Below are 54,339 nucleotides of genomic sequence, written 5' to 3' on the forward strand. Positions count from 1 at the left end.
TGCTTGCTTTATCTTGAAGGATGAATAATTAACACTTTGTTAAAATAGTATAAACAAATGCAAAAAAGGGCTTGCTTTTTCTAGGAAGAGCCTGATTTCACTGTTGTAGTCTAACAACACTGAACTTTCAAAATCATTTTTCTAGTTTCCTATGCCACATAAGGAGGAAACATGGAATACTAAAGAGCAAAACGTCTTTTCATTCCAGAATTGTGACAGAAAACGAATAACAAGATAATCAACTCAACCATATCAATAATCACATTAAATGTAAATTGTCTAAACACCTTAACTTAAAAAGATTGTCAGATTGCATTTTTAAAAAGTCAGACCCAAATGTCCATCAATGATAGACTGGATTAAGAAAATGTGGCACATATACACCATGGAATACTATGCAGCCATAAAAAAGGATGAGTTCATGTCCTTTGTAGGGACATGGATAAAGCTGGAAACCATCATTCTGAGTACACTATTGCAAGGACAAAAAGCTAAACACCACATGTTCTCACTCATAGGTGGGAATTGAACAATGAGAGCACTTGGACACAGGGTGGGGAGCATAAGACACTGGGGCCTGTCGTGGGGTGGGGGGAGCAGGAAGAGATAGCATTAGGAGATATACCTAATGTAAGTGATGAGTTAATGGGTGCAGCACACCAGCATGGCACATGTATACATATGTAACATACCTGCACATTGTGCACATGTACCCTAGAACTTAAAGTATAATAAAAAAAAAGATAATAAAAAATAAATAAATAAAAAGTCAGACCCAAATGTGTGCTACCTACGGGTAATATGTTAAATGAAAAGCACTAAAAGGTTAAGCGTAAAAGGATGGGAAAATATACACCATCCTAACACTAGTCAACAAAGTTGGAGTGGCTTTATTAAAAACAAAGTAGACTCCAGGACAAAGACTATTACCGGGGATAAAGAAGGGTACATCATAATAATGATAAAGCAGACAGTTCATCGAGTAGAAAAAACATACATAAATTTTGCTCCTAAAAGCAAAGCTTCTAAGTACGGGAAGAAAAATCCGTTAGATTAAAAAGGAGACAGATATCAAATTGTAGTCAGATATTTCAATATATCTATCTTGGTAATTGAGAAAACAAACACAGAAAAGCAACAGGGTGTAGCAGATTTGAGCTACATATCAACTTACTTGATCTCATTTATATTTGTGGAACACTCTCCTCAATGACAGTAAAATTCATTTATGTGGACAGGGGATACTTAACCAGTATGGGCCATAAAACAAGTCTCAATAAACATAAGAGGATTCAAGTCATACAAAGCATGTTGACAAAAATTGAATTAAATTAGAAATCAATAACAGCTGAGTATATATTGTCCAAAGTAGTACAAATTTGAAAAGGTATGAATACTAAAGTAATTGAAACTATGTAATGTTTGAAAAATTCCTGTATTAATTATAATATTCTGTTATATCCTAAAGGGTAAAACAATAACATACATATGTTAAAGCAAAATACCAATTTTGTAGTAAGCAAAAAAAATTTTTAAGCTATTTTTTTTTTTTTTTGAGACGGAGTCTCGCCCTGTCGCCGGGGCTGGAGCGCAGTGGCCGGATCTCAGCTCACTGCAGGCTCCGCCTCCCGGGTTTACGCCATTCTCCTGCCTCAGCCTCCTGTGTAGCTGGGACTACAGGCGCCCGCCACCTCGCCCGGCTAGTTTTTTGTATTTTTTTAGTAGAGACGGGGTTTCACCGTGTTCGCCAGGATGGTCTCGATCTCCTGACCTCGTGATCCGCCCGTCTCGGCCTCCCAAAGTGCTGGGGTTACAGGCTTGAGCCACCGCGCCCGGCCTAAGCTATTTATGTTAACTAAACATTAGAATAAAGAGGAGAATAATTATATTTAAGTATATTCTGATACTTTAATCAATTTCCTAATCAATATCACCATTCTTTTTAAGTATTTTCTTTCAATGTGGTCTATTATTTTTAAGTTTTGATAAAATTTTATGCAATCTTCAATGTTGGACTTTATGTTTAATAAACTCAAAATTATAGCTACCTTCAAATGACTCTTCTCTGAACACCATACTTTTTAAGTTGAGATATATACTCTGCATATACTAAGGTAACCAGAAGTCTCAGAATATATCCAATGAAATGGAAGAAATCCTCACAAGTATTGTGAATATTGAATATGGAAAAATTAGATTGCAGTTAATATTCTAGCAGTTACTGTATCTTGCCTTCAAGGTACATCTCTTTTTTTGCCACCTTGTCTAAGAAGGGTACATTTCTTTGAGAATTATCTTTACAAGGCAAACATAAAGGTTCTATTTATGATTCCTTTGAATGTTAAGCCAAATTTAGATGCTGCAATAACATAAGGCTTCTCAACTGCACTCCATTCTGACACAAATTGCAAATTGATCCAGTTAAAAATTGGAGCATCACCAAAAGACTATTCCCATAGCTGAAGAAATTCCTAAGTAAAATTGAAGAATTTCAATATTAAATCCTGTATGCCATCTGATATCTCATGGCTTAATTCATTCAGTTTCTCGCTTAATTTGTAGGACTAAATCCCATTGTCTTCATGTTGGCAAGTTCCGATAACTTAAATTCAGCTGAATTTCTATGTTGAATAGGAGTGGTAAGAGAAGGCATCTTTGTCTTGTGCCAAATCAATGGAATCTTAAACAACCAAAGGATTAAAGAACAAATACAAAAATTTAGAAAATATTTTCGATGAATACAAATAAAAACACGTTACCAAAGTTTGCTATGCTTACTACTAAGAGAAAAATTTATAGCTCTACATGCCTATATGAAAGAAGAAAGATGTCAAATCAATAACCCAACTGTACAACTTCAGGAATTAGAACACAAAAAATAAGAAAACTAGTACCTTGAGCGGGGGGAAAACATAGCTCTTAGTAACAGCATGGGAAGTTTCCTAGTTACACGAAGCAATTCAGACACATCAAGAAAAACCAAGAGTACAGAATCAATTTATACTGGAAGAAAATATAGCTTTTCTTGACCTGCAAGATAAACATTTCAGCAATGGGCCATAACAGTAGAATTAAAACCGGGAGGGTGGAAATTTACAGGAATTGAAAAAAAAAGGTGGAACGAGAAAGTTATCACCTCAGGCAAGCAAAAATAATATACCATTTCAAGAGGAGAAAGAACAGAAGGCTTACATCACAAGCAATGAGATACTGTGAAGAATGATCTTCTGATAAATAAATCTGAGAAGTTTCAAAGAGAAAAAAATTTACCTTGAGAATAAAATCGCATTCTGAATGAAAAAGATAGCATTTCGAACCTGAAACTAGGGAGGTTGATTATATCTCAGGAAGAAATAGAAGTAATATAGAAAGATGGTTGTTAAACAGATTCCAGAATTAAAAACCAGAACCTCTTGTAATTCTATATAGAGCAAATCAATACTTTAAGAAAACTTTATTCTAACATAGACGACTAAAGTTTTTTAGTTTTGCATTAGTGCTTTTTTTTGCTTTTTTTTTTCTTTTTCTTTCTTTTTTTTTTTTTTTTTTTTGACAGAGTCTTGCTCTGTCATCCAAGCTGGACTGCAGTAGTGCCATCTCAGTTCACTGCAATCTCCACCCCATGGGTTCAAGCAATTTTCCTGCCTCAGCCTCCTGAGTAGCTGGGACTACAGGCACCCACTACCATGCCCAGCTAATGTTTGTAGTTTTACTAGAGGCAGGTTTCGCAATGTTGGCCAGGCTGGTCTCGAACTCCTGACCTCAAGTGATCCTCCCAAAGTATTGGGATTATAGGCATGAGCCACCATGCCCAGCCAGCATTTTTAATATCTGTATTAGTTCATTTCCACACTGTTATAAAGAACTACCTGAGACTGGGTAATTTATTTATTTTTTTTAACGTTCAATTGACTTACAGTTCTGCATAGCCGGGGAGGTGTCAGGAAACTTACAATCATGGCAGAAGGTGAAGCGGAAGCAAGGCACGTCTTACATGGCTGCAGGAGAGAGACAGAGAGAGAGAGAGAGAGAGAGAGAGAGAGAGAGAAAGAGAGATTGAGACAGAGAGAGAGAAAGTGCCACAATTTTAAACCATCAGATCATGTGAGAACTCACTATCATGAGAACAGCATGGGGGAAACCCACCCCCATGAACCAGGTCCCTCCTTCAACACGTGGGGATAACAATTCAAGATGAGATTTGGGTGGGGACACAGAGCCAAACTGTATCAATATCAAAGTTCAACCTTTAGAAAGACTAAATTACAGCCAACTTGATCACGCACAAAATTCTTTTTTTTTTTTTCTATTGAGACAGTCTCACTCTGTTGCCCAGGCTGGAGTTCAGTGGCATGCTCTTGGTTCACTGAAACCTCTGCCTCCTGGGTTCCAGCGATTCTCCTGAATCAGGCCCCCGAGTAACTGGAATTACAGACATTCACCACCACAACCAGCTAATTTTTGTATTTTTTTAGTAGAGACAGGGTTTCGTCATGTTGGCCAGGCTGATCTCGAACTCTTGACCTCAGGTGATCTCCCCGCCTCGGCCTCCCAAAGTGCTGGGATTATAGGCATGAGCCACCATGCCAAGCCAAATACATTTTCTTTTCATGAACTTTATCACAATTTATTTAGCTATTGACAACATGCTTGGACTTCTTGCTTTGTCCTATACTTCCTTTTTCTTAAATAACCCGTCATTTCACTTTAGGACAAAAATTTACCACGAAAGATTCTTTCTTACACAAAATTATTCTTTTATTTTTTAACCTCCCTTACCAAAAATACATCTTCATATTATTAACTTTTCTCACATTTCTCTTTCCTACTTACTGGTTCCTTTCTATCTTGTTTGATCTGAGAGCCTAAGCTTTACAAACATTTATCTATTCCTTTTTCTTTTAGATTATTAATTTTCAAATAACTGTTTTATCATCATACACAATTGTTAGTCAGACAACTCTAAATTAATTAATTAATTTATTTATTTATTTATTTATTTTTGAGACAGAGTCTCACTCTGTCACTCAGGCTTGAGTGCAGTAATGCAATCTCCACTCACTGCAAACTCTGCCTCCTGAGTTCAAGTGAAGCTTGTGCCTCAGCCTCCCAAGTACCTGGGATTACAGGCATGTGCCACCACACTGGCTAATTTTTGTATTTTTGGTAGAGACAGTGTTTTGTCATGTTGGCCAGGCTGGTCTCAAACTCCTGGCCTCAAGCAATCTGCCCACCTCAGCCTCCCAAAGTGCTAAGATTACAGGCATGAGCCATTGCGCCCAGCCTAAATTTGTATTTCTAAAAGGTGTCTAGGTTGTTGGTTACCATGGAGTTGTAATTTTAAAGCTATTAATTCGAAAGCCCTTTAAAACTTCTTTTTAAAATCTTGATTGGAATGCCATAAGCAGTGAGTTTTATCTCAACACCAGCAGAAAAGTCAGCAGATTCCAAGTAGGCAGAGAAAAAATTAGAGAGACAAAGGACTTAGAAGACTCTACATGTTAACTCTATAGTTGCAGGTTTTGTTTTTTGAATGATGACCCTCTGAGCTCTGAATTTTCCTTGTTGTAATTTGCCCATCAGTGTAGTGCATAAGAGCAGGCCATAATATGTGCCAACTGGGGTCCCAGAAAATCTGGCATGCCTTATTAATGTTTGAGAATGCCATTTTGTTTCTTTTTTTTTTTTTTTTTTTTTTTTTTGAGACAGAGTCTCGCTCTGTCGCCCAGGCTGGAGTGCAGTGGCGCTATCTCGGCTCACTGCAAGCTCTGCCTCCCGGGTTTACGCCATTCTCCTGCCTCAGCCTCCCGAGTAGCTGGGACTACAGGCGCCCGCCACCTCGCCCGGCTAATTTTTTTGTATTTTTAGTAGAGACGGGGTTTCATTGTGTTAGCCAGGATGGTCTCGATCTCCTGACCTCGTGATCCGCCCGTCTCGGCCTCCCAAAGTGCTGGGATTACAGGCTTGAGCCACCGCGCCCGGCCGCCATTTTGTTTCTTATTCATCTCCTGGGAGCAGAGAAAATCTTCTAAGTCCTGTAAGGGAATTCAGAAGTTTTTAAAAATTATTATTATTTTTTATTTTGTTATGTTTTTTGAGATGTAGTCTTGCTCTGTTGCCCAGGCTGGAGTGCAATGGCGCAATGTCAGTTCACTGCAACCTCCACCTCCTGGGTTCAACTGATTCTCCAGTCTCAGCCTCCCAAGTAGTTGGGATTACAGGCTTGTGCCACCATGACCATCTAATCTTTGTGTTTTTAGTAGAGACAGGGTTTCACCATGTTGCCCAGGCTAGTCCGAACTCCTGACCTCAGGTGATCCACCCACCTCGGCTTCCTAGTGCTGGAATTACAGGCCTGAGACACCGCGCCCAGACGAATTCAGGAGTTTAGACTGGTGTTTTAGATGGTGGTGTCTGCCCTGATAGCTGTAAAGTAGCCCTCATGCATCCATCATTTAGAATGTTTACTTTGGCTCCTGTAAGATGTTCAGAAACAAGCAAGGAAAAAGAGTCAAACCAAATCAAAAGAAACCAAGATAAGAATGTTCCGAATATTTTAACCCCGGTGTGCAGATCAAACAAAATATTAAACCAAAGAAGGTGCACAGACCAGAGAAGATGTGCCTCACGGACAGGATGTAAATACTTTAGAAACCCAGAGTACTCAATGCAGAAAGCTACTTGTCTCTATACCCGGAAGGACTTACCAGAAAAGACAACAAGTCTTATTTCAGAAGGAATGTATGGTCTTTCACAAAAATGGCCTTCTCCAAACAAGATCCCAAATAAAGTCAAAACGCCTCTAACAAAAGGAGGGAGGATCACTTGTAATTTGCCCATCACCAGGGCAGAAATGGTGAGCCAGGGAAGTGACTCAGTAAGTACGGCCCACTGGTTCCAAGTATCACCATTTCCTTCTTCTTGTTTTTGCTGTTTGTTGCTGTTGTTGTTTCTTTTTATTGAGACCGAGTCTCGCTCCGTGGTGCAGGCTGGAGTGCAGCGACGTGATCTCGCCTCACTGCAATCTCTGCCTCCCAGGTTCAAGTGATTCTCCTGCCTCGACCTTTCGAGTAGCTAGGACCACAGGCACACGTCACCACACCCGGCTAATTTTTATATTTTTAGTAGGGACAGGGTTTCACCATGTTGGCCAGGCTGGTCTGGAACTCCCAACCTCAGGTGATCTGCCCACCTGGGCCTCCCAAAGTGCAAGGCATTACACCATACCCGGACACCATTTCCTTTTGCTAGTGAACTTTTTCAGGTCCTGTTTCAAACACCATGTATGTCAACCTATGTAACAAACAGAAAGAGGCTGTCTAAAAGAAAAGATGTTTGTTTGGCAATAGAGCATTGCGATGGGAATCTGCATACCATAGTAAAATATGTGCAAATTCAGGGAGATAAAGGAAAACAAGGGATTTTAAATGAAAAAATGAGGAAGATTACATAATTGCTTTGAAATAATTATTCTTGCTACAAAGATCATAACAAGTCAGAGACTGGACAGGGAATTGCTGAGCAGATGTCCTTGCAGAAGTATTATTTGTATAAGGTTATGATGGACTTTGTGTAAGGTTGTGGTTTTTGCAGTCTTTTGTGACAGTTTTTGTGATCAGGCATACAAGCATGAAAACCTTCTCTTCATATTCTCCCCACGCTTGATTTGTCAGAGTTTTATTTTTTTGTTTTTCTTCTTTTGGGACAGGATCTCACTCTGCCACCCAAGTTGGAGTACAGTGGTGTGATCATGGCTCACTGCAGCCTCAAACTCCTGGGTTCAAGCAATCCCCCTGCCTCAGCCTCCCAAGTAGCTGAAACCACAGGCACCTACCACCACACCCAGCTAATTTTTTTATGTTTTACAGAGATGGGGGTCTCACTATGTTGCCCAGGCTGATGTTGAACTCCTGGTCTCAAGCAATCCTCCCACCTCAGCCTCCCAAAGTGCTGGAATTACGAGTGTGAGCCACTATTCCTGACCCACCCACGATATGTCAGTTTTCTTAACATTAGTGACTCCGTTCTGATTCTGACAACTTTCACAGTTATCTTACTAATATATGTTGTTGACAGCCTTCTCAAAGCAAATCTTCCATCTGAGCTTTACCCATACATACATGTATGTGATATATGACTAGTCACATGTATGATGCAGGTGCCTTAAAGACGGAGCAAACTACATGTGCTAAATAGATTGTGTATTACCTTTACACCCAAACCACAGCCTCTTCAGTTTGTCAATATCAATAAACACCACCATGACCAATCCAGTTGCTCACGTGAGAGACTTGTGAGTCATTGTCCATACTAACCTTTCTCAAACAACCCTTTATGATGGCAAGGTGGCTGATGCCTGTAATCCCAACACTTTGGGAGGCTGAGGCAGGAGGATTGCTTGAGGCCAAGAGTTGGAGACCAGCCTGGGCAACGTAGCTACACCCCATCTCTACAAAAAACATAAAAATTAGCCAGGTGTAGTGGTGCGCCGCTGTAATCCCAGCTACACAGGAGGCCTAGTGGGAGGATTGCTTGAGCCCAGGAGTTCAAGGCTGCAGTGAGCCATTTTCACACAATTACATTCCAGCCTGTGTGACAGTATGAGACTCTATCTCTAAAAAAAAATTTTTTTAAGTACAAAAGAAAAAAAGACCTTTATGAAATACTTGCTAAGCTTAGTGCATACTTCTTTTCCAAGGAATTATTGTGCAAGTTCAATGCTCTCCTTCATGCTGATTTTCATCATCTGGATCAGAGCCATCATCCCCTGTCACCTAGTTTACTTCAGAAATCTTCAAAAGATCAAAACATCAACAGTTGTTTTGAAGATGTTTGAAATAAACTAGGTGAGAGGATGATGGTTCTGATACAGATGCTTTTCCCCATGTTTACACTTACTCAATTCAATAAACTATGCTCATAATTGTTAGGTAAACGAGATAATTTTTTAAACGTCTCCTGTCTCTTTGATAAAGTCCTTAAATTACCCAAAATTACTGTTGGGATTTATGGCACAAATTCCTAACCTAATTGATAAAATGTGGCAGATGGTCACGGCATCCTAACTCAATTACTCCTGTTTTAGCTCCTGCTCAATTAGCTCCTGCTCAATTCTCCTGTTGATGGAACACAAGGCATAGCACACAGAATTTCCTTTCATTCTTTGCATGTTCTTTGTTCCTTTCTGCAAATGGTGTTCAAACAATGTTTTCCATTTGTCTAAAGTGCCTGCTATGACTGGTTAATACCTCTAAAATATTTAGGGGGCAGCCTAACCTGCAGATACAAAGATGTCAAAAACAAAATTATAACACATTTAGTTTAAAGACCTTAATTTGTTGTTTTTTTTTTTTTTTTGTGATTCTAGAATCAGGCAGTACTTTATTTTACAAAATAGAATGAGTAGAGGAGCTGAGCAGAGCAGGGTGGTTTTACAGACACAAAAGGGCTGAGGAAAGCAGACACAGAGAACAAAAAGTGGCTTGGCCATTTCAAAGTTACTTTCCCTGTGAAGGTAAAGCAGAGGGGGTTTCAATATCATGCCAGCTAAAACTGGTCAGCCTGGGCATGGTGGCTCATGCCTGTAATCCCAGCACTTCGGGAGGCTGAGGTGGGCAGATCACCTGAGGCCAGGAGTTTGAGACCAGCCTGGCCAACATGGTGAAATCCCATCTCTACCAAAAATACAAAAATCAGTCGGGTGTGGTGGTGCCTGTCTGTAATCCCAGCTACTCAGGAGGCTGAGGCATGAGAATCGCTTGAACTTGGGATACAGAGGTTGCAGTGAGCCAAGCTGACATAATTGCCCTCCAGCCTGGGCAACAGAGTGAGACTGTGACTCAAAAATAAAATAAAATAAAATAAAATAAAATAAATACTGGCCTGCTTGGAGATTCCGCTATCCTCTCTCTCTCTCTCCCTCTCTCTCTCTCTCTCTCTTTCTCTCACATTATTGGAAGGTCAGATAAATAACCTAGTTTCAGCTTGGTGGCATAGAACTTCAGCAGGAGTAACTCCATTTTTGTCTGGTCTGTTGAGCCTTATGCAGGGGCTCAGCCCAAACCAATGGCTAAACCGTTGTCTAAACGGTAAAGTTTAACAAAGGGGAGCTTTCCATGGTCCTGAAACAAACTACCCCGAGCTCCTCATTGAGCCTTGGGCAGCATGGTGAGACTCCATCTCTACAAAAATATTTTAAAAGAAAATAGCCAGGTATGGTGGCATGCACTTATGGTCTCAGCTACTCAGGAGGCTGAGGTGAGAGGCCGAGGGGGGAGGATTGCTTGAGTGCAGAAGTTGAGGCTGCAGTGAGACATGTTTATGCCATTGCATTCTAGGCCAGGCCTCAAAGCGAGACCCTGTATGAAAAAAAGAAAACCCACAGCTAAAATCATACTCAATAATGACAACCGAATGTTTTTCCCTGGATGATTAAAACGTTCTAAATTTGGATAGTGATGATGGTTCCATAACCCTATGAATATACTAAAAACCACTAAATTGTACACCTTTATAAAAGTGTGCATTTTACGTTACATTACTTATATCTCAATAAAACTGTTATTTAAAATGAACATGATATGGTCTCCACCAACAGGAAGCACAGAAACAATTTTGAAATGTTATGGAATTGAAAAAGATGATTTCTCAGCAACAAAGTCAAAGTCCTTATGTACACAATAAAGTGATTAATACTTCCCAGGTGCTTTGGTAAGAATCATATATTGAGAGCTGTGAGAGAAGTCTTCTCTTTTGTTTCTTTTCTTGTTTTTTTTTTCTTTTCTGATTGTTGCTTTGACTTTTTTCTAGAGAATCTGTTTAAATGGGAAAATGCCAAGGTAAATATTCTCTATTGACATGATTCAACATTTATGTATAAATACTCATAAATGCTTATCAAATTAATTCATATTTAAAAGAATGGGCATTTACTTGGGTCATATTGGTGTTTCTACTGGTGAGAATTTTGACAAAACGGAGATGCACCTTCAAAGGGGGAAATGAAGAATTATTTATTTATTTATTTCTAATTTTTATTTATTTTTTTATTATTTATTTATTTATTTATTTATTTATTTATTTATTTATTTGAGATGGGGTCTTGCTGTGTCACCCAGGTTGAAGTGCAGTGGCGCAATCTCGGCTCACTGCAATCTCCGCCCCCCAGGTTCAAGCGATTCTCCCACCCCAGCCTCCCGAGTATCTGGGACTGCAGGCACCTGCCACCACACCCAGCTAATCTTTGTACTTTTAGTAGAGATGAGGTTTCACCATGTTGGCCAGGCTGGTCTCAAACTCCTGACCTCAAGTGATCCACCCGCCTCAGCCTCCCAAAGTGCTGAGATTACAGGCATGAGCCACCATGCCCAGCAAGAATAATTTAATGAAGAGAGCATTTACAGAAATGTATGGACAGGGTTAAGGGAAACCAACAAGGGATAGCCAACTATTTGAAGCTAGTAGCACTGATAGCCATTGCCCCTCCTCCTAGACCAGAAGGAGTTGAGGAGAAAACGGTTACCAAAGCCCAGGGTACAGCAAGACCCAAGACAGCCTCGCAGAGAGGGGCTGGAGGAATGAACACTCTCACATTTTTGCATCTACCTTTTCATCCTCTGCTGGAGCCTCCCATTCACTGACCTCATCCGAAGCCAACACGTGAGTCCACTGATGTAATCTACACAGGCCAGCCTCCTGGGCACACCATAGAGTGGAGAAAAGTAAAGGGTGGACCTAGGAGGGAAAATGAAAAACAGCTGGCAGAGATCAATCTGTTTGCTCCTCACTTGATCTTTAGAATGAGGGATTCCAGCCAACCCAGGTTTTTGACCAAAGAGCTAAAGACACGGAGGGAAAGGATGGAGAACGCGCTCTTTGTTGGCACAGCTGCAGTAATTGCACTTGATCTTTGTCCAGATGAAAAAAAAAATCTACTGTCAATTCAGCCATATTTCCATCAGAGGTCTTCATAAAAGGCCACAGAAATACGTTAAAGAAATAATTAGTAGTGGGATGTGGTGGCACACACCTGTAATCCCCAGCTATGTAAAAGGCAGGAGGATCACTTGAGCCCAGGAGTTCAAGACCAGCCTGAGCAACATAGCAAGACCTGGTCTCAAAATAAATAAATAAATAAATAAATAATTTTTTAAAATAAGCAATTAGCAAATATAAAACATAGCTGCTATAGCTGCTATAGTCACCACTTCTATAACTAGTCCTGAGGCCAGGGTGCTGAATACATAATTAATTGATTGATTAGAAATGCAAGAGGCTATTCTGTCATTAATTATAATTGCATGCATGCAGGTGCCCTGGATGTTTCTTGTGAAAGACTTTATCATCTTAATTATAGATCTTCCAAAAGAGACAACCTTAAATAAAATGTATAGATATGTCTCTCTTTTGTGTAGGGGGTGGGGGGTTGCTTAGCACATGGACTCCTTTTTGTGTTTAGAGAATTCACTATTTTATTTTATTTTATTTCATTTTATTTTTGAGACAGAGTCTCACTCTGTCACCCAGGCTGGATTGCAAGGGTGTGATCTCAGCTCACTGAAACCTCCACCTCCCGGCTTTAAGCAAGTCTGCTGCCTCAGCCTCCTGAGTAGCTAGGACTATAGGCACGTACCACCACAACTGGCTAATTTTGTATTTTTAGTAGAGACGAGGTTTCACCATGTTGGCCAGGCTGGTCTCGAACTCCTGACCTCGGGTGATCCACCTGCCTCGGCCTCCCAAAGTGCTGGAATTACAGGCTTGAGCCACCACACCTGGCTCCTCATCAGACCTTTTCATTGTCATGTTTTGAACATTGTTCTGGGGAGTTTAGACTCCCAACGGTTTGTTAAGGAACTCTTTTTTTTAAAAAATAAACTCTGTATTTTTTAATCAGCCTGATTCAGCTTCCGTTGTGTGTCTGTTACAAGGAAGTAAGTGAATTTACAACATCTTGTCCAATTAAATGGGATTTAAAGCAGGCACTTAGAAGCTGCCTAAAGAGGGGTGATTACCTTAGAATTAACAGGCTGTTCTATGTCAGGGACCATGTTAGGAAAGATTATGAAGATTAAGAAAAGAAGACCCAGAGCTCTGCTCAGATTAATTAAATTCCCAAGCTGTAAAGTAATTACCCCAAGACCCATGGTCAGAAGAAATGGATTATGATCCCTGATATAGGGGGAAAAACACCTATAAAACCCAGAATAAGGAAGAGATAAGCGACCAGAAAGATACCATCCGGATCATGAAGCCATTTGGAATTAAGAAAATGTTTACTGCAGTACTGGGTCTCATTCCTACAGAAAAAGAAAGAAATGACAGAAAAACCCATATTGGTTTTTGTTTGGTTTGGTTTGGTTTTTTTGTTTGTTTGTTTTTGTTTTATCAGAGAGGTTTGGAGGATGTAGCATTTTAACCTGGTCTTTAACAGTCCAATGTTTCTCTACCATGACGGGCAAGATTTGTGTGGCTGGGACATTAATCAGAAAAGTAAAGAGAAGTGATCTCACCACGAACTCTCACATACAAGTGGCAGATGTGGTTGGTTCTGGATCTTGAATATGGCACCATTATAATGTAGAAAAGGCAAAGCACCATAGGACTGTAACTTGCAAACATCTTCATGTAAAGGTTTCTCCCCCAGGGCCAAAAGTTGGAACTTTAAAATTATCTATGGACCCAATCCCCTTTCTGAAGGTGAGTTGATGTGCCCCTGTGCAGTAGTATTTGTCTATTACATTTTCCATCAGACAGTACTTTAGACACTAAGCTTTCTTTTTTGAGTAACTGAGTAAGTTTATAGTCTTAGCACTCTATCACAAGGGGTAAGCATAGCTATGAAATATCACTGAGGAATTTATTGATCCTTTATTGAGATATGGTGACATGATTGCAGGACAGAAAAGAACGGATTCTTGCTTCTATTGTATTCTGGACATTGGAAGGGGAAGTTGAAACCCACTTCCCCATGTGTTAGCTACATTTGGAGAGTGTTGAAAATAGTAATAGCACAGCCTTTTAGAGCTGTTATGAAGAATATCACTTAGGGCACAAAGAACAGGAAAAAAAAAAAAAGAAAAGAGGCCAGGAGTGGTGGCTCACGCTTGTAATCCCAACACCTTGGGAGGCCGAGGCAGGCGGATCACCTGAGGTCGGGAGTTCAAGACCTGCCTGACCAACATGGAGAAACCCCGTCTCTACTAAAAATACAAAATTAGCCAGGTGTGGGTGACACATGCCTGTAATCCCAGCTACTTAGGAGGCAGGAGAATCGTTTGAACCCAGAAGGTGGAGGTTGCAGTGAGCCAAGATTGCGCCATTGCACTCCAGCCTGTGCAACAAGAGCAAAACTCCGTCTCAAAAAAATAATTAATACATAAAAATAAATAAATAAATAAGAAGAAAAAGAAAGTAAATTTCCCCCATTCTCATCCTTTTATGTGTTAATTAATTATGTAAAACAATAAGTGAAAGTTTTCTGACCCTGACCCCTAGAGGTCACCACTTGTATTAGTTAGTCCAGCAGCCATAACAAAATACTGGACTAGGTGGCTTAAAAAAAACAGATCTTTGTTTTCTCACAGTTCTGGAGGCTAGAAGTCCAAGATCAAGATATCGGCAGGTTTGGTTTCTTCTGCGGCCTCTCCTTGACTTGCATATGGTCACCTTCTCACTGTGTCCTCACTTGGCCTTTTCTCTGAACTTACACACTCCGGGTGGCTTTTCCTCTTTCGTATGAAGGCATCACTAATATTGAACTAGGGCCCCACCCTTATGACCTCACTTGACCTTAATTACCTCTTTTTTTTTTTTTTTTTGAGACAGAGTCTTGCTCTGTTGCCCAGGCTGGAGTATCGCCTGAGTAGCTGAGATTACAGGCGTGTGCCACCATGCCTGGCTACTTTTTTTGTATTTTTCGTAGAAACGGGGTTCACCATGTTGACCAGGCTGGTCTTGAACTCCTGACCTCAAGTGATCCACCTGCCATGGTCTCCCAGAGTGCTGGGATTACAGGCACGAGCTCCCATGCTCGACCCTTAATTACATCTTTAAAGACCCAATCTCCAAATACATTACATTGTGGGTTAGGCTTCAATATAGAAATTTGGGGGGAACACTTAATTATAGCACTCCATCCTATGGGTCTCCCAAATTCATATACTTCTCACATGCAAAATACATTCACCCTCATCCCAACACCTTCAAAAGTCTCAACCCATTCCAGCATCAATTCTAAGTCCAAAGTTTCATCTAAATCTCATCCAAGTCAGGTATGGGTGAGACTCAAGGTATGACTCACCTGTGGCAAAATTCCTCTGAAACCTGTGAACCCAGGAAACCAGACAAGTCACGTGCTTCCAAAATACAATAGTAGAACAGGCATAGGATAGACATTCCAATTCCAAAAGGGAGAAATTGGAAAGAAGAAGCAATAGGTCCCAACTACATCCAAAATCTAGCAAGGTAAATCCCACTGGATCTTAAAGCTCAAGAATAATCCTTTTGGCAGACACAGTGACTCACACCTGTAATCCCAAACTTTGGGAGGCCAAGGTGGGTGGATCACTTGAAGTCAGGAGTTCGAGACCACCCTGGTCAACATGGTGAAACCCCGCCTCCACCAAAAATACAAAAAAACAAAATTAGCCAGGAGTAATGCCTGTAATCCCATCTACTCGGGAGGCTGAAGCAGGAGAATCACTTGAAACTGGGAGGCAGAGATTGCAGTGAGCTGAGATCGTGCCAATGCACTCCAGCCTGGGCTACAGAGTGAGACTCTATTTCAAAAAAATAAAATAAAAAAAGAATAATCCTTTGTCTTGATGCTTTGAACTCTGAGCCCACTGGGGCAGCAGCCTCACCCCCACAGTCTTGAATGGAGGCCCCATTCCCATGACCCTGTGGGTCCACTTCCAAGGCTCTGCGTGGAGGCAGCGTAGCCCACTGAAACCAAGGAAGATATAGCCCCACCCCTTGAAATCCAGAAGGAGACAACCAACCCTTATTTTGTCCCACCTCTGGCCCTTTAGTTGAAGCTGGCAGCATGTCTTCTGGTAAAATCTCATCTCTATTTCTGGTTTCTGCCAAGATGGCTGATTAAAGCCATGGGTTGTACCCACGTTCTTTTCATCACATGATTTTCCAGGCAGACCTCTGGTACTCTCACAGAACACGCTTTTTCATTTTTTACAATATGCATAGGCTAAGAATATTCCAAATCTTCAAGTTCTGATTTATTTTTCTAAAAAATCCCTTCCATTGATCCCTCTCATCTTGCATTTTACTATAAGCAGCAAGGAGAAATCAGGGTAGGCATTCAAAACTTGGCTCAGAAATCTCCTCAGCTTGGCCGAGCATGAGGACTCACCCCTGTGATCCCAGCACCTTGGGAGGCCGAGACAGGTGGATCATTTGAAGGTAGGAGTTCAAGACCATCCTGGCCAACATAGCGAAACCCTGGCTCTACCAAAAAATACAAAAATTAGCCAGGCATGGTGGTGCATGCCTGTAGTCCCACCTACTTGGGAGGCTGAGGTACAAGAATCACTTGAACCCAGGAGGTGGAGGTTGCAGTGAGCTGAGATCCCTCCACTGCACTCCAGCCTGGATGACAGAGTGAGACTCCATATCAAAAAAAAAAAAAAAAAAAAAAAAGGAAAGAAGGAAATCACCTGAGGTAAATATTTGAGTCCATCACTTGCAATTTCTACTTTTCACAAAACACTGGAACACAATTCAGTCAAGTTCTTTGCCACTTTGTATATTACAAAGATGGCCTTTCCTCCAGTTTCCAATAACATGTTCCTCATTTCCATCTGAGACCTCACCAGAATCAGCTTTAATATGCATATTCCTACCAAGAATCTCTCCAAGGAAGTCTAGCGTTTTTCTAGTATACACCTCAAAACTCTCCCACTCTCCACCTATAACCCAGTTCCAAAGCCACTTCCACATTTTTAAGTATGTGTTCCACAAAACTCCACTTCCAGCACCAAAATCTGTTAGTCTGTTGGGGCTGCCATTTAAAAATACCATAGATGGAGTGAGGTGACTTAAACACCAGAATTTTTTTTTTTTTTCTCACAACTCTGGAGGCTGGAAGTCCAAAACCAAGGTGCTGGGAGGTTGGGTTTCCCCGGAGGCCCTCTCCTTGGCTTGCAAATGATTGGCTTCTTGATGTGTCTTCCTGTGGCCTTTCCTTTGTGCATGCACATCCCTGGTATCTCTCTTTCTTCTTATAAGGCTGTTAATCCTATTGCATTAGAGCCCCAACCCTGTGACATCATTTAACTTTAATTACCACTTTAAAGGGTCTAACTCGATATATGGTCATATTGGGTACAGAGTTTCAGGGCACAGTTTCCTGTTGGGGTGACAAAAAAGCTATAGAATAAGATAGTGGCAATAGTTGCACAACATTGTGAATGTACTTAATGCCAGTGAAGTATACACTTTAGAGTTGTTAAATTGGTAAAGTACACGCTCCACACTTTTAAAACAACCAGATCTCATGATAAATCACTCACTATCACAAGAGAGGAGATGATCCAAACCATTCGTGAGAACTCCATCCCCATGATCCAATCACCTCCCACCAGGCCCCATCTCCAACACTGGGAATTACAACTCGACCTGAGATTGAGATTAAGGGTTCGACAAGGGAATTGGAGAGAAAACACTTTAACTAGCAACACCACTTCTTACAATTTGGGGCTTGTTTACATGTCTGTTTTTTCTTTTTCTTTTTTTTCTTTTTTTTTTTTCTGAGATGGAGTCTTGCTCTGTCACTGGAGCTGGAGTGCAATGGCACAGTCTCGGCTCACTGTAACCTCCACCTCCCGGGTTCAAGCAGTTCTCCTGCCTCAGCCTCCCAAGTAACTGGGATCACAGGTGTGTGCCACTACACCCGGCTAATTTTTGTATTTTTGGTAGAGATGAGGTTTTCACCATGTTGGTCAGGCTGGTGTCAAACTCATGACCTCTGGTGATCCATCCACCTCGGCCTCCCAAAGTGCTGCGATCACAGGCGTGAGCCACTATGCCCGGCCTACATATCTTTTTCTACCCACCTGTATTAGTACGTTCTTGCATTGCTGTAAAGAAACACCTGAGACTGGGTAACTTATAAAGAAAAGAGTTTTAATTGGCTCACAGTTCCACAGGCTGTACAGGAAGCATGAAGGCATCTGCTTGGCTTCTGGGGAGGCTTCAGGAAACTTACAATCATGGCAGAAGATGAACAGGGACCCAGACATATTACGTGATGGAGCAGAAGCAAGAGACAGAGAGTGGTGAGATGCTAGACAGTTTTAAAACAACAAGATTTCATGATAAGTCACTCACTCACTATCATGAGAGAGGGGATGGTGCTAAACCATTCATGAGAACTCCTCCCCCATGACCCAGTCACCTCCCATCAGGCCCCACCTCCAACATGGTGGATTACGATGCAACATGAGATTTGGGTGTGGACACAGATCCAAACCACATGACCACCTATAGTCAATCTCTGTAAGTATTACATCTAGACAGCTATACACATATATGTTAACAAAAATCGGTCATGACACATACATTGATTTACAGACTAGTTTGACTTTATCTGGAACAGATATGCCTAATGTAGAGTCAGACAGTAGCTTAGTAATTGCCAGGGGCTGGGAGAGGTTGGATGGGGACTGACTGCTTAATGGATACAGTTTCCTGTTGGGGATGAAAAAGTTAGAGAATAAGATAGTGGTGATGGTTGCACAACAGTGTGAATGTATTTAATGCCAGTGAAGTGTACACTTTAGAGCTGTTAAATCCATAAAGTTTTATGTAATTATTAAGTTCTCACAATTCTCCACAAAAAGAAGGGGGAAATCCACAATGTCATACCATTTCATACCCAGCAGACTGTCGAAAATGTAAGCCTCTCAATATCAGGTTTTAATCCATAGAATAAAATAAACATTTACACTTCTCGGCCAGGTGCAGTGGCTCACACCTGTAATCCTAGCACTTTGGGAGGCCAAAGTGGGTGGATCACTTGAGGTCAGGAGTTCGAGACCTACCTGGCCAACATGGTGAAACCCTGTCTCTACTAAAAAAAAAAAAAAAAAAAAAAATTAGCCAGGTGTGGTGGCATGCACCTGTAATCCCAGCTACTCAGGAGGCTGAGGCATGAGAATCGCTTGAACCCAGGAGGCAGAGGTTGCAGTGAGCAGAGACCACACCACTGTACTCCAGCCTGGGTGACAGAGCAAGACTCCATCTAAAAAATAATAAATAAATGAATAAATAAATCACACTTCTGCATGGATAGAAATAAATAAATAAATACATGGGGAGAAGGAATGGTTCTCTTTCAGTATATTTACAATTTATAAATGTAAAAGGAGAAAGGAACATGAAAAATTACCATTAGGCAAATGCCACAGCAATAACTGTTGCAGACAAGATCCACCGATGGATGCTAAAATTTGTGGGCAAAAGTTTGAGAAGGAAAAAGACTTGTATAGTCTCAAAGGATCTCCTTCAAGATAGTTTTTAATTACCAAGGGAAAGATAGTAACTTTACAGTAGAGATGTGCAGCATACAGCAACTTAAGTGATCAAGGTTAGCATCACCAGCAATAAGATACACTGACATCAGGTGCCTCCTGATATCATGCACTGAGAAAGACACAACATCATTTCTGTGGTGTTCTTGGCAAAAATGCATAACTTTATTCCAATCATGAGAAAACATCAGACAAGCCCAAATTGAGGAACATCCTGTAAACTAACTGATCAGTACCATTCAAAAGTGTCAAAGTCAGCTGGGCATGGTGGCTCACATCTATAATCCCAAAGCTTTGAGAGGTTGAGCAGGAGGATTGCTTGAGGCCAATAACTCAAGATCAGCATGGGCAACATAGTGAGACTCCATCCTGACAAAAAAAAATTAGCCGGGCATCATGGTATGTGACTGTAGTCCTATCTACTCGAGAGGCTGAGGCAGGAGGATCCCTCGAGCCCAGGAGTTGAAGGTTGCAATGAGCTATGATCACACCACTGTACTGCAGCCTGGGCGACAGAAAGAGACCCTGCCTCAACAACTAAATGCAATATGGGAGCCTGGAACAGAAAAAAAAAAAAAAAAAAAAGGGGGGGGACATCAGTAGAAAAAGTGTTAACATTCCAATAAGACTGGTAGTTTAGTTTATACTATGGTATCAATGTTAACTTCCTAGTTTTGATCATTATGCTATGCTAATAATAATAGGGGGAGCAGGATGGGAGATATGCGGGACCTGTCTGTACTATCTGCACATTTCTGCAAGTCTAAAATTATCTAGCATTACAGCTTCCACCTCACTCTCTGAGTCAACTTGCTCACCGTCTGGCCCTCCTCACAGTCCCCGTGACGTGGCTTAGCTTCCCCCAGAGCAAGTGGACCCAGAGGAGTGTGTGAGCCCCTTAGAAGGGCATTCTCCTGTTCCTTTAAACCCTTCTGATGACTGGACCCCAGGCCAGTGTCTTCAAACCAGAACCATGTGGATAAGCCACTCTCAAATACCTGACCCACAAAAGGTGTGTGAGACAATAAATGTTATTGCTTTGACCTCCCAGATTTTCTTTTTGAAATTCAGAAAATTGTTGTTGCACATACTGACGACTAGATGGCACCAGAATTCCAAGGATAGAAGCCGGCTGCCAGCATCATGAACTCAATTGCCTCTGAGTGTGTTTACAAATTTAGCGCAATCCCAATACAGATATCATCAAGGTTGTTTTTGTTTTTGTTTTTGCTTTTGTTTTGCTCCAGAGCTAGAAAGAAGCAGTAGCAGCCGTGGCTGCTACCAACAACTTAGGCAGTAGCTCTACCAAATACTTAAAACAATAGAAGTGGCCAGGCACGGTGGCTCATGCCTATAATCCCAGCACTTTGGGAGGCCAAGGCGGGTGGATCACCTGAGGTCAGGAGTTCGAGACCATCCTGGCCAACATGGTGAAACCCCATCTCTACTAAAAATACAAAAATTAACTGGGCATGGTGGTGGGCGCCTGTAATCCCAGCTACTCGAGAGGCTGAGGCAGGAGAATCCCTTGAACCCAGGAGGCGGAGGTTGCAGTGAGCTGAGTTCACACCACTGCACTCCAGCCTGGGTGACAAGAACAAAACTCCGTATCAAAAAAATAAAAAACTATAAAAATAATAAAATAAAAATAAAATAATATGTGTCATGCCATGGTTGGGGCTAAAAACCATGTAAATTAGAACAATATTTAAAAATGTGTTACTGATGCATGAATAAGCAGACAGATCAAGATAAGGTTAGAAAATCCAAAGACAGAAGCAATTGCTTATGGAGATTTATATGATGACATAAGAAGGGACTTTAGAAAAGGTTTTAATTTAGTAGTGTTGGAGCAACTGGATGACCACGTGAAAACAAAGAAGCTTGAATGCATTTCCCACCCCGTACACCAGATTAAATCCTAAGCATATCAAAGATCTAAATGAAAAAACACAACCTCACAGATAATAAAACACTGGTGAGTTCCCTCATGACCTGGGAGGCTGTAGATTTTCCAAACGATTACTCAAGATCCAAAAGCCATAAAAGAGAATTTTGTTAAATGAGCAAACAAAAATACAAACCTTTGGTGTGGCCACAAAATAAGCCATACACAACCAAAAACTACAGATGACAAAATAAGGAAAATATTTACCACTTATATCACAGAAAACAAAGAGTTAAAATCCCTAAAATGTAAAGTGTCTAAGGGGGAAAAAAAAAAAAAAACAAGAAACCTATTGGAAGTGGGCAAGATGCATAAACAGAGAGTTCACGTTAAAAAATGCAAATGTCACCTAAATTTATAAAAATAGCCAGACACAGTGGCTCATCCCTGTAATCCCAGTACTTTCGAAGGGAAGGTAGGGGGATTGATTGATCCCAGGAGTTTAAGACCAGCCTGGGTAAGATGACAAGACCTTGTCTCTAAATAAAATAAAATAAAATAAATTAGCTGAGTGTGGTGGCACACACCTGTGATCCCAGCTACTCGGAATGCTGAGGTGAGAGGATGGGAGGACTGCTGGAGCCCAGGAGTTCAAGGCTGCAGTGAGCTATGATTGCACCACTGCACTCCAGCCTGTGTGACCGAGTAAAACCCTGTCTTCAAAAAATAAAATATCACACCTATAATCCCAGCATTTTGAGAGGCTGAGGCAAGGAGATCACCTGAGGTCAGGAGTTCAAGACCAGCCTGGCCAACATGGCGAAACCCTGTCTCTACTACAAATACAAAAATTAGCCAGGCATAGTGGCACGCACCTGTAATCCCAGCTACTCAGGAGGCTGAGGCAGGAGAATTGCTTGAACCTGGGAAGTAAAGGTGGCCGTGAGCCAGCCAAGATCATGCCACGCCACTCCAGCCTGGCTGGCAGAGTGAGCCCCTGTCTCAAAAAATAAAACATGAAATAAAGCTCAACCTCACTCATAATAAAAGAAACGCAATTAAAACTGCCCTGAGATCCTATTTCTCACCTAACAGATTAGCAAAAATCCAAATGTTTGGGAGGCCGAGACGGGCGGATCACGAGGTCAGGAGATCGAGACCATCCTGGCTAACACGGTGAAACCCCGTCTCTACTAAAAAATACAAAAAACTAGCCGGGCGAGGTGGCGGGCGCCTGTAGTCCCAGCTACTCGGGAGGCTGAGGCAGGAGAATGGCGTGAACCTGGGAGGCGGAGCTTGCAGTGAGCCAAGATCGCGCCACTGCACTCCAGCCTGGGCGACAGAGCGAGACTCCATCTCAAAAAAAAAAAAAAAAAATCCAAATGTTGGACAGCACTCTGTTGGCAACGCTGTGGGGAAACAGGGACTCTTCCATTTTACTGATGGAATATAAAAAGATAAAACCTCCATGGAGAAGAATTTGGCAATATCTAGTGAATTTGCCCTTTGACTCAGCAATCCTACTTCTAGGAATTTGTCCCAAAGACACATAGACAGAAATAGGAAACTTCATATGAATGTGCCTCTTCACCGAAGCCTTGTGCATGATAGCAAAAAACTGAAAACTACTGCAATGGCCACGAAGAGGGTGCTGCTTAAATCAACTATGCTATATCCACAAACATAGAGCACTGTACAGCTGTAAAAATGAATAAGATATATTAAGATTACATATATGTGTGATGTGTGTGTATGTACAAGCGTGTACACACATGTTTTCTTTGTTGTTGTTTGTTTTGTTTTTTTGACTGTTTGTTTTGTTTTGTTTTGAGATAGAGTCTTGTTCTGTTGCCCAGGCTGGAGTGCAATGGAACGAGCTCAGCTCACTGCAACTTGCGCCTCCCGGGGTTCAAGTTATTCTCCTGCCTCAGCCTCCCTAGTAGCTGGGACTATAGGCACGTACCACGACACCCAGCTAATTTTTGTATTTTTAGTAGAGATGGGGTTTCATCATTTTGACCAGGCTGGTCTCGAACTCCTGACCTCAAGTGATCCACCCGCCTCAGCCTCCCAAAAGTGCTGGGATTGCAGGCATGAGTCACTGCACCTGGCCCAAGGCTGCCATTTAAAATGGGTTGTAGGCTGGGTCCCGTGGGTCATGCCTCTAATTCCAGCACTTTGGGAGGCTGAGGCAGGAGGATTGTTTGAGGCCAGGAGTTGAGACCAGCCTGGGCAACATAGCAACACCTCATCTCTATAAAAATAAATAAAATAAAATAAAGTACATATGTTCATTGGTTTATATTTTCCAAGTAAATGGAATGTTGAAACATTTTTTTTCGATTGGGACTCAATCACCCCCAAAACAATGGTTTGGGATTTTTGTTTTCTTGAGACAGGGTCTTGTTCTGTCACCCAGGATGGAGTGCAGTGGTGTGATCATAGCTCACTGCAGCCTCCACTTCCTGAGCTCAAGCAATCCACCCGCCACAGCCTCCAGAGTAGCTGGGGCTGCAGACGTGTGTGACCACGCCTGGCTAATTTTTTACTTTTTATAGAGATGGGGTCTCATTATGTTGCCCAGGCTAAAACAATGTCTTAAAGTAATTTAAGATATATGAATTTGACATAAATCCCTAATGGGGTATAGCCTACTGGGAAAAAAAAGCACCATAAGAAAATCTTATACTATATTTAGTCATCATACTACTAGTGATAATATTGATATTGATATTTTATAATTTTACATATGCACATACATATTCAGATATGCATATATATTCACATATATAATGCACATACTTCAAAACATATGTTAATATCACTACAATTCAACATTCTCTTTTTTTTCTTTGAGAATTCAACATTCTCTGAATAAGAAAAAAGAGACATAATAATAACATTTTAGAAGTTGTAAAGGGCAAAACTAAACTATGGACACACATTTGGATAATTAATTACTATAAAGAAACACAGAGATGATTGCTATAAAAGTCAGGCTGGCCAGGCTCACGCCTGTAATACCAGCACTTTGGGAGGTCGAGGCGGGCAGATCACCTGAGGTCAGGAATTCAAGACCAGCCTGGGCAACATGGCGAAACCACATCTCTAAAATTTTTTGTAAAAATACAAAAAATTACCTGAGTGTGGTGGTGCACACCTGTAATCCCAGCTACTTGGTAGGATGAGGCTGGATTATTGGTTGAACCTGAACCTGGGAGGCGGAGGTAGCAGTGAGCCGAGACTGTGCCACCTCACTCCAGCCTGCGTGACAGAGTGAGACTCTGTCTTAAAAAAAAAAAAAAAAAAAAAAAAAAAAAAAAAAAAAAAGGCCGGGTGCGGTGGCTCAAGCCTGTAATCCCAGCACTTTGGGAGGCCGAGACGGGCGGATCACGAGGTCAGGAGATCGAGACCATCCTGGCTAACACGGTGAAACCCCGTCTCTACTAAAAAATACAAAAAAACTAGCCGGGCGAGGTGGCGGGCGCCTGTAGTCCCAGCTACTCGGGAGGCTGAGGCAGGAGAATGGCGTGAACCCGGGAGGCGGAGCTTGCAGTGAGCTGAGATCCGGCCACTGCACTCCAGCCTGGGCGACAGAGCGAGACTCCGTCTCAAACAAAAAAAGACAAAAAAAGTCAAGCTGAGGGTTAATTTTGGTAGAGAGAAGGGAGGGGCTGGGCCTGGGCGCCTGGGCTAGGGCACATGGAGAGGCTTATGAACAGCTGGCAAATTCTATTTCTTGACTTAGATGTGGTTACAAGTGGCTTGCCTTAAAATAACACAATTTGTATTTTCACTGAATTTCAGGAACTCCTATTTTAAGAACTTCCTGTTTTTTTTTTTAACAAAGAAATGTAGTACTTTGTTTTTCAAAAGGAAGATTTTTATTATATGAATCAATACCTAATAAATTAGAAGCAAAGCCTCTTGTAGAGAAAAAGATCCACCAATGAGGAGATCTGCATTTCTTCAGAGGGAAAAAAAAATGTCACCACCATCACAGAATCAAAAACAAAGGAATAATCGTACAGATTTGGGAGGCTGGGGACTTTGCCTTTGTTTTCCTTATTTTAAATTAGGAGTGCTGGCTGATGAAATCAGGGCACCCTGAACCAGACATCTTGATCAGCCCTATTTTGGGCCTCTGTAATGTCAAATAATTTTGAATATATTTTTGCTTTTACAACCTTATGCTAGCTGTGAAAGCACTTGAAATGCAGCATTTCCTGGCAATTACAAAGCTCCTCCATGGGAAACTCTCCTTCTTTCTAATGTGTTGAGAAATAGACTTAGGTCAAGAAGAAAAGCATTCTCTATGAAACACAAACGCTTTGGAAGTTTCTAAACGTGCCCTAAAGGTTGTAATTCTCTCTCCACTTGCAAGATTTTTTTTTTTTTTCTTTTTCCGAGATGGAGTCTTGCTGTGTCACCCAGGCTCACTGCAACCTCCACCTCCCAGGTTCAGGTTCAAGCAATTATCCAGCGTCATCCTCCCAAGTAGCTGGGATTACAGGCACATGCCACCACGCCTGGCTAATTTTTGTATTTTTAGTAGAGACGGGGTTTCACCATGTTGGCCAGGCTGGTCTCGAACTCCTGACCTAGTGATCCGCCCGCCTCAGCCTCCCAAAGTGCTGGGATTACAGGCGTGAGCCACCCAGCCTGGTCTTTTTTTTATTATTATTATTTTTAGGCAGGGTCCCATTCTGTCAGCCAGGCTGGAGTGCAGTGGTGTGATCGCAGCTCACTGCAACCTTGAACTCCTGGGCTCAAGTGATCCTCCTGTCTTGGCCTCCCAAGGTGATGGGATTACAGGTACTGGGTGAGCCTTCACACCTGGCTCACTTACAAGATTATAGTGAGATCAAATGTGGAGAACTTCTGATCTAGATTCAAATGGTCTAGATTTATATTCTGGCTCCCTCACTTACTAGCTGTGTGATCATAATCAAATCACTTAACCTCTCTGATTCTATGACCACACACATAAAACTGACACGTGACAATGCCTACCTTATAGAGGTTGTCGTGAGAATAAACTGTCTTAACAGAAGTAAGACACTCAGAATAGGGCAAAGCTACCTTGAGCTTTACTAGGCCAAGGGACCAGAGAAGCTCAGATCCAAGCCCTCCATGCTGAGTGGACATGCTGCAGAATCCACGCATGGAAGAAGTTGAGCAGCACCTCTGAATCAGTTTCCTGTGGCTGCTGTCACAGACTCCCACAAACCCCACGGCTTAAAACAACACAGATTGGCTGGGCGAGGTGGCTTGTGCCTGTAATCCCAGCACTTTGGGAGGCTGAGGTGGGCGGATCACTTGAGCCCCGGAATTTGAGATTTAAGAAAGAATGAGAGAGAGAGAGAGAGAGAAAGGGAGGGAGGGAGAGAGGAAGGAAGGAAGGAAGGAAGGAAGGAAGGAAGGAAGGAAGGAAGGAAGGAAGGAAGGAAGGAAGGAAGGAAGGAAGGAAGGAAGGAAGGAAGGAAGGATGGATTTATTCTCTTACAGTTCTGGAGGGCAGAAGCCAACAACCAGCTTCCCTGGGCTAAAGCCAAGTGGTTGGCAGGGCTGATTCTTTCAGGAGCCACTGAGGGAAGACCTCATGTCCTTGTCTTTTTAGCCACCCACATCCCCCGGCTCGTGGCCCCCTCCTCCTTCTGCAAAAGCATCCCTCGGCTGGGCGCAGTGGCTCACGCCTGTAATCCCAGCACGTAGGAGGACCGAGATGGGTGGATCACCTGAGGTCAGGAGTTCGAGACCAGCCTGGCCAACATGACAAAACCCTATCTCGACTAAAAATATAAAAATTAGCCAGACGTAATGGTGAGTGCCTCTAATCCCAGCTACTCGGGAGGTTGAGGCAGGAGAATAGCTTGAACCCGGGAGGTGGATGTTGCAAAGAGCTGAGATTGTATCACCGCACTCCAACCTAGGCAACAGAGCCTAGGTTGAGACTTCATCTCAAACAACAACAACAAAAAAAAAACCCGCATCCCTCTAATGTATGCTTCCACTGTCACATTGACATCCCTCTGACCAACTTCTCCTGTGTCCCTCTTGTAAGGATCTTTGTGATTCTATTCAGGACCCACCCAGGTAACCCAGGATCATTTCCCCGTCTCAACAAACTTAATCACATCTGAGAGTCCATTTTGCCATATAAGGGAACGTTCACAGTTCTAGGGATTAGGATGTAGAAACTTTCTTTTTTTTTTTTTTTTTGAGACGGAGTCTCGTTATGTCGCCCAGGGTGGAGTGCAGTGGCCGGATCTCAGCTCACTGCAAGCTCCGCCTCCCGGGTTTTTACGCCATTCTCCTGCTTCAGCCTCCCGAGTAGCTGGGACTACAGGCGCCCACCACCTCGCCCGGCTAGTTTTTTGTATTTTTTAGTAGAGACGGGGTTTCACCGTGTTAGCCAGGATGGTCTCGAACTCCTGACCTCGTGATCCGCCCGTCTCGGCCTCCCAAAGTGCTGGGATTACAGGCTTGAGCCACCGCGCCCGGCCAGAAACTTTCTTAATTATTATTAATACTTAGCCAAGCCTTGGGGAGCAAGAGAAACTTTTTCTTTTTATTTTTTTGTTTTTTGGGGTTTTTTTGTTTTTTGTTTTTTGTTTTTGGTTTGCTTTTGTTGTTGTTGTTGTTATTGTTGTTTGAGATGAAGTCTCCTCCTATCACCCAGGCTGGAGCACAGTGGCACAATCTCAGCTCACTGCAACCTCCGCCTCTGGGTTCAAGTGATTCTTATGCCTCAGACTCCAGAGCAGCCGGAATTATAGGAGCCCGCCACCACACCCAGCTAATTTTTGATTTTTAGTAGAGATGGGACTTCACCATGTTGACCAAGCTGGTCTCAAACTCCTGACCTCAAGCCTGCCTCAGTCTCCCAAAATGCTGGGATTATAGGCATGAACCACTGTGCCCAGGCTTTTTTTTGTTTTGTTTTCTTTTTTTTTTTTTTTTTTTTTTGAGACTGAGTCTCACTCTGCTGCCCAGGGTGGAGTGCAGTGGTGCAATCTCAGCTCACTGCAACCTCCTCCTCCTGGGTTCAAGCAATTCTCATGCCTCAACCTCCCGAGTAGCTAGGACTACAGGCACCCACCACCATGCCCGACTAATTTTTTTATTTTTAGTAAAGACAGGGTTTCACCATGTTGGCCAGGCTGGTCTCGAACTCCTGACTTCAAGTGATCCACCTACCTCAGCCTCCCAAAGTGCTGGGCTTACAGGCATGAGCCACCATGCCCAGCCTTTTTTGTCTTGTTTTGTTTTTGAGAGGGTTTTCCTCTGTTGCCCAGGCTGGAGTGCAGTGGTGCGGTCACAGTTCACAGCAGCCTCAAACTCCCAGGCTCAAGTGATCCTCCCACTTCAGCACAGTGGCTACCCAGGGGAGCAGGGAGAGGATTGGGATGGGGAACAAGGCGGGGTTCCTGGGGTGCCTGGCAATGTTCTGTTCTTGAAGCAAATGGAAGTTAAAAGGCTTACCTCATTAAGGTAGACCTTTGTTTGGTGTAGCTTGCTTCCTTCCTTCCTTTTTTCTTTCTTTTCCTGGGGACAGGATCTCCCTCTGTTTCACAGGCAGGAGTGCAGTGGCACTGTCATAGCTCACTGCAGCCTCAACTTCCTCTGCTCAAGCGATCTTCCCACCTCGGCCTCCCAAGTAGCTGAAACTACAGGCACACATCACCACACCCAACAATTTGGTGTCATTTTCTGTATATATGTTTTATTTTACAACATATAGGCTTATAAAATAGGCTCCCACTCCCAGCGCAGTGGCTCACTCCTATAATCCCAGCACTTTGGGAGGCCAAGCTGCGAGGATCGCTTGAGCCCAGGAGTTCGATGCTGAACTCAGCTATAACCATGCTACTGCATTCCAGCCTGGGTGACAGAGTGAGACTCTGTCTTTTTAAAAAATAAAAATAAAAATAAGATGGGCTCCTCTGCTCCTGCTTCATCATCCAACCCTCTGGCTTTCTTCCTCCTGGTTGCACAATAACTCCTGCACCTCCGGGTTTCACATCCACATCTCCGGCAGGAACTGAAGGGCAAACATCTAGAGTCTTCTCCACGTAAAGCTTTGCCTTACCATTTAGAAAGAAAACCCTCTTCAGGCCCACAGCAACCTTTGCCTCCCAGGTTTAAGCGATTCTCCTGCCTCAGCCTCCTGAGTAGCTGGGATTACAGGCGCCCGCCGCCACGCCCAGCTAATCTTTGTATTGTTTACAGACGGGGTTTTGCCAGGTTGGCCACACTAGTCTCGAACTCCTGACCTTATAATCCACCTGCCTCAGCCTCCCAAAGTGCTGGGATCACAAGTGTGGGCCACTGCGCCCAGCTGAATTAATTGATTATTTAAACCCTGACATCTTAGAGCACCGATCCCCCACCTTTTTGGCACCAGGGAGCAGTTTTGTGGATGACAATTTTTCCATGGGTGGGGTGGGTGAGGTGGGAATGGGTGGATGGTTTTGGGATGATTCAACCACATTACATTTATAAATAGCTTCTCATAAGGAGCGAGCAACCTAGGTCCCTTGCATGCACAGTTCACAACACGGTTCACGCTTCTATGAGAATCTAATGCCACCGCTGATCTGACAGGAGGCGGAGCTCAGCTGCCCTGGCTCACCCGCTGCTCACCTCCTGCTGTGCGGCCCAGTTCCTAACAGGCCATGGACTCATATCAGTCCATAGCCTGGGGGTTGGGAACCCCTGTCTTAAACTACTAAGCCCCATTCTCCTACATTCTTGTGGCATCAATTTTTCATCAGCCAAGCATCTAACCTTCCAGGCACAGCCCTTGAACAAGCTTGCCTCTGGTACTTCAGCGTGACTAACCTTCTGCAAAATCAGTGGTAACTGGGCCCTGACCCTCCATCGTGGATATGGGGAACAGATGCCCTGCATCTACTCCCAAGCTCCCCCTACCGTACCCTTGAGTACTGTAGAAGCTGGAAAGCCTTTTTTTTTTTTTTTTTTTTTTTTTTTTTTGAGACGGAGTCTCGCTGTGTCTCCCAGGCTGGAGTGCAGTGGCGTGATCTCGGCTCACTGCAAGCTCCGCCTCCCGGGTTCACGCCATTCTCCCGCCTCAGCCTCCCAAGTAGCTGGGACTACAGGCGCCCGCCACCACGCCCGGCTAGTTTTTTGTATTTTTAGTAGAGACGGGGTTTCACCATGTTAGCCAGGATAGTCTCGATCTCCTGACCTCGTGATCCACCCGCCTCGGCCTCCCAAAGTGCTGGGATTACAGGCTTGAGCCACCGCGCCCGGCCGCCATTTTTAAAATAATAACTTCACCACTCTCAGCCAAATTATCAATACTTAATTGCCAAATGGTTTTCCGTGCCCACCCTCCTGTCTTAAAATATGATGTAGACCAGGTGTGGTGGTTCACACCTGTAATCCCAGCACTTTGGGAGGCTGAGGCGGGTGGATCACGAGGTCAGGAGATTGAGACCATCCTGGATAATATGGTGAAACCCCGTCTCCACTAAAAAATACAAAATACAACAAAAATAGCCAGGTGTGGCAACACGTGCCTCTAGTCCCAGCTACTCGGGAGGCTTAGGTGGGAGAATGATGTGAACCCGGGGGGCGGAGCTTGCAGTGAGCGGAAATGGCGCCACTGCACTCCAACCTGGGCAACACAGCAAGACTCAGTTTCAAAAAGAAAAAGATGTAATACTAATAGAAAATTTGAGGCTAGACATAGTGGTTCATGTCTGTAATCCCATCACTTTGGAAGGCTGAGGCAGAAGGATTGCTTGAGCCCAGGAGTTCAAGACCAGTCTGGGCAACACAGTGAATTCCCATCTCTACAAAACATATAAAAATTAGCCAGGCATGTTGGTGCATGCCTGCAGTCCCAGCTGCTCAGGAGGCTAAGGTGGAAGGATCGCTTGAGCCCAGGCAGTGGAGACCACAGTGAGCTGAGATTGTACCACTGCACTTCAGCCTGGGTGACAGAGCTAGACACTGTCTCTAAAGGAAAAAAGAGAGGCCAGGCACAGCGGCTCATGCCTGTAATCCCAGCACTTTGGGAGGCCAAGGCAAGTGGATCACCTGAGGTCAGGAATTCGAGACCAGCCTGGTCAACATGGTGAAACCCATCTCTACTAAAAATACAAAAAATTAGCCAGATGTGGTGGTGGGTGCCTATAATCCTAGCTACTCGGGAAGCTGAGGCAGGAGAATTGCTTGAACCTGGGAGGCAGAGGTTGTAGTGAGCCAAGATCACTCCATTGCACTCCAGCCTGGGCAACAAGAGCAAAACTCAGTCTCAAAAAAATAAAAAAGAAAAGAAAAGACATTTTGAAGTAACAGATGAGATGATTGCTGTGGAAAAGATAGTTTGTTACTCACAGTTCCCAAGAGGAAGGGGCACATGATTCCATGGGGGACCACACGGGGGAGCCCCTGAGTCAGTTAGCAGAAGAGACAGAGGAGGAAACTGGGCAAGAATTTTTACCGTGGTTGCCACAGGAAGGAATTGCTGATGCTGCTACTGGAGTGAAGTGTTGCTGCAGTAACACTCACAAGAACAGCAGGCAGACAGGAAGCAAAAGTCCCTTCTCCTGGAGGTGACCAGCCCCCCTGGAAGGGGTTCCGGGATGCAGAACTTTCAGTGCTAAAAATGGGAAAAATCTGGGGAAAGTGGGACGAGTTGATTACCCTACTTCTGCAGTCTCCTAGCAAACTCTCTTGCCAGAGCCCAACATAGAACCATCTGGCAAAGCAGAAATGTGGTTTGCTTGTCCCAGCATCACAAAGCAGAGCACAAGATGGTGTGTTTGGAGCTGAGAGACAGTAACTCTGTAATTGATACTGACTTTTTTTTTTTTTTGACAGAGTCTCACTCTGTTGCCCAGGCTGGAGTGCAGTGGTGTGATCTTGGCTTACTGCAACCTCTGCCTCCCGGGTTCAGGCGATTCTCCCAGCCTCCCGAGTAACTGGGGCCACAGGCAAGCACCACCATGCCTGACTAATTTTGTATTTTTAGTAGAGACGGGGTTTCACCATGTTGGCCAGGCTGGTCTCGAACTCCTGATCTCAGGTGATCCACCTCCCTCAGCCCCACAAAGTGCTGGGGTTACAGGCATGAGCCACCTGGCCCAGCCTGATACTAACTCTTTATGATCTTCCTGGTCCTTTCCAGTCCAGCCTCTGGGCTGCCATTGAGAGGAGCTTTATAAATAGATAAAATTGATCATTTCAGACTCTTGCCAAAAGTTTTCCATAGTTACTTACCAGCCAATCAGGGTGAAATTTCAACTTTTTAATGAGGCATAAAATGTTCCACAAAGTTATCCTCAGTTACAGCCCGGTTTTATCTCCTCTCCTGAACTTGACTTTCCAGAAATATATAAATCTTTGAATTTTTAAAAATAAATCATATTCTCCATTTCCTATGCTTTTTAATATACTAGTCCCTCATCTGGATAAAAAGAAGATTAGGCCAGGGGCAGTAACTCACACCTGTAATCCCAGCACTTTGGGAGGCCAAGGTGGGCAGATTACCTGAGGTCAGGAGTTAGACATCAGCCTGGCCAACATGGTAAAACTCTATCTCTACTAAAAATACAAAAATTAGCCAGACATGGTGGTGTGCACCTGTAATCCCAGCTACATGGGAGGCTGAAGCACGAGAATCACTTGAACCCGGGAGACAGAGGTTGCAGTGAGTCGAGATCGCACCGTTGCACTCCAGCCTGGGTGACAGAGGGAGACTCTGTCTCAAACCAAAAAAAAAAAAAAAGCATAGTAAGCCCCCCTTTTTAGAGACAGAGTTTTGGTCTGTCACCCATGCTGGAGTGCAGTGGCGTGATCACAGCTCGCTGAAGGCTCAGCTTCCTGGCTTCCTGGACTCAAGCTATCCTCCCTCCTCAGTCTCCCAAGTAGCTGGGGCTACAGGCCCACACCACCACTTGTTTTTTTTTTGTTTTTGTTTTTGTTTTTTTTGTTTTTTTGTAGAGACAGGGTCTTATACTGTTTCCCAGGCTGGTCTTGAACTCCTGGCCTCAGGGGATCCATCCACCTCGGCCTCCCAAAATGCTGGGATTACAGGCGGGAGCCACTGTCTGCCCAGCCAAACCCCTTTTTTAGAAGAAAATGTCAGATCAAAAGATATGCTTCCACTTTAAGAATGGAAGTTAACTTCTGATCAGCTCAATGTTAGCGGGATTTGAAGGCCAAAGAAAACTGAGGCACATGTATTTTTGAATTACACAGTATTTACTGTTTTCACGCTTCTGACACCCAAGGAGAAGAAAGATAACGCTCCCAGTGCTAATGAAACTTGCTAGGTTTTCTTTCCTGTTAAAGATATTTATACTCGAATTCTTTTATTTTTAAAATTTTTTAGAAGCAGGGTCTCACTGTATCACTTCTTTAATTGAGATATAATTCACATGCTATAAAACTCGCCATTTTGTTTATTTTTTGTTTGGTTGGTTTTTTTTTTTTTTTTTTTTTTTTTTTTTTTTTGAGATAAAGTCTGGCTCTGTCACTCAGCTGAAGCGCAATGTTGGGATCTCGGCTCACTGCAACCTCTGCCGCCCAGGTTCAGGCAATTCCCCTGCCTCAGCCTCCTGAGTAGCTGGGATTACAGGTGTGCACCATCAGGGCTGGCTAATTTTTGGATTTTCAGTAGAGACGGGGTTTCTCCATGTTGGTCAGGCTGGTCTTGAGCTCCTGACCTCAAGTGGTCTCCCTGCCTCGGTCTCCCAAAGTGCTAGGATTACAGGCGTGAGCCACCATGCCTGGCCGAAATTCATCCTTTTGAAATCTGCAACTCAGTGGGTTTTCATGTATTCACAATGTTGTGTGACCATCACCACTAACACAAGCACATTTTCACCACCCTGAGGAGAAACTCTGTACCCACCAGCAGCCACTTCCCGCTTCCCCTTTCCCCCAGCCCCTGGCAACCACTAATCTACTTTCTATCTCCGTGGATTTGCCTCTCTGGACAATTTATAGAACAATTTATAGAATGATACCTTTGTCGTGTGTGTGTGTGTGTGTGTGTGTGTGTGTGTCTGAGAGAGAGAGAGAGAGAGAGAGAGAGACAGGTGGTCTTGCTACGTTGCCCAGGCTGGTGTCAGAGTTCTGGCCTCAAACGATCCTCCCACTTCAGCCACCCGAGTCGCTGGGATTACAGGCCCATGCCACCAAGCCCGGCTAATTTTAAAAAAATTTTTTAGAGATATGGTCTCACTACAACATTTATCCTTTAACGTCTGGTTTCATTCAAGGTTCATTCAGATGGCCAAGCCTGCTGTCACTGGGGACCTTCCTGAAGGGACAGCAAATATCATGACCAGTAATGCAATCTGCAATACCTTGGCACACCAATACTGTTTCCAGATATTGTCACTATTTCTTCTCTATACTTTTTTTTTTTTTCTTTTTGAGACAGGGTCTTGTTCTGTTGCCCAGGCTGATGTGCAGTGGCTGGGCAAACAATCTTGGTTCATTGCAGCCTCGGCGTTCTGGACTCAAGCGATCCTCCCACCTCAGCCTCCTGAGTAGCTGGGACTATAGGTGTGCAACACAAAGCCCGCCTAATTTTTCTGGTGTTTTGTTGTTACTGTTGTTTCTAGAGATGGGTTTTTTGCCATGTTGTCCAGGCTACTCTTAGACTTCTGTGCTCAAGCCATCCTCCTGCCTCAGCCAACCAAAGTGCTGGGATTACAGAAGTGAGTCATTGCACCTGCTCCATCCATAGTCTTTATTTTTAACCCTGTCCCTTTGAGGCTTATGCTCTTGAGCTGTACTGCTTCCACTTCCCCTTAGCAAGCCTCCTAGACAGATCCTCTGTTTTGGGGTTTGTTTTTTTCTTTTTTCTTTTTTTTCTTTTTTTTTTAGACGGAGTCTCGCTCTGTCGTCAGGCTGGAGTGCAGTGGCACAATCTCGGCTCACTGCAACCTCCGCCTCCCGGGTTCAAGCGATTCTCCTGCCTCAGCCTCCCGAGTAGTTGGGACTATAGGCGTAGGTCACCACGCCCAACTAATTTTTGTATTTTTAGTAGAGACGGGGTTTCACCATGTTGGCCAGGCTGGTCTTGAACTCCTGACCTCGCGATCCACCTGCCTCAGCCTCCCAAAGTGCTGGGATTACAGGCATGAGCCACTGCACCCTGCCTCTTTTTTTTTTTTTTTTCTTAGAGATAAGATCTTGCTCAATTTCCCGGGCTGGAGTGCAATGGTGTAATTATAGCTCACTGCAGCCCTGAACTCCTGGGCTAAAGCAATTCTCCCGTCTCAGCCCCACGAGTGGCTGGGACTACAGGTGGACACCACCACACCAGGCTAACTTTATAATTTTTTTTTTTTTTTTTTTTTTTGTAGAGACTAAATCTCACCATTTTTTTTTTTTTTTCCCAGAAAGAAGATCTTGCTCTGTTGTCCAAGCTGTAGTGTTGTGGTGCCATCATAGCTCACTGCAGTCTTGATCTCCCTCGCTCCTCCCTCCTTGGCCTCCCAAGTAGCTGGAATTAAAGGCACGTGCCACCACACTTGGCTAATTTTTATGTTTTGTAGGGATGAAGTCTCACTGTGTTGCCCAGGCTGGTCTTGAACTTGAACTCCCAGCCTCAAACAATCCCCTCTCCCCACTAAAGCCTCCCAAAGTGCTGAGATTTCAGGTGTGAGCCAACGTGCCTGGCCAGGTCCTCTTCTCTCTTGCTCTCCATGGTCTGCTTGGAAATCTGAGAGTCGGCTGTGTGCAGTAGCTCATGCCTGTAATCCCATCTCTCTGGGATCCCAAGGCGGGCAGATCACCTGAGATCAGGAGTTTGAGACCAGTCTGGCTAACATGGTGAAACCCCGTCTCTACTAAAAATACAAAAATTTGCCAGGCATGGTGGTGGGCGTCTGTAGTCCCAGCTGCTTGGGAGGCTGAGGCAGGAGAATTGCTTGAACCCAGGAGGTGGAGGTTGTAGTGAGCTGAAATCACGCCACTGTACTCCAGCCTGGGCGACAGAGAAAGATTCTGTCTCAAAAAAAAAAAAAAAAAAGAAAAGAAAAGAAAAGAAAAGAAAGAAATCACTCCTCCCTCTTCCTTACTCCCATAGCAGACCTCTTGGAATGTCCTGGAAGTTCTAAGCCTGTCACTTCTCAGTCCCCACAGAAGCCACCCTCTCCCAAGCCACCATCATCTCTGGTTTGAACTACTGTTGCAGGAGCCTTCCAAGTCTGGCTCCTACAATTAATTCATGATCTACCTAACAAGCAGAGCCGTCAAGTCACTCCCCTCTTAAAATCCCCCATAGTTTCCCGTTTCCCTTAGGAAGAGTCTAAAACCCTTAACTGTTTCTAGAAAGTTCCTCCAGGAAGATCTCTACCTGCTGTCTCAGCCTCGGACCTTCTGTGCTTCTTCAGCGTCCTGTGCTGGCACTCAATTACTTCAGGGGTTTCATGACAAGGTTCTGTCCCTCCCACTCCTTTTCATCCTTGGGGTCTTAGCTTGCTTCCCGAGGCCTCCCCACCCGGTTGTTCTCGGTCCCTGTGTGCCCACAGTGCCCTCTACTGCCCCTTCCCAAACGCACAGCATGGGTGTGTTCGCCCAGCGCCTCTCCGCACACCCAGGCTTGACTTCAAGCTTCAAGACTGCAGGCACTGCCTCCTCCATCGCTAAGTACCTGGTAAAGCAATTGCAGTCAGTAAATATTTTTTCCCTTTATTTATTTATTTATTTATTTATTGGTAAAGAAAGGCATTTATTAGGTCTGGGCATGGTGGCACATACCTGTAATCCCAGCACTTTGGGAGGCCAAGGCCAGTAGATCACTTGAGGTCAGGAGTTCAAGCCCAGCCTAGCCAACATGGTGAAACCCCATCTCCACTAAAAATACAAAAATTAGCTACAGGTGGTGGTGCATGACTGTAATCCTAGCTTCTCTGGAGGCTGAAGAGGGAGAATCGCATGAACCCGGGAGGCAGAGGCTGCAGTGAGCCGAGATCGAGCCATTGCACTCCAGCCTAGGCAACAGAGGGAGATTCTGTCTCAAAAAAAGAAAAAAGAAAAGAAAGGCATTTATTAGAGAAGGCATGAAAATACATTGCAAGAGTGCAACAGGCAGCACTGCAAAGAAGGGGCTGTCTTCTCTCAGTAAATTTTTTTTTTTTTTTTTTTTTTTTTTTTTTTTTTTTTTTTTTGAGACGGAGTCTCACTGTGTCTCCCAGGCTGGAGTGCAGTGGCGTGATCTCGGCTCACTGCAAGCTCCGCCTCCCGGGTTCACGCCATTCTCCCGCCTCAGCCTCCCAAGTAGCTGAGACTACAGGCGCCCGCCACCACGCCCGGCTAGTTTTTTGTATTTTTAGTAGAGACGGGGTTTCACTATGTTAGCCAGGATAGTCTCGATGTCCTGACCTCGTGATCCACCCGCCTTGGCCTCCCAAAGTGCTGGGATTACAGGCTTGAGCCACCGCGCCCGGCCTTTTTTTTTCAACTGAAGAATGAGTTTGTCATACAAGAAGGCTGGAGAAAAGAAATGGTAAAGGTTGTGAAAGTTGTCAGAGTTTTGGGAGGCCGAGGCGGGCGGATCACAAGGTCAGGAGATCGAGACCACGGTGAAACCCCGTCTCTACTAAAAATACAAAAAATTAGCCAGGCGCGGTTGTGGGCGCCTGTAGTCCCAGCTACTCGGGAGGCTGAGGCAGGAGAATGGCGTGAACCCGGGAGGCGGAGCTTGCAGTGAGCCGAGATCGCGCCACTGCACTCCAGCCTGGGCGACAGAGCGAGACTCCGTCTCAAAAAAAAAAAAAAAAAGAAAGTTGTCAGAGTCAAAATGGAGTCACCAGTCCTGGCGCAGTGGCTCATGCCTGAAATCCCTACACTCGGAGGGCATATAGAGTTCAGGAGTTCAAGACCAGTCTGGGCAACATAGTAAAACCCTGTCTCTACTAAAAATACAAACAATTAACCTAATGTGGTGGTGTGCGCCTGTAAGCTCAGCTACTCAGGAGGCTGAGGTGGGAGAATCACATGAGCCTGAGAGGTTGAGGCTGCAGTGAGCTGAGATCATAGCGCTATACTCCAGCCTGGGAGACAGAGCAACACCCTGTCTCAGAAAAGAATGGAGTCACTACTGAAAACAAAACAAAACAAACAAACAAAAACCCTGACACAGGAGTTCAAGAACACCCTAGACAACATAGCAAGACCCTGTCCCCCTTCCCCCCCCAAAAAAGAAGAAGAAAATTAATTGGATGTGGTAGCACGTATCTGCAGTCTCAGTTCAAGGCTGCAGTGAGCTATGATCAGGTCCCTGCACGCCAGCCTGGGTGACAGAGCAAGACTCTGTCTATTAAAAAAATAATAAAAATTTGAAAATTTAAAAAAAAAAAAACCCTGACAAATAGAGATGGGGAAGGCCATGAGGAGAAGCTTTTCAGGGTTGGATGCCTGATCACAAAAACTATTACAAAAGACTCCAACTCTGCAAAACCCTCAACCTTGCACACACAAATAATACTTCTGCAAGGACATCTTCCCAGCAATTGCCATCCAACCTCAAACTGGCATCATACTCTTGTTATTGATATTTGTAGCCAAAGATAATTATCTCAAAACAATTTTGTACTGCTCCTCGTTTTTTGTTTAAAAACCTTTGTCAGGCCGGGCGTGATGGCTCATCCCTATAATCCCAGCACTTTGGGAGGCCAAGGCGGGCAGATCACCTGAGGTCAGGAGTTCAAGACCAGCCTGACCAACATGGAGAAACCCCGTCTCTACTAAAAATACAAAATTAGGCGGGTGTGGTGGCACATGCCTGTAATCCCAGCTACTCGGAAGGCTGAGGCAGGAGAATCACTTGAACCTGGGAGGCAGAGGTTGCAATGAGCCAAGATCGTGCCGCTGCACTCCAGCCTGGGCAACAAGAGCGAAACTCCATCTCCAAAAACCGAAACAAAACAAAACAAAAAAACCTTTGTCTCCCTTTGCCTCCCAGAATATACACAGAGTTTACTGTGACCTGTATTCCTATTGCAATGCTCTGTTCCTGAGTAAATACCTTTTTCTTTTAGAAAAACTCTCTCATTTAGGTTGGCATGGTTAATAGGTGCGATGGTTAATGATTACTAGATAATTAATATTGATTAATGGATGATTAATAATTGAGTAATAGATGTCATGGATAATAATTATGAATTATGATTAAATTAGCTTCCTGGATGTATTAGTCTACTTGGGTTGCTGTAACAAAATACCTTAGACTGGATAATTTATAAATAATGTAAATTTGGCTGGATCTAGTAGTGTATGCCTGTAATCCCAGCACTTTCGGAGGCGAAGGCAGAAGGATTGCTTGATGCTGGGAGTTCAAGACCAGCCTGGGTAACATAGCAAGACTCCATCTCCACAAATAAAAAAAATTTTAACACTTTGGAAGGCCAAGGCAGGCAGATCATAAGGTGAGGGATCAAGACCATCATGACCAACATGGTGAAACCTCATCTCTGCTAAAAATACAAAAAAATTAGCTGGGCGTGGTGACGCACGCCTGTCATCCCAGCTACTCAGGAGGCTGAGGCAGGAGAATTGCTTAAACCCAGGAGACAGAAGTTTCAGGGAGCCGAGGTCGCACCACTGCACTCCAGCCTGACGACAGAACAAGACTCCATCTCAAAAAAAAAAAAAAAAAAAATTAAATTAGGCAGGCTTGGTGGCTTGAGCCTGTGGTCCCAGCTACTGGGGAGGCTGAGGCAGGAAGATCACCTGAACTCAGAAGATTGAGGTACAGTGAGTCGTGATCACACCACCACACTCCAGCCTGGGTGACAGAGTGAGACCCTGTCTCAATAAAAGTAAAATAAAATAAAAAGAATAGGGCCTGGTGCAGTGGCTCACACCTGTAATCCCAGAACTTTGAGAGACCGAGGCAGGTGGAACACTTGAGGCCAGGAGTTCGATACCAGCCTGGCAAACATGGTGAAACTCCATCTCTACTAAAAATATATATATATACAAAAATTAGCCAGGCATGGTGGCGTGCACCTGTAGTCCCAGCTACTTGGGAGGCTGAGGCATGAGAATCCCTTGAACCTAGGAGGCAGAGGTTGCAGTGAGCCGAGACTGTGCCACTGTGCTTCAGCCTGGGCGGTGGAGTGAGACTCTGTCCAAAAACAAGCAAAAAATAAAAAGACTAGAAATTTATTGCTCACAGTATTGGAGGCTGGGAAGTCCAAGATCAAGGTGCCAGCAGATTTGGGGTCTAATGAAGACCCCTTCCTCGTAAATGGCACTTTCTATGTATCTTCACCTGGCAAAAGAAAACGGCAGCTCTCTGGAGCCTCTTTTATAAGGACATTAATCCCATTCATGGGGGCAGAACCCTCATGGCCCCATCACCTTCTAATGCCATCACCTTGGTTATCTGGTTTCAACAGGGGAATTTTGGAGGGTCACAAACATTCAGGCCATAGCCCTGGCTTATAAAGAGAAGCAGAACAGGGCGGGAAGGCCAGGTACCCACGTCACCCCTGAATCCCCATTACTTCTCGAGTCACCCGACATCATTCCCTTTCAGTGTTTCCTTCTATGTTTCTTTTTGTTATTATTATTATGTTTTCTTTTTTTAAAAAAAAGAGTCTCACTATATGGCCCAGGCTGGTCTTGAACTCCTGGGCCCAAGTGATCCTCCTGCCTTGGCCCCTCTTAAGTGCTGGGATTACAGGCATGAGCCACTGCACCTGGCCCCTTCTGTACCTCTAGACCTCATGAAATGCTCTTCCTTGCTATGCCTATTGAAAGAAAGCCGGTTTCATGCTTGAGAGAGCGTGTCCCTTCCTCTGCCCTCCCTAACTCCTTTGTCTCACCTCTCCCACCATCCTCCTTCTGGGTGTATCCCCGAGTCTTCCCCATTTACCACCCCCCCCCCCCGAGACTCCCACCGCTCTCTCAGCGGAGTCCTCCACAGAAGTCTGGAGCCTCACCAGGATGTTGTCTGTCCCCGAGCTCATTTCTGAATAGAAGGATTTGAAACCCTCAGAAACGACTCCCTGAAAACAAGAAACAGAATGCTGCACCCGAGAGACACACCCCAGGCCTGGGCTTGTTAAGTCTGTCTGCCAAACCAGGCTGTGCTTTGGGTGCAATGTGGACCGCTTTGCAAAGCCCCCTCCCCCGTGTCAAATCATAGTTCCTCCCTCTGGGCTAAAAAGGGGATTGTCTGAAATTATAGCACTGGAGGCTGTGTTTGTCTGCGCAGGCTGCCATAGCAAAGTGCCACAGACTGGGTGGCTTAAACAACAGAAATTTATTTTCTCACAATGCTGGAGGCTTGGAAGTCTAAGACCAAGGTGTTGACAGGTTTGCTTTCTTCTGAGGCCTCTCTCCCTGGCTTGCAGTCGGCCGCCTTCTCACTGTGCACTGTGTCCTCACGTGGTCTGTCCTTTATACATACATATCCCTGCTGTCTCTCTGTGTCGAAATTTCCTCTTCTTAGCCAGGCATGGTGGCTCAGGCCTGTAATCCCAGCATTTTGGGAGGCAGAAGAAGGAAGACCACTTGAGGCCAGCAGTTCAAGACCAGCCTGGGCAACATAGTGAGACCCTGTCTAGACTAAAAATACAAAAATTAGCCAGGTGTGGTGGCACATGCCTGCAGTCCCAGCTACTCAGGAGGCTGAGGCACAATAATGGCTTGAACACAGGAGACGGAGGTCACAGTGAGCCAAGATTGCGCCGCTGCACTCCAGCCTGGATGACAGAGCAAGACTCTGACTCAAAATTATTTAATTAATTAATTAAGGACATCAGTCAGTTTGGAATTGGATCTAGCCTCATGACCCTATTTTAACTTTATCACGTCTTTAACAGCCCTGTTTCTAAATACAGTCACATTCTGCGGTGCCGGGGTTTAGGGCTTCCAAATACTAATTTGGGGGAGGGGGAAAACAAGTTGCCCATAACAGAGAGAGTCCTTGGTTTTAGGATATTACCAATCCTTCAGGATTCTCTGAATAAGAGCAATAACCAATGGAAGAATAAGTAAGTGTCACATCTGTGAAAGCTAGAGACAGGATACAATTAATTTTTAAATGAATAGGTACAGGCTGGGTGTGGTGGCTCACACCTGTAATCTTAGCAGTTTGGGAGGCAGAGGCCAGGAAATCACTTGAGCTCAGGAGTTTGATACCAGCCTGAGCAACACAATGCGACCTCATCTCTCTAAAAACACATTTTTTTTTTTTGACCAGGCGCAGTGGCTCATACCTATACTCCTAGCACTTTGGGAGGCCGAGGCAGGCGGATCACCTGAGGTCAGGAGTTTGAGACCAGCCTGGCCAATATGGCGAAACCCTGTCTCTACTAAAAATACAAAAATTAGCAGGGCGTAGTGGCGCGGGCCTGTAATCCCAGCTACTCAGGAGGTTGAGGCAGGAGAATCACTTGAACCAGGGAGGCAGAGGTTGCAATGAGCCGAGGTCGTGCCATTGCACTCCAGCCTGGGCAACAGAGTGAGAAAAAAAAAATTTTTTATTAAAAAAATAAAGAATAGGTATAAATAATTGTATGTCAGCTAGCTTTTTTTCTTTCTTTCTCTCTTTCTTTCAGATGGAGTTTCATTCTTGTTGCCCAGGGCTTATTTTATAAAAGCACTAATCCCAGCCTGAGCGCTCCACCCTCATGATCAATCACATCCCTAAAGACCCCAGCTTCTTTTTTTTTTTTTTTAAGAGATGAATGAGGTCTCACTCTTTCACCCAGGCTGGAGTGCAGTGACACCATCACAGCTCACTGCAGCCTTGACCTTCCAGGCTCAAGTTATCCTCTCACCTCAGCCACCCAAGTAATTGGACTACAGGCATGCACCACCATGCTGGGCTAATTTTTTTGTTGTTGTTGTTGTTGAGACAGGGTCTCTCTAGGTTGCCCAGACTGGTCTCAAACTCCTAGGCTCAAGCGATCCTCCCACCTCAGCCTCCCAAAGTGCTGGGTTTACAGGCATAAGCCACCATGCCCAGTCATATTAACATTCTTGCTTGTGTGATGAATGCCATCACTGAAGAAACCCCCTCAGGTCTCTGGTAATGCCATGAATTTCTAATATTTTCAGACTCAAAGCAATACCCAGAGTTCAAAGGAGAACATCAGAACCTCATTTGACACTCACCTGCCTGACCCTAGTGAGGGGCAATCATCTCAAATACAATTGACTATCAAGTTCAGATCTGACACTTTTATCATAGATTTATGAGCTAGCTGGTCCCAGGTGTGCATGGCCCACTTCTCCTTGTCCATGATCAAGACAATTTGCTTGTTATTTGCTTTTTATTCTTATTTTATTTTATTTTATTTTTTGAGACAGAGTCTTGGTCTGTCACCCAGGCTGGAGTGCATGGAGCGATCTCGGCTCACTGCAACAAAACCTCCACCTCCCAGGTTAAAGCAATTCTCTGCCTCAGCCTCCCAAGTAGCCAGGATTACAGGTGCCCACCACCAGGCCTGGCTCATTTTTTGTATTTTTAGCAGAGACGGGGTTTCACCATCTTGGCCAGGCTGGTCTTGAACTCCTGACCTCGTGATCCACCTGCCTTAGCCTCCCAAAGTGCTGGGATTATAGCCGTGAGCCACCGTGCCCGGCCTGCTTTTTATTTTTCTACCAAAGACTTCTGTCCTCAGTTTTCTTCTCCCTCCAGCCCTTCTGACCCAGCTGGCCACAGACCATGATGGATGAAGTACAGAAGTCCTCACTGCCAAGCTGCTTCTCCCTTGTGACCATGTCCATGCTAAGTATTTCTGTCTTAGAATAGAGCTACAAGAATTAGAGAGGCTGAAGACTCTCATTAATAAACAGCCCTTTGCATTGGACAAGGTGTTACAGAGGAAGAAAGAAGTGAACTTTTTTTTTTTTTTTTTTCCCCGAGACAGAGTCTGGCCCTATCACCCAGGCTGGAGTGCAGTGGCACAATCTCGGCTCATTGTGAGCTCCACCTCCCAGACTCAAGCCATCCTCTCACCTCAGCCTCCCGAGTAGCTGGGACTACAGGCACATGTCACCATCACACCTGGCTAATTTTTGTATTTTTTGTAGAGATGGGTTTTTGCCGTGTCTGATCTGCCCAGGCTGGTCTTGAACTCCTGGACTCAAGCGATCACCTGCCTAGGCTTCCCAAGGTGCTAGGATTACAGGTGTGAGCCACTGCGCCTGGCCAGAAGTGAGTATTCTTGATGGCCTCTAATTGCATTCTCAGGAAATGAAAGATATATTACTGGGCCCATACTCAGCTCCTGGCAAAGCCACTTCCATCAACTGCCCCCATTCCAGCTGGCTGGCTGTGAAATTGTCTTCGCAAAAATTATGACAGTGAAAGAAATCTAACGTAACTGACTCCATCTTGCTTCTAAGCTCACAGCTGTCTTTGATCATTCCTGCACATAGGCCAAACCAACTATAGGAGGAATTTAGGTTATAGTTTAACTTTAAAACAAAGCAACCGAGGCGTGGTGGCTCATGCCTGTAATCCCAGCACTTTGGGAGGCCGAGGTAGGTGGATCACCTGAGGTCAGGAGTTTGAGACCAGCCTGGCCAGCATGGCAAAACCCCATCTCTACTAAACAAATACAAACATTAGCCAGGTGTGGTGGCACACGCCTGTAATCCCGGCTACTTTGGAGGCTGAGGCAAGAGAATCACTTGAACCCAGGAGGCAGAGGTTGTAGTGAGCCAAGATCACGCCACTGCACTCCAGCCTGGGCAACAGAGCAAGACTCCATCTCAAAAAAAAATAAAAAGAAAAAAGAAAAAGAATAAAATAAAGCTGATAACAGTCCCTTCCTGAAACTAACCCCCTTCTTGCTCAGGGACTGACTGACACTGCCTTTGTATAACTAATGAGAGACCTCAAGGTTAAAATTGTGGTACGGGCCTGAATTCTGCTAAGATGAAGGCATACTTAAACTCTAACAAGTCATTGTTTCTTCTAAGATGTGGATATAGTTAAACTCTAACCAGTCATTGTTTTATAACTTGCCTTTTTTTGTAGCTGCTTATTACTCAGAAATCATATAGCCAGTGGTCACAGCATTTATAACTTCCCCAATTACCCCACGGACAACATCACTATCGTAAAATCAAAGACTGGTGTTTGAGCTATTTTCCAGACCTTGCATTCCACATGGACCAACTGGCACCACCTGGTCCAGCAACCGACACCCAGAAGCTGACTTAGCACAGAAGACAGTTTCTATCCCCTATGATTTCATTCCTGACCCAACCACTCGGCAGTCCTCATTCCCTAGTCCCCTGCTTGCCAAACTATCCCTGAAAAACCCTAGCCTCCAAATTCTTGGGGATGTGGATTTGAGAAATATCCCCCATTCTCACTTGACTGGCCCTGTGATTATTACACTTTCTCTGCTGTAACTCCTGCTGTTCTCAGTATCTTGGCTTTCCTGGGCAGCAGGCAAGAAGAACCAGTTGGGTGATTATGGCAAGGATGGGTTTCTTGCTCAGTTATGAGAGCCTTCTTTGTAGCAGGCCATTATCCCCATTATCAGCCATCCTCGACTACTTTTGTCCAGAAGCATGCCCCACAACTTGTCTGAAGTGCAACCTACACCCACCCCAGTAGGAATTGCCCTGGGACATGACTGAGCTCTTCAGACCCACGGCAGTGTCAACTGTGAGTCATGTAAAGGAGAAATGACAAAGAAAAAAAAATTGAGACAAAAAATAAATAGAGCCAAGGAAGACTCTGGGGATCTTCTAGGTTGTACAAACCAAAATAGGTTTGGGGAGGCCGGGCGCGGTGGCTCAAGCCTGTAATCCCAGCACTTTGGGAGGCCGAGGCGGGCGGATCACAAGGTCAGGAGATCGAGACCACAGTGAAACCCCGTCTCTACTAAAAAAATACAAAAAATTAGCCGGGCGCGGTGGCGGGCGCCTGTAGTCCCAGCTACTCAGGAGGCTGAGGCAGGAGAATGGCGGGAACCCGGGAGGCGGAGCTTGCAGTGAGCCGAGATCGCGCCACTGCACTCCAGTCTGGGCAACAGCGTGAGACTCCGTCTCAAAAAAAAAAAAAAAAAAAAAAAAAAAAAAAAAAAAAAAAAAAAAATAGGTTTGGGGGAAGGAAAGAGAGTGAAGGAATTACAAACGGATCCATCAACACCCTCCTTATCCTCAAAGTTTACTGTGTTTTTGTTTTATTTTGTTTTGTTTTGAGACAGGGTCTTGTTCTGTCACCCAGGCCAGAGTGCAGTGGTGTGACCATGGCTCACTAGTAACCTCAACCTCCTGGGCTCAAGCAATTCTCCCACCTCAGCCTCCCGAGTAGCTGGGACCACAGGGCATCCATCACCATGCCCAGCTGATTTTTAAAAATTTTTTTGCAGAGATGGTGTCTCACGATATTGCCCAGGCTGGTCTCAAACTTCTGGACTCAAGCAGTCCTCCTGTCTTGGCTTCCCAGAGTGCCAGAGTTACAGGCATGAGACACCATCGCTGGCTTACTGTGTTTTAAAGAAGCCAAAGAAGTACTTCAGTGCCCTGACATGATCTTTGCTGACAGTCAGATCTCCAGGCACGTTCAAAGGCAACTTATCATATAATGATACATCCATTTCAATCCACTGGTCCAGGAGCAGCCTTTGGGGCATTAGGACAGCTGGGTCTCACAAGCCACTTCTGTTCCGGCCCACTCTTCAGGGGAGTTGATGGAACACAATGAGAATGTTCCAGCAAAAAAGTGTATACCTGAAGGTGAGAGTCACAGGTACTCAAAAGAAAGCAATATTGGTATGCACAAAATGAAAAGCTTCCCAGGAAATATTCCCATACCAGCTTCTTTCTTGCCCCACCCTCTGGCTTCTAACGGCCTCTTGCACCTTTCCTTGGCCAATTCTTTTCTCTCTCCATGTTTATTGTCTCACCTCCCTCCCCCTCGCCCCCAGTCCTTATTCTCATCTTCTGCTTCAGATTCCTGTCTGTTTTCAAGAAAAAGGATCTAGTCTCTTCTTGATCGTCATGTCCATCTTGACTCTTGCATGACCAACACCCTCTGTCCTACCATGCAATCACCCTACCTCTTCCACCTCACATTTATTGTCCCTGAGTGACAAATTTCTCTCCTGTTCTTTGCTTTTCAAAAGCAAGAACTGACTAAGAAAAATTTTGAGGCCAAGGTGCATTTGAGGTGCATTGGCTCATGCTTGTAATTCCAGCACTTTGGGAGGCTGCGGTGAGAGAATCGCTTGAGGCTGAGTTCAAGATGAGCCTGAGCAACAGAGTGAGACCCTATTTCCACAATAAAGAAACAGCCAGGCATGATGGTGTGCACCTGTGGTCCCAGCTATTTGGGAAGCTGAGATGGGAGGATCACTTGTGCCTGGGAAGTTGGGGCTGCAATGAGCCATGATTGTGCAACTGCGCTCTAGCCTGGGTAACAGAGTAAGACCCTGCCTCAAAATAAACAAACAAACAAACAAACACACAAACTTTGAGATTATGAAGAGCTTCCTGATTGTTAAATATATCCCCAGATGGGGATGGTGGTGCGCTCCAACTCTATGCAGATAGAAACTCCTGTACTTAGAATGCTTCCAGACCTCATCCTATGCACCTCTTCATCTGTTCCCTTGTACCCTTTATACTAAACTGGTAAACGTAAGTGAAGTGTCTTCCTGAGTTCTGTGAGCCGTTCTAGAAAATTATCGAACATTATGAGGGAGGCATGGAAACCCCCTGATTTATAGCTGGGTGGTCAACCAAAAGAGTCAAACTCTGTAAAATATTTGAAGAGATTTATTCTGAGCCAAATATGAGTGACCATGACCCATGTCACAACCCCAGGAGATCCTGGGAACATATGCCCAAGGTCGTTGGGACACAGCTTGCCTTTACACATTTTAGGGAAATATGAGACATCAATCAACACACGTAAGATATACACTGGTTTGGTCTGGAAAGGTGGAACAACTCAAAGCAAGGTAGAGGGGTGGAAGGGAAGGGAGGTGGGGATTCCAGGTCATAGATGGATTCAAAGATTTTCTGATTGGCAATTGGTTGAAATAGTTTAACTAGGCCGGGCGCGGTGGCTCAAGCCTGTAATCCCAGCACTTTGGGAGGCCGAGACGGGTGGATCACGAGGTCAGGAGATCAAGACCATCCTGGCCAACACGGTGAAACCCCGTCTCTACTAAAAAATACAAAAAACTAGCCGGGCGAGGTGGCGGTCGCCTATAGTCCCAGCTACACAGGAGGCTGAGGCAGGAGAATGGCATAAACCCGGGAGGCGGAGCTTGCAGTGAGCTGAGATCCGGCCACTGCACTCCAGCCCGGGCGACAGAGCGAGACTCCGTCTCAAAAAAAAAATAAAATAAAATAAAGAAATAGTTTAACTAAAGACCTGGAATCAATAGAAGGGAGTATCCGAGTTAGGATAAGGAGTTATGAAGGCCAAGGTTCTTTTATCTTTTTTTTTTTTTTTTTGAGACAGGGTCTCTGTTGCCCAGGCTGGAGTGCAGTGGTGCAGTCTTGGCTCACTGCAACCTTCACTTGCCAGGTTCAAGCTATTCTCATGCCTCAGCTTCCCGGTAGCTGGGATTACAGGCGTGTGCCGCTACACCCAGTTAATTTTTGTATTTTTAGTAGAGACAGGTTTTCACCATGTTGACCAGGCTGGTCTCAAACTCCTGACCTTAGGTGATCTGCCTGCCTCAGCCTTCCAAAGTGCTGGGATTACAGGTATAAGCCACTGCACCCAGCCAAGACCAAGGTTCTTCTTATGCAGATGAAGCCTCCAGGTAGCAGGCTTCAGAGAGAACAGATAGTAAAATTTCTTATCAGACTTAAGAGTCTATTACGTCAGTCTTAAACTTTAATGTCAATGTTAGTCGGCTGTGCCGGAATTCCAAAGGGAGGAGGGTATCATGAGGCATGTCGGATCCATTCCCATCATGGCCTTAACTAGATTTTCAGGTTAACTTTGGAATGCCCTTGGCCGAGAGGAGCAGTCCATTCAGTTGGTTGGGAGGCTTAGACTTTTTTTTTTTTTTTTTTTTTTGAGACGGAGTCTCGCTCTGTCGCCCAGGCTAGAGTGCAGTGGCTGAATCTCAGCTCACTGCAAGCTCTGCCTCCCGGGTTCACGCCATTCTCCTGCCTCAGCCTCCCGAGTATCCGGGACTACAGGCGCCCGCCACCGCACCCGGCTAGTTTTTTGTATTTTTTAGTAGAGACGGGGTTTCACCATGTTAGCCAGGATGGTCTCGATCTCCTGACCTCGTGATCCGCCCGTCTCGGCCTCCCAAAGTGCAGGGATTACAGGCTTGAGCCACCGCGCCCGGCCTGAAGGCTTAGACTTTTATTTTCACCTGGTTGTAGTTGCTTACACCTGTAATCCCAGCACTTTCGGAGACTGAAGCAGGAGGATCACCTGAGACCAGCCTGGCCAGCATGGTGAAACCCTGTCTCTACTAAAAATATAAAAATTAGCAGCTGGGAGTGGGGTGACTGCCTGTAGTCCCAGCTACTCAGGAGGCTGAGGCATGAGATTTGCTTGAACCTGGGAGGTGCAGGTTGCAGTGAGCCGAAATCACGCCACTGCACTCCAGCCTGGGCACAGTGAGACTGTCTCAAAAAAAAAAAAAAAAGAATTTTGTTTTTGGTTTACATTGGTCAGAAGTACAGGAGACCTGAGACTTGCAACTGGCATCTGAAGTTGGGGGGTGGGGCAGTTTTGAGCCCTTAAGCTGTGGAGACTGCCCTAACTCCAGGTAGTATCAGAATTGAACTGAATTGTTGAATATCCAGTTGGTGGCCAGAGGATCAGAGAACTGGCTGTTGGTGTTGGAAAACATCCCAGGAGTCCTCGAAGTAGGAGAACAGAAAACCAAGAAGAGCATGAGAACCAGAGATAGAGTAAAAAGGATTCAAAGATGAGCTGTTCTAGAGTTTACCCCCTCACACACTCATCACCTATGGACAAACCACCTTTCAATAGAGTTGAACGCTTACAGGCTCCCTGAATGGAGGCTGGGTGAACTGGACACCTTGTGTGGATAAAGCATGAAAGAACTTCCATGTAAAACAAGATGGAACCAAACAGACACAATTGGAAACGTCCCTATGGACACCGATGGACCTACCTGCACTGTCCCTTAGGTATGGAGTCAGCAAATGCTCACTGCAGTGTCCCAAGAGTGAACAGGGATTAGCAGGAGATCCTTTCACAGAGAAGAATCCTTCTAGGAAGTGCCCACTGCAACATCCAGTTAATCTAAGATTTAGGCACTGAGAATGGAGCAGAGAATTTTATTTTATTTTATTTTATTTTATTTTGAGACAGGACCTCACTCTGACACCCATACTGAAGTGTAGTGGTACCTACATGGCTCACTGCAGCCTCAACCTCCTGGGCTCAAGCAATCCTCCCATCTCAGCCTCCCGAGTAGCTGGGACCACAGATATGTACCACCACACCCAGTAATTTTTTTTATTTTTTATTTTTTTTCGGTTTTTTTTTTGTTTTTTTTTTTGAGACGGAGTCTCGCTCTGTCACCCAGGCTGGAGTGCAGTGACCGGATCTCAGCTCACTGCAAGCTCCGCCTCCCGGGTTCACGCCATTCTCCTGCCTCAGTCTCCCGAGTAGATGGGACTACAGGCGCCCGCCACCTCGCCCGACTAGTTTTTTGTATTTTTAGTAGAGACGGGGTTTCACCGTGTTAGCCAGGATGGTCTCGATCTCCTGACCTCGTGATCCGTCCGTCTCGGCCTCCCAAAGTGCTGGGATTACAGGCTTGAGCCACCGTGCCCGGCCTAATTTTTTTTTATTTTTATAATTCTTTTGATTTTCGGTAGGGACAGTCTCACCATGTTACCCAGGCTGGTCTCTAACTACTGGGCCCAAGCGATCCTCCTGTCTCGGCCTCCCAAAGTGCTGGTCTTATAGGTGTGAGCCACTGCCCTCGGCTGCAAATTCTTATATCAAGGCTTCATCCTTCTTTCTGTTTATAAATATCTGGAAGTTCCATGGAGCTATACCAGATGTCGGGAAGGGCCTCATTTAGAGTCTCATCTCCTGCTTTTCATAGTAATTAAAATCTTAAGGTTGGCCAGGCAGAGTGGCTCATGCCTGTAATCCCAGCACTTTGGGAGGCTGAGGTAGGCCGATCACCTGGGGTCAGGAGTTTGAGACCAGCCTGGCCACATGGTGAAACCTTGTCTCTACTAAAAATACAAAAATTAACCAGGCATGCTAGCACATGCCTGTAATCCCAGCTACTCGGGAGGCTGAGACAGCAGAATCACTTGAACCCGGGAGGTGGAGGTTGCAGTGAGCCAAGATCACACCACTGCACTGCACTGCACTCCAGCTTGGGTGACAGAGCAAGACTCTGTCTCAAAAATAAATAAATAAAATAAAATCTTAAGGTTTCCAAAAGGCAGAGTTAAAATTTAAAGAGAATAGCCGGGCGCGGTGGCTCAAGCCTGTAATCCCAGCACTTTGGGAGGCCGAGACGGGCGGATCACGAGGTCAGGAGATCGAGACCATCCTGGTTAACATGGTGAAACCCCGTCTCTACTAAAAAATACAAAAAAAAACTAGCCGGCAGAGGTGGCGGACGCCTGTAGTCCCAGCTACTCGGGAGGTGGAGGCAGGAGAATGGCGTGAACCCGGGAGGTGGAGCTTGCAGTGAGCTGAGATCCGGCCACTGCACTCCAGCCTGGGTGACAGCGCGAGACTCCGTCTCAAAAAAAAAAAAAAAAAAATTAAAGAGAATAGCAGCCGGGCGCAGTAGCTCACGCCTGTAATCCCAACGCTTTGGGAGGCCCAGGTGGATGGATCACCTGAGGTCAGGAGTTCGAGACCAGCCTGGCCAACATGACAAAACTCCATCTCAACTAAAAATACAATTAGCCAGGCGTGGTGGCGGGTGCCTGTAGTCCCAGTTTCTTGGGAGGCTGAGGCAGGAGAATTGCTTGAACCCAGGAGTCAGAGGTTGCAATGAGCTGAGATCATGCCATTGCACTCCGGCCTGGGTGACAGACAGACTCTGTCTGGAAAAAAAAAAAAAAAAAAATTTAAAGAGAATAGCTTCCTGTTGGTCCCCAGCCCAGAGCTAAGCAGCTCCGTGAGTGACATTAGGCCAGATGAAGATGACATAGCAGAGCAAATGGCAACGCTATCTTCTAACCAGAATTGTCAGTAATCTACCTCCAGTCCTGCCAAAGCCCAGGAGGAGGCTTCATTGAAGAAGGGATGTTTGCAGGCCACAAATCGAAATGACATAAAGAATTATGAAAAACAGGCTGGGTACAGTGGCTCACGCCTATAATCCCAGAACTTTGGGAAGCTGAGGCGAACAGATCACTTGAGGTCAGGAGTTCAAGACCAGCCTGGCCAATGTGGTGAAACACCGCCTCTACTAAAAATACAAAAATTAGCCAGATGTGGTGGTGGATATGTGTAGTCCCATCTACTTGGAGGCTGAGGCAGAAGAATCACTTGAACCCGGGAGGCAGAGGTTGCAGTGAGCCAAGATCGAGCCATTGCACTCCAGCCTGGGCAACAGAGCGATAACCTGTCTCAAAAAAAAAAAAGGAGGCCATACTTGGAATAATGGAACTTGTATGGAGGTGCTGAAAGATGGCCTTAGAGTAAGGGGTTAGGGGGACACATGGGAGGAGTCGTGATTGTATTGCACACAAAGGCTTTCTTCTCTGAGCTATGCCTTCCTCTTCCCACTCCTGAAATTTACCAGGAGTGGCGTGATGCAGGGTCTGGGCTTTCACTCCTCCACCAAGCAACACAGACTTCCAAGGGAATATGAGTTCCAGAGGGGAAAAGGGTGAGGAACCAAAGATCTATATGAGAACAAACTAGAGCAGAGGGAACGAAATTAATAAAGAACCCTCAAGGATATAAAGGAGAATACTGAAAACCTGAAGCAAACACAAGCAGTCCAAAGAAAAAACAGCCAGGTATATAGTGGCTTACACTTGTAATCCCAGCACTTTGGGAGGCCGAGGTGGGAAGATCACTTGAGCCCAGGAGTTCAAGACCATCCTGGGCAACATAGTGAGACCCACCCCCATCTCTCAAAAAAATTAAAAGTCAGCTGGGCGTGGTGGTACACCCCTGTGGTCCCAGCTACTCAGAGGGCTGAAGTGAGAATCTCACTTTGAGCCCAGGAGGTCGAAGCTGCAGTGAGCCATGATCACACCACTGTACTCCAGCCTGGGCAACAGAGCAAGACCATGTCTCAAAAAAACAACCAAAAAAAGAAATTATAAAATCTAAATAAAGAACTCACTGGAGGGACTAGGCAGTAAAACAATACAAGCTGCGAAGAACTTAAGTGAGAGAATGTATCCATTTCAGAAGGTAACAGTAAGAGATAAAAAAGTGGAAAATATTAACATTTTAGAATTTAAAAAAATTAACATCTTATGATGGATAAAAGTAGATATGGTAACAGCTGTAAAACAACAGACTCATAGAAAAGACAGAAGGGAAGAAATATTTGGAAAAAATAATGACTGCATTTTACAAAGATCAAATGAAATATGTAAGAGTCCAAATAAAAGGGCTTGTATATGTTTGCCAGGGCTGCTGTGACACTGGGCCATGAACTGAGTGGCTTAAACAATCCAAATGTATAGCCTTATAGTTGCAGAGGCTACAGGTTCAAGATCAAAGCATCAGCAGGGTTGGTTCCTTCTGTTTTTTTTTTGTTTTTTTTTTTTTTTTGAGACAAGTCTCACTCTGTCACCCAGGTTACAGTGCAGTGGTTACAGTGCAGACCTCATCTCTATAAAAAAAAATACAAAAATTAGCCAGGAGTGTTGACACACACCTGTAGTCCCAGCTACTTGGGAGGCTGAGGTGGGAGGATTGCTTGAGGCCGATATTTGGAGACCAACTTGGGCAACATAGCGAGATGTCATCTCAAC

The 54,339-nt window shown here is 44.6% G+C and overlaps 1 long non-coding RNA gene across 1 annotated transcript; it reads right to left on the reverse strand.

Moving 5' to 3' along the window:
• Positions 1-3,883: 3,883 nt before the first annotated feature.
• LOC123570324 (uncharacterized) lies at positions 3,884-29,107 on the reverse strand. Its single transcript, XR_006694419.3, has 4 exons — positions 28,921-29,107; positions 11,641-11,733; positions 6,327-6,476; positions 3,884-3,998 (listed from the first exon to the last, which is right to left on the reverse strand). It is a non-coding gene; the product is annotated as an uncharacterized lncRNA (long non-coding RNA).
• Positions 29,108-54,339: the final 25,232 nt, after the last annotated feature.

Source organism: Macaca fascicularis, chromosome 19, assembly GCF_037993035.2.
Source record: "Macaca fascicularis isolate 582-1 chromosome 19, T2T-MFA8v1.1".
In the NCBI taxonomy this organism is placed as follows: Eukaryota; Metazoa; Chordata; class Mammalia; order Primates; family Cercopithecidae; genus Macaca; species Macaca fascicularis.